At 39.3% G+C, this 72,089-nt stretch overlaps 1 protein-coding gene across 12 annotated transcripts; it reads right to left on the bottom strand.

Annotated features, from left to right (window-relative positions):
- Window positions 1-31,709: 31,709 nt before the first annotated feature.
- PWWP3B (PWWP domain containing 3B) lies at window positions 31,710-65,709 on the bottom strand. Of its 12 annotated transcripts, none has more exons than XM_080652877.1 (8): window positions 65,599-65,670; window positions 64,780-64,879; window positions 62,932-63,175; window positions 58,889-58,982; window positions 39,306-39,440; window positions 38,493-38,588; window positions 36,853-36,917; window positions 31,710-35,612 (listed from the first exon to the last, which is right to left on the bottom strand). In XM_080652877.1, exon 8 carries the CDS (start codon window positions 35,400-35,402, stop codon window positions 33,327-33,329), a length of 2,076 nt encoding a protein of 691 aa, XP_080509003.1. In that variant the 5' UTR covers window positions 35,403-35,612; window positions 36,853-36,917; window positions 38,493-38,588; window positions 39,306-39,440; window positions 58,889-58,982; window positions 62,932-63,175; window positions 64,780-64,879; window positions 65,599-65,670; the 3' UTR covers window positions 31,710-33,326. The 12 variants fall into 12 exon arrangements, with proteins under 12 accessions (XP_080509003.1, XP_080509005.1, XP_080508996.1 ...); XM_080652879.1 differs by having other exon boundaries at window positions 62,932-63,171; XM_080652870.1 differs by having other exon boundaries at window positions 62,932-63,116.
- Between the last annotated feature and the right edge of the window lie 6,380 nt (window positions 65,710-72,089).

Raw genomic sequence — 72,089 nt, 5'->3', positions numbered from 1 at the left:
AGCAAAAAATTGACTTTTTACATACAAGGAAATCTCCATAAGATTATAAGGATATTTTTTTCAGTAGAAACCTTACAGACTATAAGGGAATGGGTTGATATATTAAGAGTGCTGAAAAGAAAAAAAAATGCCAACTAAGAATACTATACCTGGCAATAATATTCTTTAAAAATTAAAGGGAGGTAAAGACTCCCTCCAAACAAAACCAGTGACTGAGGGAGTCCATCTCTACTTGTTCTGCCTCACAAGAAATGAGGGAGTCCATCTCTACTTGTCCTGCCTCACAAGAAATGCTAGAGAAAAAGAAAAATGGAGGCGGAATAGACAGACGTGTTTCTAGCCTTGTCCCGGAGCAGAAAGAAAGAACAGCTGAGGGTCGCACGAGGAGTGTTTGTTGGCAAGTTAAGGGACAGCTAAACTCCAGAAGAAGGTGGGGGACTGCTAGATGGGGTTCCCCTGACCTGGCAGCCCCCACTGCGGCTGGGTCCCTTCCCAGAGCTGCGGGCTTGGACGCAGAGTCTGCGCCATCTTAAACCGGAAAGTGGAGCTTATCAGAAACCTGAGAATCCACAACTGCGGCACCCACAGAACAGCTGTAAGCCCCAGAACACCAGTCCCCAATTGGTGCAAACACACGGATTCAGAGGAGCTCTACACTCCACCACGGAAAGGTCAGATTTCGCCTGGGATAAGGTGAGGTCTCTGGTCCTGGCGGGAGAGAGGAATGCGCGTTTTGCTGGAGCTGGAGGACCAGGGAAGTCTGTGCCTAGAAAAATCCGTGGCTGTTGGGGCTGGCGTGATCTGTGAATGTGGAAGGGGGTCCTCAGAGCTGCTAACAGAAGGGCTCTCTAAAAAGCAACCCATTTTGATCTGATGTGCAGGGACACCCTAAGAATTTCAAAGGTGTGCCGGCTGCCTAGACTTGGGCGCAGCCCTGGAGTTCGCACACTTGGGCTTTTTCCTCTTCAAATCCTTGCTTCTGATTACTAAGCCCAATACATAGCATCACCCAGTTGGGGACACCCTGGGAGACTGCAGTGGAAAGTGTTTTTCTGGAACCTGGGGATCAGAGCAGGGAGTGACCATCGGAGAGCCAGCTCTGAGGCAGCCTAATCCCACAAACTGGTAGTGAGTGCCACAGGGAAAGAAGGCTCTAACACCGCCTAGAGAGGCCATAGATAGACCCGGAAGTCAATCCAGAAACACTGCCACCCAGGGGCTGAATCACAAATTGACTCTTGTGTAATAAAAAATAAAAGGAATACGAGAAATTAAGACACACCACCTGCTTAAAAATCAGGACTGGCTTACAACACTGAAGAGCAGTGGAACGCAGGGAACTGCAATACTGTCCGGACTGAGAAACAGGCGTGCCAAAGAGAACAACAGAGGAAGTGAATGACCTTCACTACTCCACATTTTATTTTTATTTTTTATTTTTTTAATTTTCATTTTTTGAATCTTTTACTCAAGAAACTAATTTTTTTTCTTTTTTCCTCACTTGATTTTACCTTTTTATTTATTACATTTTTATTTTCAATCCGTATTATTAGTACTGCTATTTTATCTTTTTTTTTAAAGTGTCATTTTATTTTGGGATTAGTGTTCAATATTCTATTTTCATCTTTCCTTTAGCATCGTTTTACTCTATCTCAACTCTACCTTTATGCCATCACTCTCTTCCTAACCTTCCCCTTTTCAGGGTCCTGTTTATCTTACTCATTTCCTGCTTTAGAATTCCCCTATTCTTTCTGTTTACCCCTTGTTAAAATTTCACCCTACTTACATATCTAATCTCCAATCCCCTGCTCCAAGTCCATACACACCTCTCTCTTTGCTGTCTTAACTATCCAAAAAATTGTTTTTCTCTCTGTCCTTTTGTTGTTGTTCGCTTGAATGTTGATTATATCGAATTTTTATGCTTTTTTTGTGAGATTGTTTTGCTTATTCTTCTTTTGTTTGTTTATTTTTTTGTTTGTTTTGTGCTTCTGTTTTCTCTTGCCTCACTCAATATTAGTTGGTGTTGTAGTTTGTATTAATCCCCAGGTACTTGTTGCTGGCATTTGCTGGGATTAGTGATTGTTCTATTGGAGTATTATCACCATATATATAGTTTGTTCCCCTTTATCTCTTAGTCTCTTTCTTGTCTCTCTTACTTTTTTTTTCCTTTTCCCAATTTCATTTTGACACTCCTTTTTTTCCCCTTTCTTTCTTTTTCCTCTTCTTCGTTCTCTCCTATCCCCTAATTGCCTTTCTCTGGTGGTCACCTTTATTGGAGGTTATTAATATCGTGAATACACTTCTGTTCAGTGCCTTGTGTGTTGTACCTGGTAGTGCTGTATTTTGTGCATTTAAATCAACGCAGGAGAGAACTACATAACCAGACATCCAAAGAAGAGAGACCATGGGGAGACAAAGAAACAGCCCGCATATGAAAGAAAAGCAGGCATCACCAGAAAAGGAAGTAAACAAAATGGAGGCAAGCAACCTTCCAGAGAAAGAATTCAGAGAAATGGGCATAAGGTGGCTGAAAATAATGGAAGACAAATTCGACAATATGAACAAGAACCAAGAGGAAATGAAGAAGAACCAAGAAGAAATGAAAAATGACATCGCTGCTGTAAAGAACTCAATAGAAAGCATCAAGAGTAGACTAGAAGAAGCAGGGGACCGCATCAGTGAGCTAGAAGACAAGATGGGAAAAAATAACCAAGTAGAGAAACTTCTAGAAAAAAAAATTAAAAGGCAGGAGGAGAGCCTAAGGGAACTTTGGGACAACACGAAACAAAACAACATCCGCATAATAGGGGTTCCAGAAGGAAAGGAAGCTGAGAAAGGAATAGAAAACCTGTTTGAAGAAATAATGATAGAAAATTTCCCTGATATAGGGAAGAAAAAACCCTCACAAATCCAAGAAGCTCACAGAGTCCCAAGAAAAATGAACCCCAAAAGACCAACACCAAGGCACATTATAATTAAATTGGCAAATACCAACGACAAAGTAAGAATCTTAAAAGCAGCAAGAGAGAGACAGAAAGTTACATACAAAGGAACCCCCATCAGACTAGCAACGGATTTCCCAACAGAAACTCATCAGGCCAGAAGGGAGTGGAATGAAATATAAAAAGTCATGCAAAGGAAGGGTCTGAATCTAAGAATACTGTACTCAGCAAGGCTATGAATCAAAATTGAAGGTGAAATCAGGAGCTTCACAGACAAAAAAGGACTAAGGGAATTTATTATCACCAAACCAGCAATGCAAGAAATGCTAAAGGGTCTGCTGTAAAAAAAAAAAAAAAAAAAAAAAAAATAGGAAGCGAAGAAGGAACACAGGGGTAAAGAATAGGAATGGCGACAAATAAGTACCTATCAATAATAACTTTAAATGTAAGTGGATTAAATGCCCCAATCAAAAGACATAGGGTAACGGATTGGATAAGAAACATGACCCATATATCTGCTGTCTAGAAGAAACCCACCTCAGAAAAAAAGACGCACAAAGACTGAGGTTGAAGGGATGGAACAAGTATTTACAGGCAAATGGAACTGAAAAAAAAGCTAGGGTAGCAATACTTATATCTGACAAATTAGATCTCAAAGTGAAGGACATAACAAGAGATAAGGAAGGCCACTTCATAATACTAAAGGGAGCAATCCAACAAGAAGAAATAACTCTGGTAAACATATATGCACCCAATACAGGAGCAACAAAATACATAAAAAAAACTCCTGGAGGATATCAAGGGAGAGATTGACAGCAATACAATCATAGTAGGAGACTTTAATACCCCACTATCACCATTGGACAAATCCTCTAAACAAAAAATCAGCAAAGAAACATCAATCCTTAATGACTCACTAGACCAGATGGAATTAATTGACATCTTCATAACATTTCACGCCAAAGCCACAGAATATATATTCTTCTCAAGTGCACATGGGTCATTTTCAAAGATAGACCATATGTTGAGACATAGGCAAAGTCTCTTCAAATTCAAGAAGATAGAAATCATATCAAGCATCTTCTCAGACCACAGTGGCATAAAACTGGAAATCAACTACAATAAAAACAATCCAAAGAAATCAAACACATGGAGACTAAACAGCATGCTATTAAACAATGACTGGGTTACCAGAGAGATCAAGGAAGAAATAAAAAACATCATGGCAACAAATGACAATGAAAACACTACAATCCAAAATCTATGGGACACAGCGAAAGCAGTCTTGAGAGGGAAGTTCATAGCTCTACAAGCCTACTGCAAAAAACAAGAAACAATGGTAATAAATTACCTAATCCTACAACTCAAAGAGTTAGAAAGAGAGCAACAAGAAAAGCCCAGTTTAAGCAGAAGGAAGGAAATAATAAAGATCAGAGCAGAGATAAACGACATAGAGACCAAAGAAACAATACAAAAGATCAACAAAACCAAGAGCTGGTTCTTTGAAAGGATAAACAAGATTGATGAACCTCTAGCCAGGCTCACCAAGAAGCAAAGAGAGAGGACCCAAATAAACAAAATCAGAAATGAAAGAGGTGAAATAACAACAGATCCCGCCGAAATACAAAGGATTGTTAAAAAATACTACGAACAACTCTATTCCAACAAACTGGACAACCTGGAGGAAATGGACATATTCCTAGAAAAATATAACCTTCCAAAACTCAATCGGAAGAATCTAAACAGCTCAATATGCCAGTAAGTATGGAAGAAATTGAAGCAGTCATCAAAGAGCTTCCGGCAAACAAAAGCCTGGGGCCAGACGGCTTCACAGAAGAATTTTACCAAACATTCAAGGAAGAACTAAAACCTATCCTCCTCAGACTATTCCAAAAAATTCAAGAGGAAGGAACACTTCCAAGCTCCTTCTATGAAGCCAGCATGACCCTAATACCAAAACCAGATAAAGACAACTCAATGAAGGAGAATTACAGGCCAATATCCCTCATGAACGTACATGCCAAAATCCTCAACAAAATTCTAGCAAATCGGATCCAGCAGTACATCAGAACGATCATACACCATGACCAAGTAGGGTTTATCCCAGGAATGCAAGGATGGTACAATATCCGCAAGTCAATAAATGTGATACATCACATAAACAAATTGAGAGATAAAAATCACATAGTCATATCAATTGATGCACAAAAAGTATTTGACAAAATCCAACACCCTTTCTTGACAAAAACTCTCAGCAAGGTGGGAATGGAAGGATCATACCTCAAAATAATAAAAGCTATATATGATAAACCCACAGCCAACATCATATTCAATAGGCAAAAACTAAAACCATTTCCCCTAAGAACAGGAACAAGACAGGGATGCCCACTCTCACCACTCCTGTTTGACATAGTATTGGAAATATTATCCATTGCAATTAGACAAGAAGAAGAAATAAAAGGCATCCAAATTAGAAAAGAAGAATTAAAGCTGTCCTTATTTGCAGATGACATGACATTGTACATAAAAAACCCGAAAGACTCCATCAAAAAACTAACAGACTTAATAAAAATTCGGCAATGTAGCAGGATACAAAATTAATGCCAAGAAATCTATGGCATTTCTATACACCAATAGTGAACTTACAGAAATAGAGACTAAAAAAGCAATCCCATTTACCATCGCACCAAAAAAATTAAGATACTTAGGAATAAACCTAACTAAGGAGGTAAAAGACCTATACCTGGAAAACTACAGGACACTGAAAAAAGAGATAGAGGAAGACATAATCAGATGGAAGAACATACCATGTTCATGGATTAGTAGAATCAACATCATTAAAATGTCCATACTACCCAAAGCAATCTATAGATTCAATGCTTTCCCCATTAAAATACCAACAGCATATTTCACAGAGCTAGAAAGAACTCTCCAAAAATTCATCTGGAATAAAAAAAGACCCCGAATAGCCACAGCAATCCTGAGAAAGAAGAACAAAGTAGGAGGGATCTCAATACCAGATTTCAAGCTGTATTACAAAGCCACTGTCCTCAAAAGAGTCTGGTATTGGCACAAGAACAGACATATAGATCAATGGAATAGAATAGAGAATCCAGATATTGACCCAAACCACTATGCGCAATTAATATTTGACAAAGGAGGCATGAACATACAATGGAGTCAAGACAGTCTCTTCAATAAATGGTGTTGGGAAAATTGGACAGATACATGCAAAAAAATGAAACTAGCTCACCAACTTTCACCATACACAAAAATAAACTCAAAATGGATACAGGACTTAAATATAAGAAGGGAAATCATAAAAATACTAGAGGAAACCACAGGCAGCAAAATCTCAGACATATGCCAAAAGAACTTCTTCACTGATACTGCCCCTAGGGCAACGGAAGACAAAGAGAAAATAAACAAATGGGACTACATCAAAATAAAAAGCTTTTTCACAGCAAAGTAAACCATCAACAAAACAACAAGAAACCCCATTGTGTGGGAGAACATATTTGCTAATGTTATCACTGATAAAGTTTTAATCTCCAACATCTACAGGCAGCTTATACAACTTAATAAAAGGAAGATAAATGATCCAATAAAAAAATGGGCAACGGACCTAAATAGAATCTTTTCGAAAGATGACAGAAGGAAGGCCAAGAGACACATGAAAACATGCTCAAAGTCACTAATTATCTGAGAGATGCAAATCAAAACTACAATGCGATACCATCTCACACCTGTCAGAATGGCTATCATCAACAAATCAACAAACGACAAGTGTTGGTGAGGATGCAGAGAAAAAGGAACCCTCGTGCACTGCTGGTGGGAATGCAGACTGGTGCAGCCACTGTGGAGAACAGTATGGAGTTTCCTCAAAAAACTGAAAATGGAACTCCCATTTGACCCAGTAATCCCACTCTTAGGAATATATCCTAAGAAACTAGAAACACCAATCAGAAAGGATATATGCACCCCTATGTTCATAGTAGCACAATTTACAATAGCTAAAATTTGGAAACAGCCTAGGTGCCCGTCAGCAGATGACTGGATCAGAAAACTATGGTACATCTACACAATGGAATACTATGCTGCCATAAAAAAGAAGGAATTATTACCATTTGTAGGCACCTGGATGGAATTAGAGAACATTATGCTAAGTGAAATAAGCCAATCAATGAAAGAAAAATACCACATGATCTCACTCATTTGGGGATAATGAAAAACATTATAAACTGATACACAAAAAGATAGATACAGAGGCAGTAAATCATCAAACAGACTGTCAGATTACAGTGGGAAGGTTAGGGAGAGGTTGGGGAAATAAGAGATCAACTGAAGGACTTATATGCATGCATATAAGAGTAACCAATGAATGCAAAACATTGGGGGGTGAGGGCATGTATGGGAGTGGGGTGGGGGGGCAATGGTAAGATATGTACACATATAATACCTTAATAAAAAAATTAAAAAAAAGAAATGCCAGAGAGATGCTCAAGTTGTAGCAAAAGGACCTTAAACAGGAACACAATAGCATAATAAAGTATAAAACTTGTAGGGTAAGGTAAATATATAGACAAATAGATAATGCTGTATTATTGCAATGTTTTTGGATAAAACAATTTAAATTCTAATATTAAGGCTATAGGACAAAGTATTAAATAAGTATAATTTTAAAATATTTTAAATGACACACAACATAAATGCATTTAAATTGTGATAGCAATAACAGAAAATGTGGGGGCAGTTAAAGTGAAGAAGTTTATGATTGAAGTTTAGTTGCTATCAGCTTAAAATAAACTCTTAAAAAATAAACTGATAGGATTACCAAGAATGCACTATGGAAAAAGGATAGTCTCTTCAACAAATGGTAATGGGAAAACTGGATACCCATATGACAAAGAATAAAGTGGACCCTTGTCTTACACCATACACACAAAAATCAACTCAAAATTGATTACATACTTAAACATAAGACCTGAAACTGTTAAAATCCTAGAAGAAAACAGCGAGGAAGAGCTTAATGATATTGTTCTTGGAAATGGCTTCACTGACTTGACACCAAAAGCATAGACAACAAAACAAAACAAAAAACAAACAAAGAACCAAAAAATCTAAACCAAACCAAACAAACAAACAAAAAAAACCCCAAGTGGGACTATATCAAATTACAAAGCTTCTGCACTGTCCTGGCTGGTATGGCTCCGTTGGTTGGAGCATCATCCCAAACACCAATGTTTCTCTCTCTCTCTCTCTCTCTCTCTCTCTCACTCTTCTCTCTTTTCCTCTCTCTAATAGCAATAAAATAAAATAAAATTTAAAAAGCTGCTGCACCACAAAGGAAGCAACACACAGAGGGGAAGAGCAAACTGTGCAATGGGATATAATATATGCAAATCATATATCTGATATGAGGTTAATCTTGAAAATATAAAAAGGACATCTTATAATTCAATAGAAAACTAACAATCAAAGCCTAATAACTCACTTTAAAAATGGCTTAAGTAATTTTCTCCAAGGAAGACATAAATGACTATAGTTATATGAAAAAGATGTTCAACTTTATTAATCACCAGTGAAATATAAATCAAAACCCCAAAATGACATATCACTTTACAACTGTCACATTGGCTATCATTTAAAAAAATAAGATATCAAATATTGGCGAGGATGTGAAGAAATTGGAACCCTTCCACATTGTTGGTTCAGCCATTATGGAAGACACTATGAGGTTCCTCAATAAATTAACTATAGAAATACCCTATGATCCAGTAATCTTATTCTGGGTATTTATCCACAATAACTGAATCAGTCTCTTGAAGAGATATTAGCACTTCCATGTTCATTGCAGCACTATTCACAATAGCCGAGATGTGGAAACAACTTAAGCGTCCATCAACATATGGATGAATAGAACAAATGTGGTAAATTTATGCAATGAAATGTTATTTTGCTTTTAAAAAAATGAAATCTGCCCAAACCGGTTTGGCTCAGTGGATAGAGCGTCGGCCTGCGGACTGAAGGGTCCCGGGTTCGATTCCGGTCAAGGGCATGTACCTTGGTTGCGGGCACATCCCCAGTGGGAGGTGTGCAGGAGGCAGCTGATTGATGTTTCTCTCTCATCGATGTTTCTAGCTCTCTATCCCTCTCCCTTCCTCTCTGTAAAATATCAATAAAATATATTTTAAAAAAATGAAATCTGACATATGCTACAACATAGGGGTATTATGATAAGTGAATAAAGGCAGTCACAGGAAAGCAATTACTGCATGATTTCACTTACATAAGATATCTGAAATAATCAAATTCATAGAACTACTAGTAAGAGTGGAATAGTGGTTTCCAGTGTCTGGGAGGAGGAGAAAATGGCAAGTTACTTAGTTAACAGGCATAGAGTTTTATTTAAGTAAGATAAATAAATTCTAGATATCTGCAATATAGCATTATACTTATAGTCAACAGTAATATATTATGGACTTAAACATTTGTTAAGAGGATAGAGTTCATGTTAAGTGTTCTTACCACAATAAAATAAATATTTTTACAAGTAATAAAATGTCAAAATTATGAGTTTTAAATCCCTATGTTAATGAAAATGATTTATTTTCCACAATTGCTCTTAGGTTGATCTAAAATTGCTAATCAAAAATTACTTTTCAGTTATCCAACTGATAGTCATGTTTATTGAAACTGTTTGGGAAGGTACATTCTGATAACCACTTACCCAGGTGATTGACTAGTACAGACCTCAAGGAAAAGAAATCCTAGTATAGAGTTATCTCTCAATAAGTGCACATTTCTTAAAATGACCCCCATGAACACCAACACCCATAGACTGAAATTTATTCTTTTTACTTTTATTCCAAAGCCACATTACCAAAATTCTAAGCTATTACTTTAGAGCTTCTTGTACTATGTAGCCTGTGTAAATTTAAAGGCAATGGACTAGTTCCTAAGCACTATGAGTAAGGAAACTTTATTATACTATAGGAGCAGTTTGTAATGGCCCTATGTAATATAAATATTTTGCTTTTATGGCACCTTACTGACACTGGATTACTTTTATAATTGCCTTGTGTAATTAAAAGGAACTATTGATAGTTATTTTAGTATTGAATGTATAGGACTATTTAAAGATAATTTACATTATCACTGAAATTCATTTTTTTCTGATGTTATACCCATTTTGTCAGGGGAAAATTTAATACATCATGTTAAAATTACTATATACATTTTTTAAACTATAAAAATTAGTTTAACCCTCTTTTGGATCTTCCAAATGTTATTCTAAGTCCACCAACAAAATCCAGTTGAAAGATCAAAAGCTACACAGGCTCTCCTTGCACAGGTGTGAGGCTATTTTAGGACACAGGGATAGGGAATTGAGTAAATATCTTGTATATAAGCTATTTACCACTCTCCTCATGAAGACCTAACAGTCTCTCTGAAATTACAAGGGGAATCGGAGCCAGGTTCTCCAATTAAAAAACAAACAAACAAGCAAAAAACACAAAAACTCACTCTCAAATCTACACATAAAAGGCACATAATCACAGTCATAGTGATGGTAGCTCCCCACTAGGCCTGTCATAGATGCATGTGTGCCATTCTCTCGGCCTGTGAATATCCTTGCTAATTGTCTCTACATTTGACCATTTTACAGCATATTCCAGTTGTCATAGATAGCAGAATATCAGCATAACAATCAGTTTTGCATCAGCTTTCCAAGAAACTGCAAAGTACAAATTCATCTTCAGAATCAATGCAAAATATAACAAATGAATTAAATATTACAAGAGATTCAGTAATTCCCCAAATATTTACCATTGGAATAAAATAAAAGGATTTTGAGACAATGAGTTAATGTGGAAGACAAGAATGGCTAATTACCCTATGTTTTCTGTCAGACACACCAAATATGGTTTCAGTGTCTGTTTAAGGCCATTTAGAAACTGAAATAACAGTTCATTGTATTGAAAAGGATTTCAAAATTCATATGGCCTCAAACCCAGTGCAAACACTTAATAGCTTAAATGACCTGGTTTAAAAGAACACCACATTTTTTCTACCTCACCATAAATGTATCATCAAAATCATAGCCTTGCACCATAGTTCAGTGGTTCACTTACTACTCTCAATAATAAAACTATATAAATGGATGAATAGATGAGGCAGAACAGGAAATATTAGAATCTGGACATCGAGATGACTCTATTGAGGAAGCAGAGCCAGAGTAATATGTGAGAACTAGATTTTCCCTCCACCAAGATCCTTGTTAATAATGCAGATACTTTATTACAACAGTCCCAGGAGTGTATTGAGGCCCTCCAAGAATTTATAGAACAACACTGAGAGAAAAAAAATTAGTGAATATTAAAATTCCAGGTATAGTATTGGGGAATCCAGTCACCGAGGAGCTGCTTGGGCTAGGACACTGGTAAAATTTTGGACAAATGTTTATGAAAATAATAGTATGAAGAAAATAATTCCAGAGTAGATAAACTGCTTCCTAGTTTCAGGACAAAATGACATAGACTAACTTTCCTTTCTCCTCCTTTCTAAATACCATGGGAATGATTCAACAGACAGTTATAAAATGACTTAAATGTGGAAGGAAGAAGTTGACAGGCCAGGGAACTGAAGGCTTGTGGAAAGACACCACTGCAAGTCTTTTGGCTTTTCTTGGTATCTCATATAATCTGTACTGGGCACAAAGAAGAACCATAGCCTGGAAACTCCCACAGGCTTAGAAGAAAAACAAAAGCAAACAAGAAGAGCCTACTCTTTTTGTTTAGAGGAGTTGAAAAATGTCAGCCTAGCAGGGAGATTACCTCACCCAACAACAGAAGCAGTGTAGTCATCAGGGCCTACTCAGGGAACTGTTCCACACTGCATGCAGGGAGCAGTGGTGGGTCATTCCACCACAGTATCAGCAACCAATGCCCAGTGTTTCATGAACTCCCAACTAGTGGCATTGGGCACATAGGTGACACCTGCAGAGATTGAAAGTAAGCACCTTCCAGGTATCTGAATTGTGCATGTGATTCTTTCAGCCTCTATTGATATCTCTCTGTTGTGCTCCAGGACAGCTTTGGCCACTGTCATGAGCTTATTCATTGCATTGTTTTCATAATAAACAAAAAATCTGGAAACAAAGTGCCATTACAGGGGATATAATAAGTAATATAAGGTCTAGATCAAAATAGAAAATTATGCATCCAACAAAAGGATGTGAATCTACATATATTAACATAGAAAGAAAAAAATAATGAGGTATAAATATCATACTACAGCCCTGCCCTGTGTGGCCCAGTTGGTTGGAGCCCTGTATTATACACCAAAAGGTGGTGGGTTTCATTCCTAGTCAGGGCACATACCCAGGTTGTGTTTTTGATCCAGGTCTGGGCACGTGCAGGAAGCACCCAATTGATGTTTCTCTCTCACCTCTCTCTCTCTCTCTCTCTCTCTCTCTCTCTCTCTCTCTCTCTCTCTTGCTCTCTCTCTCCCCCTTTCTCTAAAAAAATCAATAAATTTAAAAATCATATTACACACCAAAGAGAAAAAATGATATAATTAATGTAAAAATCCCATAAAAAGGGGAAACGATACTCTATATTTTTCTCTTAGGATATAAAGACGTAGCCATATATATAGAAAAAGATTGTAAATGATATATATAAAACTGATAAAATAGATTTGATCTGAAAGAATTGGAGGAAATAGTAATTATAGCTAATTCTAGTATTAGACTAATATTGTAATATTTAACTAGTAGTATTCATTTTTCTGTTTTACTTATACATTTAAGTATTACTTTCTGAAAATGAAGAGAAATAAAACACGTCAAGAATATATTTAGAGCCTTAGGAGGGTGGTTCAGTTGGTTGGAGCATCATCCCATACACCAAAAGATTGTAGGTTCGATTTCCAGTCAGGTCACATACCTAGGTTATGATATCTATGAGAGGCAACCAATTGATGTATCTCTCTCACATCAATGTTTCTCAAATTCTCTCTCTCCCTTCCTCTCTCTCAAATCAATAAAAAGATATAATTGAGTGAGGGTTATAAAAATAATATATTTAGAGAATTGAACAATAGTCCAATAGTAATACTATATAAAAATAATTCAAGGGGACTAGCTTTGAAAAATACATAGATGACATTTTATATTGATCAAAAAACTATATTCATTAAGAAATTGTACATAGCTAAGAACATAGGCTAATTAAAAGGGACATGGGCTAATTAAAAAGGGACAGAATTAGAGATAGTGACAAATTCAACAATAAATAAAATTTACTAAAATGTAGGAACTGAGATTTAAAAGAGATTAGAGAGGGTGAAAAGAGACAAAAGTAACCAGATGATAGGTAAAAATAACTTTGACTAATAAAGGTATAAAGGCAACAAAATTAAAATGTAGTAAACAACATGAGAAATTTATAGGGCACAGTGCAAAGAAGAGCTGAGAATTAAGATAAAGAAATATTTGAAGATAGATCAGAATTTCTCCAAAAATGATGAGAAAAATCAAGTCGCAGATTCATGTGGTGATCCTGAAAACATAGGCTAAGAGGAAACCTGAAAAGCCACCACAGAAAAAAGATGTGTAATATTAGTCAGGGTCCAAACAGAAACAGTTGTATATCAGTCAGGGTGCAGTCAGGGAAACAGAAACCATACAGGTTAATAAGAGTGGGGGTTTAACAAAGGGATTTGGTTACATAGGATTGGGACATCTACACAGACATAAAGGGAAGACTGAAAAGTATACAGAGATAGAAAGAATAGGGAGGAACTTCTATCCCCAGAGCTGGGCAGGCCAAGGGAATAGATGGGTGTTTTGAAAACCTAGAAGAGCGGAGGATGGTTCCCTAAGAGTTAGGACTCAGACCTCTGGGTTAAGGAGACTGCCCAACTAGTGTTGGGCTCAGAGCAGGAAATCCACAAAACAGGTAATTCTATCTCTGTAAAGAGGGAGCTTCCTAGCTGGTGCTGAGCCTCAGAATCTCAAAGGAGTAGCCCACTCCACACATTAGTTGGAACCCAGACCTCTGAGGAAAGAGGAATCCAAGAGGACTTCTGCTGCAGGGCTTTCTGAATGGCACAATCATGAGTGCCTTAGAGTCAGAGGGAAAAGAGCAAAATGGATACTGCTGAAGGATCTTTGATGTGTTGACACTATAAAGAAGGGGAAACAGAGAAGGAAATTTTAGTTTCTCTTCCTTCATTCCTCCTGTTTTAACTATTTCGCCTTACTTACCTCCTTTTTTAGCCATTTTACCTTGGGTGACATATGGTGAGGCCAGAAAAGATCAAGAGAGAGAAGTAAAAAAGAGTTTTATAGTGTTTTTTAGAAAGCTTTTAAAAAATGTATTTTTTATTGATTTCAGAGAGAAAGGAAGAGGAGGAGAGAGAAACATCAGTGATGAGAGAAAATCATTGATTGGCTATTTCTTGCACAGCCCACACTAGGGATCAGCCCACAAACCGGGCATATGCCCTGACCAGGAATCAAACTGTGACCTCCTGGTTCATAAGTCTACACTCAACCACCGAGCCAGGCTGGCCAGGCAGTGTTGTTGTTTTTTTAAACACAGTTCCCTGGTGAGATAATAGGATGTCACGCAAGGCCACTCAGGAGAAGCATGGGGTCAGTCACAAGGCAGAGGGAGAAGGGAGACTGTGGACAAGAGACTTCACTACCCATTGATGTCAATGGGGTGTTACATCCCCTATTATGATAGTACTAGAGGCCCGGTGCATGAAATTCGTGCACGGGGGAGGGGGTGTCCCTCAGCCCAGCCTGCACCCTCTCCAATCTGGGACCCCTCGAGGGATGTCCGACTGCCTGTTTAAGCCCGATCCCTAAACGGGCAGTCGGACATTCCTCTCACAATCCAGGACTGCTGGGTCCCAACTGCTCGCCTGCCTGCCTTCCTGATTGCCCCTAACCGCTTCTGCCTGCCAGCCTGATCACCCCCTAACCACTCCTCTGCCAGCCTGATTGATGCCTAACTGCTCCCCTGCCAGCCTGTTTTCCCCTAACTGCCTTCCACTGCAGGCCTGGTCACCCCTAACTGCCCTCCCCTGCAGGCCTGGTCCCCCCAACTGCTCTCCACTGCAGGCCTGGGTCCCTCCCAGCTGCCTTTCCCTGCAGGCCTGGTCGCCCCCAACTTCCCTCCTCTGCCTGCTTGGTCACCCCTAACTGCCCTCCCTTGCAGGCCTGGCCCCTCCCAACCGCCCTCCCCTGGTGGCCTGATTGCCCACAACTGCCCTCCCTTGCAGGCCTGGTCACCCCCAACTGCCCTCCATTGCAGGCCATCTTGTGGTGGCCATCTTGTGTCCACATGGGGGCAAGATCTTTGACCACATGGGGGCAGCCATCTTGTGTGTTGGAGTGATGGTCAATCTGCATATTACTCTTTTATTAGATAGGATAGAGGCCTGGTGCACTGGTGGGGGCCAGCTGGTTTGCCCTGAAGGGTGTCCCGGATCAGGGTGGGGGTTCCCTTGGGGTGTGGGGCGGCCTGGGCGAGGGGCCTGTGGTGGTTTGCAGGCCGGCCATGCCCCCCAGTGACCCAAGCGGAGGCCCTGGTATCTGGGGTTTATTTATCTTCTACAATTGAAACTTTGTAGCCTGGAGCGGAGCCAAGCCTTCTGCTTGCTCGGTGGCGGCATCCATTTCTGTTGGTATTTATGTATCTTCTATAATTGAAACTTTGTAGCCTTAAGCGGAGGCCTGGGCTGGCCAGGGTGTGCCGAAAGCTTGGCTTCCTCCATCACCGGGGGCAACCCTAGCCTCCTGCTCTTTCCAGCTCCGTGGCTGCCGCCATTTCTGTTTGGGTTTATGTATCTTCTATCATTGAAACTTTGTAGCATTGAGTGGAGGCCTAGGCCGGCAAGGGCAGGTGGAAAGCTTGGCTTCCTCCATTGCCAGGGAAACCCAAGCCTCCCTCCTGCTCTCTGTGGCCGTAGCCATCTTGGTTGGGTTTATTTGCATTTTCGCTCCTGATTGGCTTGTGGGTGTGGCTTGTCGGTGTAGTGGAGTGATGGTTAATTTGCATATTACTCTTTTATTAGATAGGATTACTGTCAATCCCTCCCTTTGTGTCCATCAATATTTGCTTTACATGTTTAAGTGCTCCTATGCTGTGTGCATAACTGTTTACAAGGGTTATATCATCTTGTTGGATTGTTCCCTTTATCATTATGTAGTGTCTTTCTTTGTCTCTTAAAGAATACTTTGTCAGATATAAGTGTTGCTACACCAGCATTTTTCCCTTCCATTTCCATAAAATATCTTTCTCTATATCTTAACTTTTAGTCTCTGTGTATCTTTCATTCTGAGGTGGGCCTCTTGTAGACATCATATATATGGGTTGTGTTTTCTTTCTTTTTTTTTTTTTAATATATTTTATTGATATTTCACAGAGAGGAAGGGAGAGGGACAGAGAGCTAGAAACATCGATGAGAGAGAAACATCGATCAGCTGCCTCCTGCACACCTCCCACTGGGGATGTGCCCGCAACCAAGGTACATGCCCTTGACCGGAATCGAACCCGGAACCCTTCAGTCCGCAGGCCGACGCTCTATCCACTGAGCCAAACCGGTTTCGGCTGGGTTGTGTTTTCTTATCCATTCAGCTACCCTAAGTCTTTTGATTGAAGCATTTAAGCCATTTACATTTAAAGTGAGTATTGATAGGTACATATTTATTGCCACTTTATTTTTTTAACTATATCCTTTGCTGCTTCTTATTTTTCTTCTTCTCCTCCTTCCCCTCCTCCTTCCCCTCCTCCTCCTCCTCCTCCTCCTCCTTCTTCTGGTACCCCTATGAGGAGGACTTTGCTACACTTCCTGTTTTCCTGAGGATCCCTTAACTATCCTCATTTTTTTGGTCCTCACCTGAGGATATATTTTTTATTGATTTTTATTTTTTTAGACAAAGACAAAGGGAGAGACAGACAGAGAGAGAGAAACATTGATGTGACAGAGAAACATTGATCTGTTGCCTCCCATACATGCCCTGACCAGGGATCGACCCTGCAACCTAGGCATGTGTCCTGACCAGGAATCAAACCGGAAATCTTTTGGTGTTACAGATAACACTTTGACCCACTGAGCCACCTGGCCAGGGCTATCCTCATTTTTTTAAAAAAAATAATTACCTTTATTGTTGAAAATATTATTGATGTCCCATTCTCCCCCATTGACCCCCCTTCACCCTGCACCCATCCCCCCATTCCAGGCCTTCACCACACTATTGTCTGTGTCCACGGATTATGCATATATGCATATAAATTCTTTGGTTAATCTCTTCCTACCCACCCACCCACCCCCACCTTTCCTCTGAGATTCATCAGTCTGTTCCATGCCTCTATGTTTCTGGATCTATTTTGTATATCAGTTTTTTAAAAAGGATATTTTATCCTTTGAGACAGCATGGAGATACCTGGAGAGTATTATGCTAAACAAAATAAGCCAGTCATAGAAAGACAAGTACCACATGATCTCACTCATATGTGGAATCTAATGAACAAAAATAACCTAATTTAAAAAATATATATTTTTTTTCTTTTTGTTGTTCTGATTAGGGTTATTCTGCTACCTTGTCTTCCAAATTGCTGATTTGATCATATGCTTTATCCAACCTATTATTTATTCCTTCTAGTAAATTTTTCATTTCAGATATATTATTCATTTCTGATTGTTACTTTTTCATGGTTTCTATGTCCTTTTTTCATGCTGCTGAAATTCTTGCTAAGTTCCTTGAAGTTCTCACTAAGTTCCTTGACCATCCTTATAACCATTTTTTTGAATTTAATATTTGGTAACTTGCTTGCCTTTATCCATTTGCCTCTTTTTCTTGATATACAGTATATCCTGTTCTTTCATTTGGGGCATGTTTCTTTGTCCCCATTTTGACTGCCTTTTTGTGTTTGTTTTATATATTAGGTAGATTTGCTATGTCTCCCAGTCTTGGTAGACTGTCCTTATGTAGTAGATGTTCTGTGGGACCCAGTAGTGCAGTATCCATGGATACATGAGCTCAGTGTTCCAGGAATGTCCCTCGTGTGGGTCATATGAACCCTCCTGTTATAGTTGAGCCTTGATTGCTATTGGCCTGTTGGTGCCTGGGATCAACCCTCAGGCTGGCTGACTCTGAGGATTGACCCTGATCACAGTGTCAATCTTGAAGCCACACAACTCAGCTTGTCTCAGATTCTGCCCAGACCTCTTCAGCAGGGTGGGGCCACCAAGATTTGGGAGTGTGGGGCCACCAGGAGCTCCAAAGTTTGGGCTAACAAATCTCCCATGAGGGGAGGGGAGAGTTAGGTTCACAGGAAAGTGGGGGGAATGACTCATGCTCCAAAGCCACAAAACTCAATCACTAACAACCTCTGAGTCTGCCAGGTTCTCTATACCCGGACCTAGGCAGCTGACTCCTCAGCAGGGCATGAGCTCCCCAGGGTGGAGTAACAGGAAGTCCAGATATTTGGGCTATTTCATTCCTCCAGGAGCTGCTGTGCAGGTGCTGACCACATGAAGCAGAATTCCCCTCAGCAGATTCTGGTGCCTGCCAAGATCTCCCTTTGGATACGCTACTTGTGGAGTTAATTGGATCCTGCTCTGGTGCTGGCCACTGGATGTGTCTGTTCTGGGGCTTTTTGGAAGGGACTATCACTCATGTCAATGCCAAACACTGCTTGTGACTGGTCCTGGGCAACCAGCTACAAGCTATCCACAGTTTCTGGCTGCCTTTGCTGGGATTTGGTTTGCATGGAAGGACCAAGAACCACAGCAAGGCTGGTTTCCACCAGTACTGAGCCTGGAGCCAGGTCAGCAAAAGGCACAATGAACCCAGAGATCTTCCTCTCCCTGGCTCCACCTGCCAAATGCTTGTTAGGCTCAGTCACTGAAAGAGCCTCTGGCAGTACTTGAGTTCTATGATGTAGGTTCTCAGTGAATACACAGGTTGAGGCATGTTGAATGTTGTTCATCAGATTGATACAGGTTCAAACTTGGTACTAATGCTGGGTCTGAGGCAAAAGTTTCAGGGTATACAAAGTTTAGCTGCCCTCCTTCAGTTCCCACAGACCTTTGTTGAGGCCCAGAGTATCAAGGAGTCATCAGGGTGAGGCTAACAGTTTATCACACCCAAACACACCAAATTTGGCCATGTGAAGGGAAGGCTCTGCATTAGTTGGTGTGCAAGGGAAAAATGGCCCCCAACCTAGAGCCACAAAATTTAATTTATCCCAGATTCTGCCAGGAGCCCAAGCTTAGCAGTCTTGTGGGGAGAATGGTTCCTGCCTTGAAGCCACACAACTCAGCTTGTCTCAGATTCTGCCCAGACCTCTTCAGCAGGGTGGGGCCACCAAGATTTGGGAGTGTGGGGCCACCAGGAGCACCAAAGTTTGGGCTAACAAATCTCCCATGAGGGGAGGGGTCAGTTAGGTTCACAGGAAAGTGGGGGGAATGACCCACCCATGCTCCAAAGCTACAAAACTCAATCACTAACAACCTCTGAGTCTGCCAGGTTCTCTATACCCGGACCTAGGCAGCTGACTCCTCAGCAGAGCATGAGCTCCCCAGGGTGGTGTAACAGGAAGTCCAGATATTTGGGCTATTTCATTCCTCCAGGCTGATGCTGTAAGAAGGGAAATATTCCACCCAAGAAAGATAGCCTTTATGTTGTTGGAGAGAGACTCCGTACAAAGATCCTGGCTGTCCCTCAGCTCTCTCCCCAAAGTCACAAATACAAGTCGCTCCTTAAATGAGCAAATATTTTGTTAGATTTATATTTGTGTATTTTATTTTCTGGTATACTTACTTGGAAGCGTACTCTTTGCTTAGTTGAATTTCCAATTTTTCATTGCTTGTATGTGGAAAGATGATTTATTTTATGTATTCTTTTACCCTGAAACCTTGCAAATACAAGGTTTAGTCCACTTTAGTCCACTTTGTCCCCCATCAGCTGGAGACTAGGGTGTGTGTCTGTGAAGGATACTTTGTGTGTTGGCCCTTTAAGAGTATGCCTGGGTCTGTAGCAGACTCTTGTCTTTTTCCTGGCAGAGAAAATCCCTTCTGATACAACCAGGTGTTATGTGGGCACCTCTTTTCAGCTCTGGTGCTCTGGGCTGGGGAGTCCAGTGTAAGATCCCTCTCTCCTCAGGGGGAAACTTTGCAGTTGAAATATCTCTCCAGAATCTCAACCACTGTCCATTGGAGTGGGGCCAGCCCTTTTCACATCACTTTTCCTACCAGTCTCAATTTGTCTTTGTGTAAATTATTGTAAATTACAAGACTTCTGCTCAGCTAGCCTTCAATTGGTTATTCAGGTTGATTTTTCTATATTTTAGTTGTAATTCCAGTTTGGTCCTGGGATGATGTGAGTCTACCTTTCACCTACTAACCCACATCTTAGGTTCTCCTGGAGTTATTATTATTATTTTTTTAATAAAGGTCAAGGATCACTTTTTTTTTTCACATGTGAAAAATCCAATTAGTCCACCATCTTTTGTTAAAATGATGTTCTTTTATCCCTCGAATTTCTTTGTTGAAAATCAATTGTCAATATGTACATGCTTCTATTTCTGGTCTCATCCTTCTGTCACATTGTTCTACATGCCTATTCTTTTGCCTTTCGATTCTATTGTTCTACTTGTCTATACTCTTGTCTTTATTACTGCAGCCTTATATAGTAGTGCAATTATGTATACTTAGTCCCCCAAGTGTGTTCATTAAAAAAAATTATGTTGGGTAATCTAAGTCCTTTGTTTATCATATACATTTTAGAATCAGCATTATCATTTTTAGGGAAGTAAAATCCTGTTGATATTTTGATTAATGTTGCATTGAATCAATAGATCAGTTTGGGGACAATTGACATCTTAATTTGAAGGCTTACAATCTGTGAACACTATATAGCGCTCTTTTAATTTAATTATTTTATTTGTCTCAGCAATGTTTTATAGTTTTCAGCATAGAAGTCTTACAAATATTTTGTTAGATTTATATTTGTGTATTTTATTTTCTGGTATGCTTACTTGGAAGAGTACTCTTTGCTTAGTTGAATTTCCAATTTTTCATTGCTTGTATGTGGAAAGATGATTGATTTTATGTATTCTTTTACTCTGAAACCTTGCAAATACAATTATTAGATCGAGTATCTTTTTAGTAAGTTTGGGAGATTTTCTATGTAGGAAATAATGACATCTGAAAATAAAAAACATTTTAATTCTTCTTTTCAAATCTATATGTCTTTTATCTCTTTTCCTGGCCTTATTGCAATACCAATGAACATCAGTATGATGTTAGTATGAGTGGGGAGCATACTTCTTTAACTCTCAACCTTAGGAGAAAAACATTTAGTCGTTCATTACTAAATATGATATTGAGCATAATTTTTTATCAGTACCTTATACCAGTTTTAGGAAGTTTTTTAAATTACAAGTTGTTGGATTATGTTATCACAATTGGATGGTGAATGTTGTCAAATGCTTCTCTTGCATTAATTGAAAATGTACTTTTTTCTTTTGTGTATTGATATGGTAAATTGCATTAATTGATTTTTGGATGTTTAAACAACTTTATGTTCCTGGTTAATTCCAAATTATTGATAATTATTATACATTTTATATATTGTTGGAGTCAATTTGCTTATATTTTGTTAAGGATGTTTGCATCTATATTATTGGTTTGTAGTTTTTATTTTTTATAATGTTTTTCTGTTTATGCCTTCAGTAAAATTCTGTCCTAATAAATTGAATGAGAAGTGATCCATCATTTTCTGTTGTATAGAATAATTTGTCCAGAATGAGAAATATTTATACCTTGCATATTTTGTAGAATTTCCTAGTGAAGACCTCTGGATCTGGAATTTTCCTTATTACTACAATTTTACCTATGAATATAATTTCTTCAATAGATATAGTACTGTTAAGGCTATAGATTCCTTTTTCCAAAAATTTATTTTTATTATTGAGGGTATTCCAGATGTCCCCCATTTTCTGACCACTGTTAGTTTCTCTTTTCCATGCAGCTACTTTATATAATTGAAATTGTTGATTTTATTGGTATAAATAATGTTTATAATATTCTCTTATATATTTACTAGAGGCCCAATGCACGAAATTCATGCATGGGTATGGTCCCTAGGCCTGGCCAGAGATCAGGGCCGATCTGTGGGGTGACTGGCGGGGCAATTGGGGAACCCCCGCTGGCACCCACCTTGGCTGGCTTGGGGCCTGCTGGCTGTGTTGAGTGTCTGCCCCCTGGTGATCAATGTGCATCATAGTGACCAGTTATTCCACCAGTCGTTCAGCTGTTTGGTCGATTTGCATATTAGGTTTTTATTATATAGGATGTTTTCTGTACCTGTATTGATGTCCCACCTTTAATTTCTGGTAATTGATAATTTATTTCTTCTCTCTCCTTTTTTTTGCTTGGTCAGAATATAGTGTATCAATTTCCTTGACCTTTTAAAAGAATCAGCTGTGTTTTGATTCATCTTTATTGATTGCTTGCTTTCAAGTTCATTGACTTCTACTCTCATTTTTATTACTTAATTTTCCTGCTTTCTGTGGGTATAAATATCTTTCTTCTTGCCTACTAGTATTCTAAACATTTCATGCTATTGATTTCCCTCTAAGTATTGGTTTAAAAAGCATCACAAATATTTGGTTATGTTTTGTTTTGTTTTTTATTCCATTGATAAGGACACATATGTAATACCTTAATCAATAAAGAAAAAAATAAAATAAATATTTTCTAATTTCCTTTTGACATTTGTGTTATTTATTAATGCTCTTTAATTTTAAAATGGGAATTAAAATTTTTCTATAATTTATTTCTAGTTTAATTCCATTATGATCAGAGAAGATGCTTTATATAATTTCAACATTTTAATCTTGAGATTTTTTGTTGTTGTTGTTGGTATTCCCCTCTTGAGGATATATTTTTGCATTGATTTTTTAGATAGAGTAGAATGGAGGGGAAGAGACAAAGAGAGAGAAACATTGATGTGAGAGAGACGCATTGATTAGTTGCCTCCCACATGTGCCCCAATCAGGACAGGGGATTAAGCCTGCCTGCAAGCAAGGTACATGCCCTTGATTGAAATTGAACCTGGGGCCCTTCAGTCCATGGCCAATGCTCTATCCACTGAGCCAAACCAACTAAGGCCTTGTTGAGATTTTTAGTGGTCCAAAATATAGTCTACCTTGGTAAATGAGGCATGTGCCCTTGAAAAGAATGTTTATTACATTAGTTTTTGTGTAGAACACTCAATAAATACTAATTTGGTCAGATTGTTGATAGTCTGTCTAAATCATATTCAAACTTATTTACTCTATAAATTTTTGAGAGAGTAGTGTTAAAAATTTCAACTATAAATGTATATTTTTCTATTTCTCCTTTATTTTCTATCATTTTGCTTCAGTTATTTCGAAGCTCAGTTGTTAGGCATATAGCCATTTAGGGTATTTTCTTTTTCATTCATTGACTTCTTTATCATTGTTATGCCCATCTTTATCCCTTTACTATTCCTTATATTGAAAATTAATTTTCCTGATATTAATATATCTACTTCACCATTCTTTTGATTATTGTTTACATGGTATGTCATTTTCTATCATTTCATTTTATTAAATGGTTGTAACATGAGTATAATTGGCATAAAATAGACTACATTTACTTAAATTATACAATATAGTTTTTGACATATGTGTATGCCCATGAATCTATAACCACTCTCAAGATAGTAAAATTTCAATTGTTCCTAGAAGCTTTATTATTTCCCTTGTATTCCCTCCTTATGTTCACTCTCTGCAATCCCCCTCCTAATCCAAGGGCACTCATAGGCTTTGCATTTCCTATGTTTTAATCTATATATATAAAAAGCCAGCGACTGGAATGCTGTAAAGACCGGAATGACCAGTCACTATGATGCTCACTGTGGCCAGCGAACCAGCCTGATCGGGGGTCAGGGCCAGCAGCCAACCTCCCGTGACCCCTCCCCCCGACCAGCCCTGCCCCTCTTCAGCCTCTCCCACCTGGCCAACCCCACCACGGCCCTTCCCCCTGGCTGGCCCTGCCTCTGATTACCCCCTCACTGGCGGGGCTGGTTGGCCAACCCCCTGCAGCCTCTCCTCTCACCCAGCCCTGCCCCTGATGAGCCTCCACCACCTGATCGGCCCACAGCCCCTCCCCCAGGCCAGCCCCACCCCTGATTGCCCCCCAACCCAATAAAGGGTGGGGCTAGCTGGCAAACCTCTTGTAGCCCCTCCCACCACCCAGTCCCACCCCAGACTGGCCCCCTCCCCACCCCAATCAGAGGCAGGGCCGGACAGCCAACTGCTTGCAGCCCCTCCCCTTGGCCGGCCCCACCCTCAATGGGCTCCCACCACCCCTATCAGCTTGTGGCCCCTCCCACCAGCGAGTTCCACCCTCAATTGGCTCCCCCCACAGCAATCGGGGGTGGAGCTGGCTGTCCAACCTCCCATGGCCCCTCCCCCAGCCACTGACCCCTGATTGGCCCCTCCACCCCATTTGAGGAGGGGCCAGCCGGCCCATTGCCCACAGCCTCTCCCCATGGCTGGCCCTGCCCCCAATCGGCCCAGCCCTGATTGGCCCTGATCAGGGTGGGCTGGCCCACCAACCTCCCACCATCTCCTCCACCTGACAGACCTGGCCCCTATCCACCCCGATTGGGGCTGGGCCAGCTAGACACCACTTGTGCATGAATTCGTGCATTGGGCCTCTAGTATTAATATAATGATGCAGTATGTACTTTTTTTGCTTGGCTTCTTTACCTACTATAATTATTTTGAGATTCATCTATGTTGTAGCATATATAAAATTTATTTTTATTAATGAAATATAGCCATAGATAGATAGTTATTGATAGAGATGTAGATGAAGGTATAGATATAGGTATAAGTATTGGTATAGATATATCACAGTTTGTCATATATCTATTTACTTTTTAATAAACATTTGGATTGCTCACATTTACAGTTTTGGGCTAATTGTAATAAAAATTTCTATAAACATTTGTGTACAAATGTTTCTATGAATATATATTTCATTTCTCTGGGTAAATATCTAGGAGCGGAATGTCTAGATCAGATGGTAGGTGTGTGTTTAACGTCTAAAGAAACTGTTAAACTGTATTCAACGTGTCTGTACCATGTTATATTTCTATAAGCTGTGTATGGCAGTTCTAGTTTCTCCATATCCTTACCAGTACTTGGTATGGTTAACAATTTTAATTTTAGCTATTCTGACAGGTAAGTGGTGGTAAGTTATAGTGGTTTTAATTTATATTTTCCTAATTAATGATGTTAATTTTTATGCACTAATTTGCAATCTGTATATCTCTTTAACAAAATGCCTGCTGAAATCCTTTTCCCATCTTATGTTGTATTTTTAAATTTTATTATTGAATTTTGTGATTTTATTTCATGTTGGATTGTTTATTTTCTTATTGAGTTCTGAGATTTTTGTATATTCTTGATCTGTGTCCTTTATGAGGTGTATTATTTGGAAATATTTTCTCTGTGTAGCATGCCTTTTCATGCTCTTAATATCTTTCAAGGGGAGTAGTTTTAATTTTGATAATGTGCAGTTTTTTAATTTTATAATCAATCATGGTTTGTTGTCACAACTATGTTTCTTTCTGGATGTTTTATAGTTTTAGGTTTTACATTTAATTTGAGAATGCATTTAGAAAAAAATTGTATATTATGGGAGGTGTATATCAAAGATGGAAAGGAAAAGGGATATATCTGTAATCTCTATGAATGCTAGGCATTTTTATTCCAAGCCTTTGAGCTCTCTGGTACGATCACTTTCTATATGACAGTTCTCACTTCTGGGTCTCAAAATGCATTTCATTTAAGTCAGAGGATACAAGAAGAAAAAAATACATTAAACTTACTGTCAGTTCCATGATACTTTGAATTTGATTGTTCTTTCCAAGTTTGCCTGTTATTTACATTTAAGTGTCCTCATGGAGTTCCTCCGTGCATCCAATTCAAATTTTATAGCTGTCTTCAGCCACACCATACAAAAAATATTTTAAAACTTCTATATCATACATGGAAATAAACATTGAAAATGTGTATAACATTAAAATTTTTATTTAGCTGAACATCTGTCTTCCTCTTAAAATATTAACTTACTAAATAAAGAGAAAATGGATACTCACCCATCCAATAGAAAACGCAATATAATTTTTGTTAAAGAAGCTTCTACTGTAAATAAGGGAATATTAGAAAAGTGGTTACATTCTCCCCATAAATTCAGCTACTATAATCATTGCTATGAAAAAATATATGTAAATGATATTGCATGTAAGGTACAGTTGATACACCCTTAGAAATAAAAATGCAGTTGGGTCTAAGTTAAGCCTTTGATATTTATTTTCAGATCAAGTTTTTAAAATAAAGTAGTTTTTCCAACATTTATTTTTACAAAAATTGATTCAAGTTAAGATAAACAATTAATTGGCTTCAGACTTTAACTTTTAATTGTGTATATTTATCCATATTCAGGTAATTGTCATATTTAGCCAAATGGAGGCTTATTCTGCAGTACATTTTCAAATTCCTAGACCTGGTCCATTTATTCCTTCTAGGGGACTGGAATAGCTTACCAGTCAGCATTTATATTATTGGAGGTAATATATGAATGAAGCAAGTGATAAAGCTTGCTTGGTTTATGACAAATGACCACATTTTTGGGGATGCAAGAATTAGAGCAAAGTGCTTACATTTCCTACAGTTTTTTTTATACCAAACTAGATGGGCTCTTAAGCAGTCAGCTTGGATTAATACTCTAGAGAAGATCATGAATACAATAAGTCTATATGCCGTCTACATGTGATCAGATAATTATATTAAGAGGATCCAGTCAGTGAAGAAACACAACCCAAAACTTGTATATTTTAAGAAGCCATCCAGCCATTAAAATATTAATATTCCCATAAATGAAATTTCAGGGAAGTGTAGAGTGAATAATTTTTCACAAGGCTGCCAAAATAATTTACATTTCATTCACACACATATAGACTGCATAAAGATAATGCATTAATTTTATTTTAAATTGCAGAATACTTTTTTTTTGCAAAAGAAAATGAAGTTAGTGATAATATATAAGAAAGCGTTTGTCACTGTTTTGCTGTCTCAAAGTAATTTTTTTAAAAATAAATAGGCTTAATAGGGAAAATTTAGGAATTATTTTTTAAAGACATCCAATAGTTTATATCAGTGAAGAAAAAAATGAAAAAAAAAGAGAAAAAATAGATTTATATTTCTGGAAGGAATAGAGGTTAATTTTTAAAAATACAATTGCGTAATATTTGACACCAGTGTCTTTTCGTGTAAAATAAAAGAATGTGAATCCTATTTTAAAATATCAGGTGGAATAAAAAGAAATGTTATGAAATAAAACATTTTCCTTTGAAATTATTTGAGGAATTGGTCCATTTCATCTAAGTCATTTAATTTGTGTGTATAATGTTATTGATAGTATTTTACTATTTTTTTTTACTGTCCACAGGATCAGTACTATGGCCCCTCTTTTATTGAAGATATTGGTCATTGTGTCTTCTCTTTCTATTTTTCTTGGTTACTGTGGCTAAAGTATTAATAAATTTATTGGTCTTTTCAAAGAAGCAGCTGTAGGTTTCATCGATTTACTCTATTGTTTTCTGTTTTCAATTTTGTTAATTTCTGCTTTGCTATTTACTTCCTCTCTTCTTGTTGTTTTTAGATCGTATGTGCTTTCTCTAGTTTCCTAGGTGAAAACAGGTTATTGATTTGGGCAGGAGGGATAGTGGAAAATGTATCTTACCAAGAACTGGAAAATTTACTAACTTTCAACATTTATGAATAATTCTAAAATCTTTAATACATTTTTTATATTGTGGTACCCACTTTGTCTTATAAAACATACACATAATTATTGCTGGTGATAATAGCCTAAATGTCCACAAAACAGAATGTGATACAGGAGTTTCCATGTGAGTAGTTCTTTTGGCAAGTGGTTCTAGTAAGGAAAATGAGTGGTGAAACAAGGTAGGAGGAAAAGTGAAACAAGGTTGTGTTATGAAATGCACACTGCTACACACAAGTGGTGCTTGATCCTATGGGTCCAAAATTTATATCCATTCTTGTGAGGATGAATAACTGCCACCTCTAAGATAGAATGGGTTCAGGGCATTCAATGTGGAATGAGGTAGCTGGATGATATCCTTGAAGGAAGGTGCAGAATTAAGGGCCCAGCATCAGCAGTTGCTCTTGGAGAGATACACATTTAGTGGTAGCAGTAGCCTGATCACCCTTGTGAGAGAAAACCAATGCTGTTGAGCTCAAGCTTAGGCTTCATCCATGCCCCATGACAATACATGGATCTATTGTGCCAGAACTAAGATGACTGAGAAGAGAAGCTCTTTGATATTCACAGCATGATCTACTTGGTTTTTTAAATGACTTCTCTACAATCCTTTGAATAGCCATTACAATGAGGCATAGAGATACATATGCTTTGTTTCCATTCTCATAGTTACATCCACATGCCTCTTATCCAAACTTTCTTACCTTTTATTAACAATACTTCTCTTTCCAATACCATGGCATACCAACCAAATCATTCTCCACAGTCCAGGAGACCACCTCAGGTCACAGCTCCCTCCATCAAACTGAAAGACCAAGTGTAATTACCACAGCTCTGCCAACTGGAAATTATATGTTCATTATTATTCTTTGGGGCTACTCCAACTGAAGCTGAAGTGGGGTGGCAGTCCACTTAAAGCTATCATCCATTTAATGCTGACACATCTGTGCACCAGACTTGATAATTTTCTCTTTCAATAGTCGGTCATAGATTACACTCTACTCCATGAGGGTATCATTGCAACAAAGTTCAATGGCATGGAAGTTTGTGCAATCATTTATTTGTGACTTCTCAGGCTAGATCCTGAATGTTGCATTACCATCACAGGCTGGACTGCTCCTAATGCTGCTAGACCTGATCACTCAGTGAATCTCATAAAGTACAGTGTATAATGGGCAGTGGCTGTCATATACTCAATTACTGTATCTTGGTTAGGCACTCCATATCTACTAATCCTAAATAGTATAAAGGATCTGTTTTTAAAATGACAAGTAGGTTACTGGCCCAGGAAGTATGGCTTTTGTTCAGAACTTTAGATTCTGTGTTGCAATTCCATATTATGGCTTAAAATGACTAGTTAGTGCATCCTTATCCACCATAGATACCTTAAGCACTATCAGAATGTGCTGAGTCATATGGCCTGAGTGGCAAGGCTACTTGCACCACAGATCTGAAAAAAAAAGTAGGTTGGGGCCAAGATTTTCCACCAAGCTGCTAACTTTAGACTTTAACTTGCCAAGGCTGTTTTTCTTTTTCTTCCCAATATTTTTAAATTTATTTTTTATTGTTGACAGTATTACAGATGTCCCCCACATACCCCCCATTTTGCACCCCATCATCCAGCCCTGCTCCCACCACAGGCCTTCACCAAATTATTGTCTGTGTCCATGGGCTATGCATATATGCATATAAATTCTTTGCTTAATCTCCTCCCACCTGTCCCCACTGCCCTTCCCTCTGATATCTGTCAATCTGTTCCATGCATACATGGCTCTGGCTCTAATTTGTCAGTTTATTTTGCTCATCAGATTCCACATATAAGTCAGATAATGTGATATTTTTCTCTGACTGGCTTATTTCGCTTAGTATAATACTTTCCAGGTCCTTCCATGCCATCTCAAAGGGTAAGAGATCCTTCTTTATTACAGCTGCATAGTATTCCATTGTGCATACATACCACAGCTTTTTTATCCACTTATCTACTGATGGGCCCTTGGGCTGTTTCCCCATCTTAACTATTGTAAATAGCACAACTATGAACATAAGTAATACTCTAGTCAATTGTCCATACATCTAGCCTTGGAATACTATTTGTAAAGCATTGCCACAGATTTCTGTCAGTCACCATAGCCTGACTCCACTCTGACCTTGTTTCTCATTATGGTAATGACACCCAACATCCCCTGAGCTTTTGTGCCGCCACCTGGACCCTGCCATTCTGGAATCCTATCATTCCTACTGTAACATAGTTTGCTTCCAGTCATGGTTTGTAGAGGAGTGCCAACATTGAGCTACTAAAAATTGTCAGTGTTCCCTCTCACTATTACAGTAGTGCTTTCTCTGCCCTCCAGGGGAAAATAGTTCAGAGATGGGTCCTCTTGATTCATTTATACTACTTTCACTCCATTTGACCTTCTCACCAATTCCTCAATACTCTGGCAAAGAAGTTCCAGTATCTCCATCTTATTGACTGTAGGCTGTTGTCCAAACTTAAAGATGCCACCTGGCAGTTGCAAGTGTGTGCTCCCATGTAAATTTTCCCCTATATCCACTTATAATCCGTTGCTAATTTGACATCCTCAAAATCCATTCCAAAACATGCTGGTATATTTTAGCTAGTTTAGGATTTTCCACCTAAACAGAGACTGCATTTTGCTTTTGGTGTGGTGATACTTTACCCTTTCAATGAATTGGGATCAATGAAAAATATGTGCTGGACGTTAAGACAAACAATGTCCTTTGAGATAGCCGCCTTAGATGAGGTTATTGCCCTGTCTCCATGAACAAGAAAGCTGTTTTCTAATAGCAAGGGTTAGGGACTGTTTTTGACTGGCTGAGGAGGTGGGATTGTAGATATAAGATTCTCACACCCATCACTCTTATAGGTCTCAGAGTTGTACTCTTTCCTTATTAGGACACATATATTGATATAGAGACCTGTAAATGTTGTAAATAGTTTCTATGCTTCTCAGCCAACCTTTCAATTATAATATGGGCCTGATATTAGAAAATCTGCCTTATGATTGGAAGAGATGGGGGTCTCTTTAATCCAATGAATTAGGTGCGCATTCCCATCAGACACACAAATTTAGGTTAAAGATTCAGATTAAGGCATTCTTAGAGCTGGCCTCAACAATTCAAGCTGAAAGGGATCTCAGAATCCATTCTGAGTGGGAAGCCAAACTCATCCACTCCCACACCCCAAACACCAACTCATGCAAAGAGGAAAATAGATGCATGTCTGAGACACATCTTCCTCACTTCAATATATGCCACAATATAAATGACATACCAGGAGGAATCAGGTAACCCACCTTTTACCCCAAACCCCATAACTCACAAATGTGTGGAGACCTGGAACTCTGGTTTTCAAATACAGGCAGTGAGATTAATAAATATTACTCACTATTATGATAAAATAGTGCATTCTAGTGCTTTTAGAAATTAGATTGTCACCTAGCTCACTTTAAATCTGACCTTGTCATTTGGGTCACTTTAAATCCTTAGAGCAGAGCAGAGCTTTAAACCATTGCTTGCTCTCCTGACTATCAAGTGTATGAATGAGTGAATATACAAATGAGGTAGTAAAGATAATATCAGAAACAAAAGATAGAAATGGCTCCACTGAGAAAACGAAAGGTAAGCAATATATTGGAATCAAAGGGAATGCTAAAGAGTACATACAGTATGGTTTCCCAGGGTATGAGGCCCACATATAGTGTGGTGATGGTCTGTTGTCAAATACTCCTCAAGATCATGAGGAAGTTATGTGGATTGATACAGTTATGTTAAAGCAGTCTTGCTCTTTATCAGGCAGACCAAGAGAAGGTTCTATGGAATCTAAAGCTTATGCAATTTGGAAGGCTTTATTTTAAAATAATACAAAATCAAACATGAAAGTGAATATTTATTTAGAACGATAAGATAATGTATAACAAGCATTAAAATGATGACAACTACAACAAGCAAAATTCCAAACAGAGAAACACCAGTTATGTAACTACACGATCTGAAGTATGATGAAGTGAACATTCAAAATGAAAGATCTAATGGTTTTATTACAAATGAAAACATCAAACTTTTGCAAATTTTACATAAACATGTGGCCATGGAAACATATAACAAAAGCCTAAGAGTAACACTTGTCTCACTCTAAGAATAAAAATGCAGACAGGTTCATGTTAAGCCTTTAGTGTTTATTTTTATGTCAAGTTTCTAAAATAAAGTAGCCCTTATAACATTTATTTTCACTAAAGTCTTATTTCAAGTTAGAATAAGCTATTCATTGGTTTCAGACTTCAACTGTCAGCTGTGTACTTTTAAATATATTTGGATAATTGTCACATTCGGCCAAGTGGAGGCCTTTTCTATGACTCATTTCCAAATTCACAGATTCTGGTCCATCTACTCTTTGTTTTAGCCTGGAATGACTTACCAGTTGGTATTTATATTGTTGGAACCAACTGGAACTATTTTACTAATATACAGAGTGCTTGGTTTGAAACAAATGACTATATATTTAGAGATACTATAGTCAGAACAAAATGTTTGCATTTTCTACAGTTTATAACAAACTAGATGGGCTCTTAAGCAGTCAGCGTGGACTCATACTCTAGAGTAGCCAGACTATGAATACAATGACTCTAGTTTTCTTCCACATGTAGTAAGATGGCTATATTTAGATACAGATACTGTTATTTATGATGTCTGTTTAAGAAACTATTCACCTATTGAATAATAGACACTCCACAAATGGAATTTCAGGGAAGTATAGAATGAACAATCCTGTTCCAGGCTGCCAAAATTATTTTCTGCATGCTGAGATGTTATTCTCACACATATAGACTGCATGCAGGTAATCTATTTACTTTATTTTTGAATTCCAGATTGTTTTCTTGCAAAAGCAATTACAGTTATAATATATAGCAAAGCATCTCTATCTTTGGTTCTATGTCTCAGATATTTTTTTCCAAAAATAAATAGGTATGGCAGGAAAAATAATTCAACTATCTTAGGAGAAACCCAATATTTTATAAAAACTATGCAAAAATATATAATATAATCAATGTTCCTTAGACTTTTTTCTAATCATCTCGCTTAATATCTAATACTAGTGCAATTTTAATATGCAAATGATTGTGTACCCTGTATTTAACTATACAGCATTAGACACAAAGATGTCAGAAAACAAAACAGTACTTTCTCTTAAAAAATTATTTAAGAATTATGAATTCTAAAAATGTATGAGATAGAACTGCTGAAAGCTGTTAATAAAACTGACTTTAAAGAACCATAAGAAAGAAAATGTTGATGTAATAATATTGACAGATCATAGAGATCGCAAAAAACCACACACAACAAAACCTGAACATGTTACCTAAAGCCTCCAGTTTCTGGAAAATATGTTAGGGTTTTTTTTTTTAAACTAATATCTATGAAAGCTCCCTGTTATGATTTGGACATGCAGGTGATTTAGTGAGCTTCTTTTGTTGATGGCTTCCGTCTCTTTTCAAATAGGATTTTTGCATCAAATAACTCTCTTTCCCTGTATCCTAGAGATGGTCCTTTTAGATACTTTGCTTCAGCTTCCTGGTAATCTAATCCATCAACAGCAGAAATTGAACAAATGATTGCTTCTGGCAGAAGAACTTCTAGGATAAATTTAATTTTATCATCTCTTATCCGAGCTAGCATTCTTTCGTCTATTTTTTTGTAGATTTCTTGTAAATATTTCACCACCTCATCCAACTGATCTTCATCTTCAAAGTATGTTTCAATACAGGGAGTGAACCTCTTTGCTTTCAAAAATGATTTCAGCCACCTGGATGCTTTTGTGCCATTTAAAATGGACAGAAGATGGTTTTCTGTTCCTTTTGCATTCACAATGAAGTCCACTAGATTCCTGTTGGCTCGGTCCCGAGCCGACTTCATTCGGTCAGGGAGAATTTTTTTGAAGGACATTCTCTTGGTCTGGGAAGCCATGGCCATCGGTTCCATAGAATCTTCATTATGCAGCTTTGGAAATAAGTTCCTGAAGGTATCTTGTTTGATTACTTTCCTGATTGGATAACTGATGTCAGCAGCATAATACTCAAGGAAAGAGCCTGTAAAAGAACCACAACCTAGTCTAACTCTGTAGTCACAAATCAGTGAGATGCACCAGTCAATACTTTCACTGTAATCCTCCCTGGCTTTATCCACTAGTGCTTGTTTCTCTTTACAATCAAATTTTTTTAATCTTCTCAAAAGCACTCTAATGCCTCTCTTTACAGGACTCATGTTTGCCTCAACAAAAACCACACTTGCTTTTTTCTCTTTTCGCCTGATGCTTTTCACTATGGCTGGCCAAAATGGATATTTTTTATATTTAAACCAGACTATCATTCCTGCTTCAAATGAACGTGGCTCATAATGAAAAACAACAGGTGGAAGTACTTCGTCTTCCTCATCGTCATCTAGTACAGAAGGACCAATAGGATTTAGAGGCACTGATTTATCAGAAGCTTGGAGTTCTTCTCCATATTCCTCAAAATCTGGATTCTGGCCACTTCTTTCATTATCCCCATGGAGTGAACAATCCATGACACAGTTAGAGGCACTAAATGAAACCTGACATTCCCATGAACAATGACTGGGGGATGCCAGAGCACCTGTCTCTGATTCCACAGGTTGATTCTGGCTGGTATCTAAGGATGAATTTGAGGGACCCTCTCCAGGATCCTCAATATTCCCTAATAAGGTAGAGCATTCAGAGGAAATGGCCAGGGTCTTTGGGCAGACATCCTCTGGCTCCTCTTTCAAAGTTTTTGGCACAATGAAGATATCTGGTGGTGAAGTTGGATTGAACTTCTCTTCTTTAAAATAAGCATCTTCCTCTTTGATTGTAGAATCCAAAGGCATAATTGTTGGGATGTCAATCTTTTTCTTGCTCTCCTTTTCATCGTCTTCTGAAAGTGAAGGAAAAATTTGGCACCAGCTGGAGTTTTGTGATGATTTTGTTTCCATCTCACTTGGAATAGTATCAATGGTTGCATGCACTTGTGATTTATCATCATACAGGGAATCATCACTCTCTGAAGATACTAACAGAAATGTTGGAATTTCACTTTCTTCAAGACACTTTGATAAGTTTCCTTTAGGCTTCCGATACTTTTTAGGAGGGGGTGAATTAGAAAGCTTTTGTGGTACATTTTGAGACAGTGTAGTGATCTCTTCTTCATCTGAACTGCTTGTTTGATTCAAATTTGTTCTCTTATTCAGAATACTCAGTGCCATTTTTAGTGATCTTGCATAAGCTGTTTCCTCTCTAGGTGGAGAACTGCCCTCTGACTGTGCTGCTAGTGAGGAGGCAATGGCTTCAATTTGAGATTTATTTAGGATCTTTGTTTCCTTGCTTTCCACTTTAATTTTTTCATCTACTGAGAGTATTTGAACTTCTAGGGAAAATGTCTTTTTTCTCTTACTGTTTAATGAAGTCTCACATCTGGACAAAACTTTTGCTGGCCATAACTGGTCTTTCCAATTGCATAAGACATATTCAGCATCCATTATTACTTAGATTTGTGTACTATCAGAGACTGAGGTGAATGGCTATTCTTGTCACTATTAAGGCAGTTCCTACCCAAAACAACACTCTCACCAAAATCTCCTTTGTCTTAGAATTACCAACTGTTTATAGCTTGTTTGGTCTTCTCTCCTCCAGCAGAATTTCCCAAGGATGCTTGAGCCCGTTGCTTAAATGGGACAATATGAGAGATACTGCAATAGGGAAAAGGAAAAGAAGAAAATTATCAGCAAACAAGATTATTTTGCCAAAGTGGAAGGTGAGTAATTACAAATAGAGATAAAAGAAAGTATAATGCTCAGTGGGGCATGATATGGAGGGGAAAATGCAGCATAATTTAAAGTGTGAAAATTAAAGTGGTTTATAATACCTCAAATTCAAGAACTTGCCCTTACAATTTTACACATGATTATTAAGGACTGAATCAGTGCACTTGCTGGCAGAGGTAGGAAAGGTTGCAGTAAGTCAGGGACTCTATTTATGTTATTAACTACTTTGGGACATTTATGTCTCTACTGTTATACATAGGGCAGTGGGACTCCAAAGTTTTCATGTATCAGAATCATCGAGAGGTCTTCATAAAACTATATTTCTAGGCCTTATCCTGATAGTTTTATCCAAAAGATTCTATATAGGATCCAACATTTTGTATCTCTAAGTTCTCAAGTGATTCTATTGCAACTTGTCCAAGAACTTGAGGAGCATTGTTCTAGATGAACACACGGTTTTATAATTTTTAAGGTATAATTACTTTCCTATTTACCCAAAGCAGGCAAAGTATGTGTCTCCTGGGCCTGGACAATACCACAATGACGTTGTTAAAAGCATGAGCTTAGAAGGCAGAGATTCAGAATGGTTGCTATGTTTACTAATTGGGTAGGATAGTTATCAAAGATTTATTGAGAGTAAGGCAGCTAAAACTCAGGTAGAAATTGGAATAGCCTCTTGCACAATTTCTTCATAGTGGTTTAACATGAGATTCTTCTCACAAACTAGAATTATGACTTTTATTTTAAAATATATATATTTTTATTGATTTCAGAGAAGGATAGAGAGAGAGAAACGCCAATGATAAGGGAATCATTGATAGGCTGTCTCCTGTATGCCCCCTACTGGAGATCGAGACCACAACCCAAGCATGTGCCCTGACCTGGAATCGAATGGTGACCTTCTGGTTCATAGGTCAACATTCAATCACTGAATCACACTGACCAGGCTAAAACTGATGATTTTTAATTACACAATGTTATGGCTATAGAACAGGGAGCAAAATAAATTATACCTCAAATTTTCAATCTAACATGGTTTTAGTATGAAATGTAGCTTCTAATTAAAAATGCTTTGGCTGCATCCCTGGCTGGGTGGCTCAGTTGGTTGGAGTATTGAACTGTATACCAAAAGATTGTGGGTCTGATTCCCAGTCAGGGTACATACCTAGGTTGCAGGTTTGATCCTGTAAGAAAGGCAGCTGATCGATGTTTCTCTCTCTCCTTCCTTCTCTAAAAAAAAAAAAAAAAAAAAAAAAAGTCAATAAAAACATATCTTCGTGTGAGTGTTAAAATACTATGCAGAGAAGGAAACAAAATAAATTCTAACTCAAGTTCTCAACAGTTTTTAATGTGAAATGTTTTGTGAAATGGGAAGAGCCTTAGCCAGTATCACATGTGTCATAGAGGATCTGGTCTTGTGACCCGGTTGTCTTGATTCTCATTTGAAAAGAAGAAAGGCTATATAAAAGGAGATAGAAATTCAAACCAAACAAATGGAAAAATCATATAGAAACTTTCCTACCCAAACGTTAGAAGGCATGTCATTCTGAAACACAGGAATATGATGAAATCTCATCTATAATATAGATGTCATATTTATTTTCCTTCTTTTTCTTTTTAAATTCTCTTTGTGACACAGTTTATTTGGTTAATGTGGAAATGATCTCTCTGACTAGAAAAGTGTGAGCTGGGGATAAGAGAGAAAGGAATTAACAAATTGCCCTGTGTCTATTATGAGCAAGACTATAGATTTTGTTTGAATCTGCACATCAATCATTATGTTGATTTTTCCTTCTTTGCAAAATAATTTTTTCATTGGAATTTTAATAATACTCTACATGCTGTCTCATAGTCCACTAATACAAAAATATGTTTCATTGCTTTGTTTCCCATTTTCATAAAAATGGTTGCCTGAAGAAAATGTAGTAAACCTGGGAAGCCCCATCTTGTGACCAGAATCAGAACTGCAGCCTCCATGGGAGGCATAATCAGGGCTTCAATTATGATCAGATCCTTTTTATGAGAAGCGAATGAACTACATTTAGCCAGCCAGAAGCCTTCCCAGGCTTCTAGAATTTTCTATTCTAAGTTCAAGGCTTTTGTTTTGTCAGGTTATAACAGGGTCATAAAGTTTTCAATTACAATGTTTATGATTATAAAAAATATACAGAAGCTTATTAAAAATTGAAAAGGTGCAGAGAGATATATACAAAATAAAGTACAACTCTACAAATAGTCACTATGAATATTTTCTATAATATCAGAATTGTTTGCATATAGGAATAAACATTTTCAAACCAACATCAGATCTCAATTAAGAACATATTTTGAACATCTTCCTATGTAAATATTTCCCACATGATTTTTATGAGTTACTTTATATTTTTCCCACATTTACAACATTTTATCTCAGTATTTTACCTAGAGATGTAAACCAAGTAAATAAATAAGTATATATTAGTACTATTTTAAATAGTAGTAAAGCTAGTTCTGTTTCTCCAGTTACACAAATGATCTTATTAATAGTGTGGCAGGTATGTTTTCCCAGACTTGGTTGCATATTTATTTTTAAGTGAGATCATATAATAAATGTTATGCTATAATTTCCTTTTTTCACTTTATAGTATTTATCAGACATTTCAAATCACTACATATATTTATTCTCTACATATATAATATTCTACTGTATGGTTACATCATTCCATACAATATTTTAAAAAACTGCTTATAGAAATAAACCAAGTCCTTTCTCTATCTCACTCTTAGAAGATATAGAAAAATAGTCCTTGCTGACCAAAGCCATACCTGTGATCTGAAAGAATGAGTTGCGAGGACACACGCAGGGCTGTAGCCAACACAGCAATTAGGCAACACACTTGATCAGGTCCAGGACAATGTCCACTATTGGCAAAAAACAAAGGGAGGATGTTTGTACACCTGCATATGTGTATGAATGCTTATGTGTTTTAAACAAAATGGATATGTTGTTTCAGCTTCACTTTTCTTTCATGGTTTTAAAAATAATCATGGAAAAATATACTCTAAAGATGCTGCAATGGGCTAACCTGACTACTGAGAAATGCTGACTAACATGGGAGTTTATTTTCTCCCAGGTTTTTTTTTTCTAATCACACATATATATGCATATGTATGTACAAGTATCTTCAGTCAACTACATATCTGTTCCCCTTTCCATGTTCATATACAGGTGACATATAGCCTTTCAGTCAATTCATAAGAGTATTCTCTCCCATGCTGTCACATATTTTATCCATAATTTTCTGTGTAAAGTAAAAATGCTTAAAAATTCAAGCAGTAACAAAATTCCAGCAACATAAACATGGAATAACAAGTCAATAAATTAGCATGAATGGCTATACTGCGCTGAAATCTTAATATAGAGGCTGTAATCTGATCACTTCTTCTCCCACCATAGATTTTTAAAGCATTGGGAGATACAGAAATGCTAAAGGATTAATTCCTTTAAAATGCCAGAAATTCTTTCAAAACCACACACTCTTCTCACCCACTTTAAGACCACCATTCCTATTTTTCTCATTTTTACACTTGGGCCCGGAGAAGTCCCTAAAAAATAACTAGATTTAAGACAGTCATTACCTTGAAGCTTTTTGTCAGTTGCAGCCTCCTGAAATGCAGTCCCTCCACCAAGAATGGCCAGGCACTGATTGCTTCCAAGCTTCTGAGAGAATGCTCCGCCTCCTCCCGGTGATGGGGAAGACAGAAGGCCTCTCCCTGAATTGGAGGAGGGACAACAGTCAAGTTAAACTACTCAAGTGTTAAAGGGTAGAAAATGTTCCTTAAGGAACTTAAAAGTGAAATGGCAACAAGTGTCTGTTTAATTTCCATTCAGACCCTTAGAATGTGTAACTTCTTGGTAAAAAGTGGTAGCAAATTTCTTTATTAAAAAATAAAAATCTAGTTTAAAATATTCCTTCCATATTTTTCCTTGCCTTATCTGGCATTTTACCTCTGCAGGTAAATTTAAAACCCACTTGCTAATGCTTCATTAAAATAGCTCACTAAGACTCTTGATTGGGATTGCACTAAAACTGTACATTATTTTATGAAGAACTACTTCTTTGTAATAATTTTTTTCCTGTTCCCAGTACATGGTAGTCACTTCTTTCATTTCTTCTCTTAAATGCTTCAGGAAAGTTTCAGAGATTTCTTTACAAACTTGGATGTTTCCAACTAAAGGCTGAAAATTACTGGTTTGGCAGTAAAGTATACATTTCACATACCCTCATCAATAATTAGCAATTCCTTCTTCTTATGTTTTGTTGGCATGTTTCCACTCAGGCAATTCAATGTGGGAAATTAATTTTAAAAAATTTACATGCCTTTGTTTATATGTATGTCTAAAATAAATTTTGCAAATTTTGTTCATTAAAATTCTACCATGTTAAATTTAAACTTAGATTTTTAACTTAGAAAGACAATTTTAAATACCATTAGTGCTAATTTTGGGAATGAAAATATTTGGGGATGAAGTACCTGTGTAGTATATGATATTACACACACACACACACACACACACACACACACACATATAGTAAAAACCTATCTTTATATAAGCATTAATATTGGAATAATAAATACCAATAAATAATGAAGATATCTAGAGTGGTGTGTTAGTAAGGGCTCTAATAATTATATGGGATGTTTTGTGCTATAAACAACCCCTAAATATCAGAGGTTCAACCATAAAATTTTGTTTTGCTGATGTCAAAGTTCAATGTACTTCATCAAGTGGTCAGAAAGGGGAAAGGTTCTCTGTTCCAAGCAGTCATTAAGAGACTCAAACTTCTTCCATTCCACAGCTCTACCATCTTCTTTGGCCTGGAAGTCCTCCATTGCATTCTTTGTACCTGGCTAGCAATCTTATAAAGAGGGGTGTTGGAGAATCTTGTGGAACCTTTTAGGGGCCAGGGCTGGCAAATTTTATTGCTGGTCACAGTCAACTAGATAAAACTGCCATAGAGGCTGGGGAAGGTAGTTTTCCTGTGATTCAGGAGGAGAATGAAACAGGGTTTTTTGAACACATAGCATTCTCTCTACAGGAACTTTCCCCTTTCCATCTTTTATAGACTTCTGTTACATGATTAATGCTTTTTCACCACCATGTATCATAGTTATAATGACTAGGACAGTAGAAACTTTTAGTTGCTGACACTAAATCTACTCTTTGCATTCTTCTTCATTACAAGAACAGCAGCTGCACTCAGGTTGACTATGTAAAGTCTTAAAATATTATTTTTCCAAGACTCCCCTACTGTAAGCTATGGCCATGTAATGGAATTTCAAAAATAGGTGTGAAGATTTAGAGAAGGTGCCTCAGAAAGGGTTGAACAGCCACTTTGTGCCTTTTTCCACTTTCCCTCTTTCTTTTGCTTTCCCCCTACAACTTGTCCATGATATAATTCAGAGAGCCATTATGGACCAAGTGACTTAGATAAGGAATGTAACTCACACCCTGGCCAAGTGGCTCAGTTGGTTGGAGCATCATCCAGTACACCAAGAGGTTGCAGGTTCAATTCCCAATCACGGCATATACCTATGTTGCGGGTTCGATCTCTGATTGGGGCACATACGGGAGGCAACTGACCAGTGATTTTCACATCGGTGTTTTCTCTCTCTCTTTCTCTTCCTCTCTAAAATCAATAAAAAAGGTATCCTTGGATGAGGATTTTTTAAAAAGGAAGGTAACTCACTAGGTTAGGAAGTACCTTAACCCTTGAATAATGGTACTACCTCATTTCAATAACTTTAACTTAGTGAAAAAGTAAACTTCTATCTTACTTAAGTCACTGTGTTTTCCAGTCTCTCTTCTAGTAGAACAAAAGAGTTCATCTTACAATCATTAGCAAAAATATCATTCTTATTAATATTTTCAAAGCTTTCAGGTTATCACTATATAAATTCAAGAGATTAGACCAGTAGAAAATAAGGTTTTAGTTAAATAAAAAGACATATTCAATTACATATTTTTTTTAGTTATATAAGTAATATTTATTTTACAAACTAAAAAACAGGATGTATAAAAACATTCAATTTGCAGTAAAGGATGCCTTCCAGAAGTTTTATGTTGATGTATGTTACAAAATATTTCAATCCAATAGAGACATAAAGCATCTTAAAACCAAAGAAGCAGTAGGATATAAATAAACATAAAAGTACAATGAAAGAGGATAAAACTTAAGAGTATCAAGTAGCAGTGAAACTGCATAGAAAAAGCTTGCAAAATGACTGAAAATACTCTAAAGAAAAATAAAACAGAGGTAACATGTATCTTAATAGAGAAACATAATTATTATACCCTTCACTATTAACTCCCCCTCACCAATATTCAATTGATTTTCAAGCCTTGCAAATTTCTATCTTTAATTATCTCTTGAGTCTACGACCTCTTTACTCTAGACCTTCTGACCCATTTAAGTCCTCATAGATTTAATATACTATTTCAGTAGTCTCCTAACATTTATTCTTTTGTCCAACCTTGACCCCCTTAATATCAATCCTATACAGCCATAAAAGTCTTTCTTTTTTTAAAAAATAAATCTTTATTCAGATTATTACAATTATTTCTCCTTTCCCCCCCATAGCTCCCCTCCACCCATTTCCCACCCCACCTTCTGCCCTTACCTCCCCCCCACTGTCCTCATCCATAGGTGTATGATTTTTGTCCAGTCTCTTCATGAACCCCCCATACCCCTTTCCCCCTGAGAATTATCAGTCCACTCCCTTTCTATGCTCCTGATTCTATTATATTCACCAGATTATTCTGTCCCTCAGGTTTTTAATTCACTTGATTTTTAGGTTCACTTGTTGATAGATATGTATTTTTTGTTCATAATTTTTATCTTTACTTTTTTCTTCTTCCTCTTCTTTAAGAATACCTTTCAGCATTTCATATAATACTGGTTTGGTGGTGATGAACTCCTTTAGCTTTTTCTTGTCTGTGAAACTCTTTATCTGCCCTTCAATTCTGAATGATAGCTTTGCTGGGTAGAGTAATCTTGGTTGTAGGTTCTTGCTATTCATCACATTGAAAATTTCTTGCCACTCCCGTCTGGCCTGCATAGTTTCTGTTGAAAAGTCAGCTGACAGTCGTATGGGTGCTCCCTTGTAGGTAACTAACTGTTTTTCTCTTGCTGCTTTTAATATTCTCTCTTTGTCTTTTGCTCTTGGCATTTTAATTATGATGTGTCTTGGTGTGGTCCTCTTTGGATTCCTTTTGTTTGGGGTTCTGTGCGCTTCCTGGACTTGTAAGTCTATTTCTTTCACCAGGTGGGGGAAGTGTTCGGTCATTATTTCTTCAAATAGGTTTTCAGTATCTTCCTCTCTCTCTCCTTCTGGCACCCCCATAATTCTGATGTTGGTACACTTGAAGTTGTCCCAGAGTCTTCTTACATTATCTTCAACTTTTTGGATTTTTTTTTTTTTTTTTGCTTTTTGCTTTTTCAGTTGAGTGTTTTTTTCTTCTTTGTAATTCAATTCTTTGACTTGATTTTTGTGTTCCTCTTGTCTGTTTTTGGGTCTCTGTATAATATTTTTTATTTCAGTCAGTGTATGTTTAATTTCTAGTTGGTCCTTTTTCATATCTTCGAGGGTCTCATTATATTTATTGGCCTTTTCTAGGATATTCTTAAAAAGCCTTATAACCGTGGTTTTGAATTCTATATCCAGTCATTTGTTTTCCTCCATTTCTTTCGTTTGTGATCTGATTCTTTGACGCTGCATTTTCACTGCTTCCCTGAGTTGGTAAGGTAGATTTGTGTGCTAGGTTTCCAATATGGCCCAGTGGGTCTGCCTCCCCAGTTAACCTGAGGTGGACACTGTTGGTGCACCCCTTTGTGGACTGTGTGTACAGCCTTGTTGTAGTTAAGTCTTGATTATTGTTGGTATCACTGGGAGGAATTGACCTCCAGGCCAGTTGGCTGTAAGGATCAGCTGTGTCTATGCTGGGAGAAGTTCAGTGCTGGAGACAGCCTTATAGGATTAGACTTGCCAAATTGCAATAGCCTCTGTGCTCAGCTTGGATGGGGTGGAGTCTCAGTCTTGGCTTCCCGTCAGCCTTGCCCTTGCGCGCACGTGCGTGCCTTCAGACCTCTGCCTTCCCGGCTCCCGAGTCTCCGCCCGAGAGTCCAGACTCCCCCCACAAGAGCGTGGGTCCCCAGGGGCTCGCCTGGAACTGGGGTTCACTGCAGTCAGAACTGGGGCTCAGTGCATTCAGGAGCCTCTGACTCCCTTCTGCTAGGGAAAGCCTGTGGCAACCTCCGCAGCCTTTGTGCGCACTGGCGCACCCTTGCTTTCAGTCCTCCGCCTTCCCCGGCTCCCGAGTCTCCGCCCGAGAGTCCAGACTCCCCCCACAAGAGCGTGGGTCCCCAGGGGCTCGCCTGGAACTGGGGTTCAGTGCAGTCAGAACTGGGGCTCAGTGCAGTCAGGAACTTCTGACTCCCTTCCACTAGGGAAAGCGTGTGGCAACCTCCGCAGTTTGTGCGCACTGGCGCGCACGCGCTTTCAGTCCTCCGCCTTCCCCGGCTCCCGAATCTCCGCCCGAGAGTCCAGACTCCCCCCGTAAGAGTGTGGGTCCCCAGGGGCTCGCCCGGAACTGGGGTTCAGTGCAGTCAGAACTGGGGTTCAGTGCGGTCAGGGGCTTCCTTCCTCCTTCCACCAGAGAAAGTCAGCCAGGCTTTCAGTCGCCCTTCCTCTCTGCGCGCACAATGACCCTTTGGCGTACCTCCAATTCTCTGTGAGCTTTTCTCTTTCCTTCTAGTTGTAGAATTTTCACTCAGCCAGCTTTCCTGTGGTTCTGGATGGTGTCCGTTCTGTCTTTTAGTTGTAGTTTTGAAATTGTTGTGTGAGGCAGCAGTTTAGGTGTTTACCTATGCTGCCATCTTGGTTTCTCAATTACATATTTTATAATGTAATATTTCTCATTCTGTCTTTTCATTTTGCATGTTTGGAAAAAAAAAACAAATGCACACAAAGTATGGTCATTATATTAAGAATACAGTCTTCTATTTATTTAATTTATTTTTTATATTGCACATAAATCAGGAAATGCTACACTAACTCACTATTTCCAAAACAAAATGCAAAGGAAAACATTAATTCCATATATAATATTTTATATTTTACTGTTTTTAGAAGGTAGAAGGAGGAGGAGAAGAAGAATAACCAAGAATAAATGCTAATACTACTACTATTATTATAATGAAAACAGGTAATAATTATAGATATAATAATATCTAATAGCTATAAACGTTTTTTATGTGCCAGGCACTGTTCCAAGTACATGACATATTATCTCATTTAGTACCATGTGGTAATTTTATGGAGGAGAGCCCCCATAACTGACTCATTCTGCAGAACAGTAATATTATTAATAACAATGACAACAGTAGAAGCCAAAAGTGTTCTGTATTGTGTGCCAGGCATTGTGCCAAGTTCTCTGTATACATAACCTCCTTTGATACTCATAAAATCTTTTTAAGTAGGTATTATGAATTTCCCATTTTGTAGATGAGGCATTAGAGAGGTTCATGAACTTTTACAGGTATTTGACTCTAGAGTCCATGTTCTTAATCACTAAGATACACTGTAATTATCTCATTTTAAATAAAAAAATGCTCTATAAATGTGTGCTGATGAGTGGGTGAATTAATTAATTTGCAATATCTATGTATTAAAAGTCACTGGAATGTAGAGAATTCTTACGTGGTTCTGCATCTAATATAACATAAATTAGTCTTATTTTACCTAATAATAGACAAACATGTAAATTGACCATACCTCTGCTATGCCCACCAGCCAATCAGGAGGGAATATGCAAATTAGGACAAAGATGGCGCAGAGTGGCAGTATGCCTGCTATGAGAGGGAGGGTGGGGGTGAAGGGAGCTACAGGAGAGGCCCTCAGGCTGCAGCGAAGACGAAGACTGCAGACTCCAGAGTCTGCAGCGAAGATGAAGACAGCAGTCTGCAGTGAAGATGGCAGACTCTGGCCAGAGTCTGCAGCAAATACGAAGATGGCAGACTCCAGCCAGAGTCTGCAGTGAAGCAGTGAAGACGAAGATGGCAGACTCTGGCCGGAGTCTTCAGCAAAGATGGCAGACTCCAGCCAGAGTGAAGGCCTGGGTCCCAGGTGCTGGAGGAAAACCTGTGCTGGAAGCCAAGGGAAGAAAGGCCTATTGCATGAATGTCTTCGTGCAATGGGCCTCTAGTATAACATAATGAATTATGATAGTGAGTGGCATCCAATTATTTTAGCCAAATTCTAATGCTTAGAAACAGGTCATAGGTCCTGCTATTACTTTAGGAGAGGGAATTATATCAGGGGGTACATCATCTAGGGTATGTTTATCACAATACTATTTGATGAAAAGAAAAGTATAGTGATGTTGACATGATCCTGGTGTCTGTCTAGGGTTACAGGTAAGGGGAAGGTGTAACTATATAAGGATAGCACAGGAAGTCCTGGGGATGAGGGAACTCTTCTATATTCTGACTGTTGTAGTGATCATATGAATCTATAAATGTATAAAATACAAAGAAGTGCATACAGAAAAAGTCATGTTTTATGTATGATAAAGTATGATATTAAAGAATAATTTGAAAAATAAAAATTTAAATGGAAAAATTTAACAACCATTATATAAGAACTAGAGGTCTGGTGCACGAAAATCGTGTATGGGGGGGTCCCCCTCAGCCCAGCCTGTACCCTCTCCAATCTGGGACCCCTTGGGAGATGTCTGACTGCCGGTTTAGGCACAATCCTGGGGATCAGGCCTAAACCAGCAGTCAGACATCCCTCTCACAATCCTGGACTGCTGGCTCCTAATTGCTCACCTGCCAGCCTGCCTGCCTGGCTGCCCCTAACTACCCTCCCCCCTACTGGCCTAATCGCCCCTTACTGCCTCTGCATGCTGACCTGATTGTCCCTAACTGCCCACCCTACCATCTGGGTTGCCCCCAACTGCCCCCTCCCTGCTGGCCTGGTCGCTCCTAACTGCCTCCCCCACCAGCCTGGTCACCTCTTACTGCCCCCCCTGCTGGCCGGGTTGCCCCACTTGCCCCCCTGTTGGCCTGGTCACCCCCAATTGCCCCTCCTGCTGGCCTGGTTGCCCCTAACTGCCCCCCTGTCAGCCTGGTCGCCCTTCATGGCCCCACCGCCAGCCTGGTCACCCCACACAGCCTGCTGTTCAGTCATTTGGTGGTCCCTCACTAACACCCTGCTGGCCTGGTCGCCCCACGCAGTCTGCTGTTCAGTCATTTGGTTGTCCCTCACTAACCCCCCTGCTGGCCTGGTCATAGGTATCCATCTTGTGAGGGCATGATGGTCAATTTGCATATTACCTCTTTATTATATAGGATAAACTCTCTACAAGTATGTTTTAAAAACCATTTGCTTCTTCCTAAAGCATATTTAGTAACAAAGAAAACAAAAATAATACCCATATATACATTATTAGAATGTACCAGTTCCACTTCCATTTAGGATATAAAAAGCATGTCACCGATAATTAAACAATGATAAAAATATAGGTAATCAGCAAAAGCATACCATTCCTTGAGCCTACCAGAGAACTGAGATAAACTGAATGTCAGAGTGACCAGCCCTTTAACGTGGGACATATGAACCGTTTCACCTTTGGCAAGTATGGAGACAGAGGTGGCTGACAGCAGGTGAAAAGATATCAACTGAAATTTTAATGAATTCTTAAATTCTTAATGGGCTAAGGTCTCATTAGTTTGGAATATCTAGCATCCAAGGCACTAATACACTCACTACCAAGTTCTTTTTCACAGTCCTTAACCAGAAGCATACAAACATGACTGGGGACAAAGCAGGAATACAAAAAGAGCCCATTTCAGTGGTTCAGGTATTCAGGAAACAATAAAGTGTTACTGGCAGACAGAAATGCAGCCCCATACACTATCCAAACTATTCTAGGGGAGAAACAGAAAACTTGCTCCTTTTGGACCCAGGTCTTAAAAAACCCCCACACAAAACACTGTTTCTGGAGAAGGAGCAGGAAACTCTGGGCCCAGGATCCTACAAGAATAAAAAGCAGTAATAAGCTACTGATCATGAAAGAGCAATACTATATCTCTCACCAAAAACCAACCCCAGATACAAACCAGAGTTTAGCTGGCATGCTAAGAGGAAAGAATGCTAAGAAAAATGTGTAACCCTCAAAGTCCAGTTGTATATGACTTTCCTAAGTTTAAGGCTGAACAGGATAACAGAAAGTGCTCCCTGCATCATCACGAGGCTAGTATCTAGTAATAACAGGAGTCTAATGCTATGAAGTAGGCAAGAGCACAAAGACAGACACCCCTCTAGAGGCACAGGTATGAAGGAACTGGTGAAAATTTAGGGTTGAGAAAAATCATTGAGAAAAATTCCATGGCACTGTAGGTTCCACTCTAAGCAAAGCAATGTACGTTATTCAAGCCAGATAGCAATGAAGTGAGAAAAGGAGGACACAATCTCTAGCATATTTTATGATACCAGCATTATCCTGATACAAAAGCTAGAAAAAAACACACAAGTAAACTACAGATCAACATCTCTCATAAAAAAAGACAGATCCAATGATATAGATATAGAAATGATACATAAAATAACATCTATATATATAAAAGCCTAAGTGACCAGAATGACTGGTCACTATGATGTGCACCAACCACCAGGGGGCAGATGCTCAATGCAGGAGCTGCCCCCTGGTGGTCAGTGTGCTCCCACAACCAACCTCCCCCAGCTGGCCATCCTCCCGCGATCTCTCCCGGGGCTGGCAGGCCCTGTTCGCCTGATCTGGGCCTGCTGGCCAACCTCCTGTGGTCTCTCCCCTCCAGCAAGCCAACCTCCTGTGACCCCTCCTCTCTGGCTGGCAGGCCCCAATTGCCTGATCGGGGTTGGTCCCAGGCTGGGACAGGGAACTGGGGTGGGTGGTGGCAGACACGGCACCTTTCCCAGGGCGGATGAGGGTTGGCTCCTTCCTTGGGGCCGTTGGCTAACCTCCAATGTCCTGTTCCTCCCCCCAGCCAGCAGGCCCTGATCAGCCTGCCGCCCACCAGTCACGGTGGCAGTGCGGTGGCGAGGAAAGGTGGAGTGGGGGAGACAGGGAACTGCATGGCAGTGGGGCGCCAACGATGGCGGTGTTGGAGTCTGGCATCCATTCCTCCTGGCAACCATCACCTCCTCTCCGTCCTGGGCCTGATCAGCCTGGCCCTGATCGAGGCCAGGCCTAGGGACCCCACCCATGCACGAATTTTGTGCACCAGGCCTCTAGTAGAAAATAAAATGATATAAAGTAAAATACAATGTTATAAAAAAAGAATAATACATCATGACAAAAAGGAGTTTATCATGTACATTTGCAAATAAATCAATATACCAGTAAACATCAACAGACTAAAAAGTAAAAAAGATATAATCTTAATGCATAAAAAGCATTTGACTTAATTCCAGAGACATTCATGATAAAGAAACACCCAGCAAACTAAGAATTAAATGGATCTTCCTCAATCTGATCATGGGTATCTACAAAAATCCTAAAGTTAACATCATACTTAATGGTGAAACATGGAATGCTTTTCCCCTAAAATCAGGAACATGTCAACGATGTCTGCTCTTACCACTTCTATTCAAAATTATATTAGAGATCCTAGCCAATTCAGTAATGCCTGAAAAATAAAAGCATACAGGGTAGGGAAGAAAAGAAATAAAACTGTTTTTATTTGTAGAAAACATGATGACCTATGTAGAAAATCCTGATGAGTTTACCAAAAAAAAAAAAAAAAAGCTATTAGACCTAATAAGTTTATTATCACCAGATACAAGGTCAATATAAGACAATTCATTTCTATATAATAAAATTTGGCTGTTGCAGTTTTAAAAAGAACCACTTATAATACTATTTTAAATAGGAAATTCTAAGGCAGAACAAATATAACTAATATATGTATGATTTCTATGCTGAAGACTTCAAAACCCTGATGAGAGAAACTAAGGAAGACTTAAATAAATGGAGAAATATACCATGTTCATTGATTGAAAGATTTAAATAATTTTAGGATGTAACTTCGGCCCAAATATATCTACATAATCATTAAAATCTCAATCCAAATCCCAGCAAGCTTTTATTAGAAATTGAGAATATATATCTAAAATGTTTATGGAAAAGCAAAGGAACTAGAATAACCAGACCAATTTTGAGAAGGAAATACAAAGTTGGAAGACTCATACTACCTATTTCAAGACTGCAGTAATAAAGACAGTGTATTATTGGCATAAGATAGACATATAAATACAATATAAACAGACTAGCAAATATTCACTATTTTCTTTAAAGAACGCATCAATTTTATAAAATCCTTTTCTGTTATCTGTCTGTGCCACCCCAATCTCAAGATCCCTGGTCCATCCAGAACTCCAGGCTCACATGCTCCAGCTCACTCTCTTACTGGCGCAGTCCCGGCCTCAGGCATGTGAGAATTCTGGCAGCTCCATTGCCTTGTCACTGGAAGATGCCCAAACCCCTTCAACTAAGTTTTATTAAGTGTCTGATGTGGGCAAAGCTTTGAACTCTGTGTTGGGCTCAAGAAGGCCTGGTCTCTCTACCCTCTGAAAGAGGATCCAGGTCCATCCTACATACCAGGCTTACCCTTGCCTTCCACTGGTCTGAGAACCTGCGGTTCACTAAGAAAAGGCCTGGGCAGGCAGTGGCGGGTCAGGGCCACTAGTAACATGGCAGCCAGTGAGGGTCCCTTACCCACTGTGTCCTTGCATTCGAACGCTGTGATTCCCAGGCTCACATTCTCAAAGCAAAGGTAGGGGACCAGAGCAAACTTTACCTCCCCACCCCCCAATCCCCAGGGAAACACAGCCATTCTGCCCAGTACTCATGGCAAGCTGAGGTCACTGTACTCATTAGCAGTAGTCTCCAAGCCACCAGGACTCCACAACTCTGGAGTCCCAGGTTTATGCCCACCACTAAGATAGCACCTGCAATAGCTTGGGCTTGAGCCCAGAGAGCCTTGAACTTGCCTGTTTCCACCATTAATATTTGCTAGTCTGTTTGTATTATATTTATATATCTTATGCCAATAATACACATTCTTTACAGGATACAGACCTTGGTAGAGCTGACAAAGAGCAGGTAGGGGGATAGGGGCTAGTGGGGGAAATGAGAGTGTCTATGCAAATGCTTAGGTCCCTGGCAAGAGGTCTATAGAAGAGGGGTCTGCAAAAGAAGGGGCTGCATCAGAGGGTGCTCCTCAGGTTTACTCAATAGATTTTAAAAAAAAATCTTTGTTGAAAGTATACATATGTCCCCCTTTTCCCCCTTCAACCCCCTCCCCACCTCCTGCTCTCACCACCCTATGTCCATGGGTTATGCAAATATGCGTACAAGGTCTTCGGTTAATTACCTCCCACTCACTCCCTTCCCCTGCCTATGTTCATGGGTTATGCAAATATGCATACAAGGTCTTCGGTTAATTACCTCCCACTCACTCCCTTCCCCTGCCTATGTTCATGGGTTATGCAAATATGCATACAAGGTCTTCGGTTAATTACCTCCCACTCACCCCTTCCCCTGCCTTCCCTCTGAGATTCCACACTCTGTTCTGATAGATTTTTGACAATGGTAATTAAATGGAGAAATTTCAACAAACAATGCTGAAAATTTCAACAAATGATGCTAGAAAAACTGGACAGCATGTGCAAAAAATATTCATCTTGACGCCTTAGCTAAGACCATATAAAAAATGAACTCAAAATGAATTACTGACCTAAATGTAAAAGCAAAAATCATAAAACATCTGGAAGAAAAAGTAGAAAATCTTTGAAACCTTCATTTAAGCAAAGATTTATTGAGACACAAAAAGCATGGACCATGAAAAATGTTGGTAAATTGGGCTTGAAAAATTCTGCTCTTCAAAACATAAAATGAGAATCCAGAGTAGGAGAATATATTTGCAAAACACATATTTGATAAAGAGTTTTTCTCCAGAATATATAAAGAACTCTTACAATTTAATAATAATATTAACAACCCAATAAAAATGAACAGAAATTTAAATAGACCCACATGAACGAAGATACAAGTATTCCCCACTTTTCAAGAGTTTACATTATGCCACTTTGATTTTATGAAAGACCTACATTAGTACCTGTTTTTGCTAAAGAAAATAAATCGAAAGAGGATTTTCACTTTTATGAAGAAAAGGTGAAAATACTGAGTCAGCCTTGGTTTTGCAGTGAACAGTTATAAAGGTAGCATACCCTCCTCCCCCAAGCAGTGAGAGTGGTATTGCCCAGCTCCTTCCCTGGGAACTACACTTAGCATTTCAGCCTCAATCCCTTAGAACTTTGAACTTTGTCTGTGAGCATCTGTGCTTAATCTAGTTTTACTTTGTACATCCACTAGGAAGATGTGTACTAAGGTATCAGGAAAGCCTAGGAGAGCTCGTAAATGTTATCCTATCTAATAAAGAGGGAATATGCTAATTGACCATCATGCCCTCACAAAGATGGTGGTGCCCACAGTCAACAAGGAGGGAATATGCTAATTGACTGCCACACCCTCAGAGATGGCGGCGCCCACAGCCACAAGATGGCGGCACCCAGTCCCCTCAGCCCTGCTGAGCCAGCAGGTGCACGGCACGGCCAGGCTTGTCACCACTAGGCAGGCCCAGCTGCTCCGCGCGCCTACTTCCGGAGTCCCCCAGTCCCCTCAGCCCTCCAGCCACCCAGAGCCAGCCCGAGGGATGACCAAATGACTGAACAAGCAGGCTGTGTGGGGAGACCAGGCCAGCAGGGGGGTTAGTGAGGGATGACCAAACGACTGAACAAGCAGGCTGTGTGGGGCGACCAGGCTGGCAGGGAGGTTAGTGAGGGATGACCGAACGACTGAACAGCATGCTGTGTGGGGTGACCAGGCTGGCGGGGGTGTGTGTGAGGGGCAACCAGGCTGATAGGGGGGCAGTTGGGGGCGACCAGGCCAGCAGAGGGGGTTGTTGGGGGTGACCAGGCCAGCAGGGGGGGAAGTTGGGGGCGATTAGGCTGACAGGGGGGGCAGTGAAGGGTGACTAGACTGGCAGAGGGGGGCAGTCAGAGGTGACCAGATCGGCAGAGGGGGGAAGTTGGGGGCAACCAGGCCGGCAGAGGGGGGCAGTTAGGGGTGACTAGACTGGCAGAGGGGGGTAGTTGGGGGTGACTAGGCCAGCAGGGGGCAGTTAGGGGTGACCAGGCCAGTGGGGGGGGGGCCGTTAGGAGCGACCAGGCCAGCAGGGAGGGGGCAGTTGGAGGTGACCTGGCTGGCAGCGGGGGGCAGTTAGGGGCGACCTGGCCAGCGGGTGGGGGGCAGTTAGGGGCAGTCAGGCAGGCACACAGAGGCAGTGAGGGGTGATCAGGCCAGCATAGGGAGGCAGTTAGGGGTGACCAGGCAGGCAGGCATGTGAGCAGTTAGGAGCCAGCGGTCCAGGATTGTGAGAGGGATGTCTGACTGATCCTGAATCGGGCCTAAACCGGCAGTCAGACATCCCCCAAGGGGTCCTGGATTGGAGAGGGTGCATGCTGGGCTGAGGGGACCCCCCCACCCCCCGTGCACGAATTTTGTGCACCTGGCCTCTAGTGTTTAGCATAAAACTAGATATAATTAAGGGTTTCAATCATGGTGAATGAAATAAAGACTGTGTATGCTTTGAACTTGCCTGTTTCCACCATTAATACTATTTAAATGCAGAGAGAAAGAATCTTGAAAGCTGTAGAAATTACTAATTGTTCTGCTAGCAGCAAAGTGGTTTCTTTCAGTTGGCGTCCAGTAATGGATAAAGTGGTTATTCTATTGCTTGAGTGGATTGATGGGTGGACAAACTGGTGTTCTGTTATCTTATACACTAGAGGCCCGGTGCACGAAATTCGTGCATGGTGGGTGGATTCCCTCAACTCAGCCTGCACCCTCTCCAATTGGGGACCCCTTGTGGGATGTCTGACTGCCATTTTAGGCCTGATCCCAGGGATCGGGCCTAAACTGGCAGTCAGACATCCCTCTCACAATCTGGGACCACTGGCTCCTAACTGCTCACCTGCCTGATTGCCCCTAACTGCTTCTGCCTGCCAGCCTGATCACCCCTAACTGCCCTCTCCTGCAGGCCTGATGTTGCCCCCAACTGCCCTCCTCTGCTGGCCAATTTGGTTCTAATTGGTGGGTTCCTATGCCAGCGTCAAAAGCTTCGCCTCCTAGGCAACCATTGGCTTCCCACAGCACCCAGATTTGGTTCTCATTGTTTGGTTCCTATGCCAGTCAGCGTCAAAAGCTCTGCCTCCTAGACAGCCATTGGCTCCCTACAGCACCCAGATTTGGTTCTCATTGGTCAGTTTCAATGCCAGTCAGTGTCAAAAGCTCCACCTCCTAGGCAGCCATTGGCTCCCCACAGCACCCAGATTTGGTTCTCACTGGTCGGTTCCTATGCCAGTCAGCATCAAAAGCTCTGCCTCCTAGGCAACCATTGGTTCCCCACAGCACCCACCTTTGGTTCTGATTGGTCGGTTCCTATGCCAGTAAGCGTCAAAAGCTCCACCTCCTAGGCAGCCATTGGCTCCCCACAGCACCCACCTTTGGTTCTGATTCTTCAGTTCCTATGCCAGTCAGTGTCAGAAGCTCCGCCTCCTAGGCAGCCATTGGTTCCCCACAGCACCCACCTTTGGTTCTCATTGGTCAGTTCCTATGCTAGTCAGCGTCAGAAGCTCCACCTCCTAGGCAGCCATTGGCTATCCACAGTACCCACCTTTGGTTCTCATTGGTTGGTTCTTATGCCAGTCAGTCAAAAGCCCCGCCTCCTAGACAGCCATTGGCTTTCCATAGCACCCACCTTTGGTTCTGATTGGTCAGTTCCTATGCCAGTCAGCATCAAAAGCTCCGCCTCCTAGGCAGCCATTGGGTCCCCATAGAACCCACCTTTGGTTCTCATTGGTCAGTTCCTATGCTAGTGTCAGAAGCTCCGCCTCCTAGGCAGCCATTGGTTCCCCACAGCACCCACCTTTGGTTCTGATTGGTTGGTTCCTATGCCAGTCAGCATCTCCAGGCCTATCTCTGGGCCTGATCAAAGAGGCAGGGCTTAACAGTGGAGAGAGGAAGAGAAAAAAGAAAAGCCTGGCTGCTGGCGAAGATCAGAAAGAAAGAGGGAAAGAAAGAGAGAGGTAAGAACACTGATCAACTGCTTCCACTGAGGCTGCAGATCAGACCCTGACTCACTTTCTGGGTCTCAGCCACCTGGGTAGTCAGGGTTGGGTCACCAGGCTGCAGCTGGGCAACCCAGCACTGACTTCTGGATGATCTGCATTTGGTCGCAGGCTCGGCCCCTTCCCAAGCCCCAGGCTTTAGGCTTGGAAAGCACCACCCCCACCCCACCCCACCCCGCCCCTCCCGATCACAGGCTTGGCCCCTCCGATGGCTGGCTGGGAGTGACCTGGGTGCTGAGGAGGTTCCCGGGACACAGGTATGTATGCAAATTAACCACCATCTTTGCTGGGTTAATTTGCATACTCATTCTGATTGGCTGTGGGCATAGCGGAGGTATGGTCAATTTACATGTTTCTCTATTATTAGGTAAGAAGGTAAGATAAGGAGAAATCAGTCAGTCTTTTTAATAAGTGAAACTACATTGTACACATTATTCTACTTTATACAGGCTGCAGATTTATCCTATCATTCCTGATTTACTATATGTTAGTGTTATTTTAGGTAATATGTGTTATTTGGTATGATTTTTGGTAGGTTACTTTTTGGGTCTGGGAATGCTAGAAATTTTTTCATATAAATTAATGGTAATTCTTTGTTTCATGCCATTTTGGCTTATGAAAGTTTTCTCTACTTTTGGATAGCAGGGGAAAACTGTGTATGAATATCAAATGAATACTTTTTTAAAAGTTCCAATGGTATTAGTAATTAAGGATATGCAAGTAAAACCACAATGAGACACCACTAACATGTTTATGAGAATGGAAAATATTAAAAAGAGAAAAAACCTTGACAGTATCAGCAGCTGACAATGATGCAGAACTATTGGAACTTACATATTGCTGGTGGAAATACAAAATATCACAGCTGCTTTAGGAAACAGTTTGGCTGTTTCTAACATAGCTAGATAGACAATTACCATATGTAACCTCAAGATCCCACTCCTAAGTACTTCCCCAAGAGAAATGAAAACTTATATACAGAAAAAAGACCTGTTCTGGAATGTTTATAACAACTTTAATCATAATCACCAAAACTATAAATCTCTTGGTGAGTTGATACACAAATTGTAGAATAATAGAATACCTCTAAGCTATAATAAAGAATAAACTTTGGATACATACAACATGGGTAAATAGCAGAAACATGCTAGCAAAATAAGCCAGATGCAAAAGTCTATATATTGTATGGTTCCATTTATGGCATTCTGGAAAATGAAAAACTAAAGGGACAGAATTTAAATCAATGGTGGCCAAGAATCTGGATATAGAGAGTATTCATTCCAATGGAGCAGAAGGGAACATTCTGGAGTAATGGAAATCTATATATATAAAAGCCTAAGCGACCGTCGCAACTGAAACAACCGAACAGACAACCAAATAGGCTTCATGGGGTGACTAGGCTGGCAGGGGTTTTAGTAAGGGACGACCAAACGACTGAGCAGCAGGCTGTGTGGGGTGACCAGGATGGCAAGGGGGTTAGTGAGGGATGACCACATGACTGAGCAGCAGGCTGTGTGGGGTGACCAGGCCGGCAAGGGGGTTAGTGAGGGATGACCACATGACTGAGCAGCAGGCTGTGTGGGGTGACCAGGCCGGCAGGGGGGTTAGTGAGGGATGACCACACAACTGAGCAGCAGGTTCCGTGGGGTGACCAGGCCAGCAAGGGGGGGCAGTTAGGGGCGACCAGGCCGGCAGGGTGGGCAGTTAGGGGTGAACAGGTCAGTGGTGGGGGGCAGTTAGGGGTGCCCAGGCTGGCAGGGGGGGGCAGTTATGGGCGATCAGGCCAGTAGGCAGAGGCAGTTAGGGGTGATCAGGCAGGCAGGCAGGTGAGTGGTTAGGAGCCAGTGGTCCAGGATTGTGTGAGGGATGTCCGATTGCTGGTTTAGGCCTGATCCCAGATTGGAGAGGGCGAAGGCTGGGCTGAGGGGACCCTCTCCTTCCCATGTACGAATTTCGTGCACCAGGCCTCTAGTATTCTATAATTTGATTGTACAGGCATACCTCCTTTTATCATGTTTTTTAAACATTGAAGGATTGTGGCAACTGTGTGTCTAGAAAGTCAATTAGCACCATTTTTCTAATAGCATTTGCTCACTTTGTGTCTGTTTCACATTTTGGTAATTCTTCCAATATCTCATCCTTTTCATTTTTATTATATTTTTATGTTGATTTATGATCAGTGATCTTTGATGTTACTATTGTGTTTGTTTTGGGGCACCACAAACCATGTCCATCTAAGACAGGGAACTTATTTGATAAATGTATGTATTCTGACTGCTCCACCAACCTGCCATCACCCTGTCTCTCTCCATCTCTTCAGGATTCCCTATTCCCTGAGACACAACAATATTGAAATTTGGTCAATTAATAATCCTACAATGGTCTCTAAGTTTTCAAGAGTAAGAGCTGCACATCTCTCAGTTTCAATCAAAAGTTAGAAATACCTACCTTAGCGAGAAAGGTATGTCTTATTTTAAGAAATTGCCACAGCCATGCCAATCTGCAATAATCACCACCCTAATTAGTCAGCAGCTGTTAAGATTGAGGCAAGAGCTTCCACCAGCGAGAAGATTATAACTAGCTGAAGGCTCAGATAATGGTCAGCAATTTTTACAGTAAAGATTTTTAAATTAAGGTATGTACATAGTATGTTATTTTTTATTTTTTTGTACATAGTATTTTAAAGAAATAATGCTATTGCATACTTAATAGACTACAATATAGCATATTATAACTTTTATATGCAGTAGGAAAACAAAAAATTGTGTTATTCTTTATATTTGCTTTATTGTGGTAGTCTGGAAATGAACCTGCAATATATCTGAGGTATGCCTGTATTTGTTGTTACATGACTATATACGTTTGTCAAAACTTATCAAACTACACACCTAAAAGGATGAATTTAACTCTGTCAATTTTACCTCAATTATCCTGTCTTGAAAAAGCACCCAGAATCAGAATATTACCTATATAAGAAATTTGTATTTTACTGTGAGAGTAATAGGGTTACATATAGAAATGTTGATTTGTGGTTTGGATCAATGATTGCCAAAGAAGGTCAGGGGTACCATAAGGAATGTGTGAAAAATATTCTTTGGAGTGTATAAAGAATATATTAGAAATTCATTTTTAATCTCTTAAATTTTTATTAACATCTATTTCTGAATTTTCATTAAAATGTTAGGGGGGTACTTAAGACACCTGACTTTTGATGCAGTTATAATTTTTCTATAAATTATCTTCATTATCTCTTTCATTGAAAGTTCATTAACACAAGACAAATGTCAAAAATCTAAATGACATCAGCACCTTATAGTTTGTGAAAATTATCCTCATTAGCAGAGCCTTTAACTACAGTGAAGTTTTCACATGCCACTCAACCATGTGAGTAAAAGAATAGGAAGGTGTTGAAACCAAAGTGCTGTAATCTGGAGATAGAGTTCAGGTTAAGAATATGTTCCCAGTGAGAAAGCAGAAGCCAAATATCATATGAGAGACAGAATGTTATAGAATAAACTATTTATTTTAATGGTATATTTTTTAGTGTATAACATCCATATGAAATACTAGAAATGGTCCAGTTAGTATACCCGTAATGACTATGAAGGAGCCATGATAATTAAAAGAAAGGAATCTTAGATCTTAAGGTTATTCAAAAATAGTCCATGACCCCTAAGGCATAGGCACAAGTAACTAAAACTGGCTAAACAAAGTTGAAACCTTATTAATGTTCACTGGATGAATGTCAGCCTACCTGAAGAGGAAGAACCTCAGAATAAAACTTACTAAGGATGAGCAACCACCATAGGAAAAAAGCAAGTCAGACAGTGAATCACTGCCAGGGCAGAAGGGACATATAATCATAATCTCTGTTCAAATGTATATGGACATGAAAGAAAGGAGGAAAAAGAAAAAATAATACATACCAGTCACCTAGACGTCACAAGAAGATAAACCTGCTGCGTTTGGAGATTTTGTGTTCTGGTAATTCTAAAACCCACACAGTGCCAATGGATGAAGCTGGTAAAAATGAAGATTCAGAATGATGGAATTGGAAACATTAAAATAAATAAAAGAAAAGAAAGGCTGATGAGGACCTTACAACTTCATCATCACAGCACATAGCAAACAAAGCTTTACTGCACTATGAGTATTAAATTAGAGAGATTAAGCTGTAGTGTTCTTCCCTGGATTAACAAGTAAAGAGATTGACCTCTATGGGAACTGTCTTGGGGAATTTAAAGAAAAAGGGAATTCCTTCTTGTCCTCCTTCCCCTCATGCCCACAGCCATTCTCTGAGATACCCATAGAAAAGATCCAGGCTGGACCAAAATTCTTCCCCTCATCACTCTGAATAAAGGTATTTATCAGTTCTTTAGTGAGGAGATATAAGAAACTGTTTTTCTTTTAATTGAAATTTTCCCATTACTTTATTTCATTACCATATTGCCCACATACCAGGATAAGATGTGAGATTACAGTTGTTTTACTCTTTTTTTTTCTTTTTCTTTTTCTTGAATTTACTGGGGCAACACTGGTTAACAAAATTATAAAGAATTCAGGTGCACAATTCCACAGCACATCATCTGTACACTATATGTGTGTTTACCACCCCAAGTCAAATCTCCATCCATCAGCATTTATCCCCCTATATCCTCTTCCACCCCAACCCCCAGTAATCACCATACTGTTGTGCATGTCGATGAATTTTTTTAAAAAAAATATCTTTATTATTGAACTAGAGGCCTGGTGAATGAAATTCGTGTTGCGGGGGTTCCCTCAGCCCAGCCTGCACCCTCTCCAATCGGGGACCCCTTTGGGAATGTCTGACTGCCCTCTTGCAATCTGGGACCGCTGGCTCCTAACCACTCACCTGCCTGCCTGCCTGATCTCCCCTAACCACTCAGCCTGCCTGCCTGATTGCCCCTACCCCCTCTGCCTGCCTGCCTGATCAACCCTAATCTCTCTGCCTACCTTCCTAGTTGCTCCTAACTGCCTCTGCCTGCCTTATTGCCGCTAACCACCTCTGCCTGCCTGCCTAATCACCCCCAACGGCCCTCCCCTGCTGGCCTGGTCGCCCCAATGGCTCTCCCCTGCTGGCCTGGTCGCCCCCAACGGCCTTCCCCTGCTGGCCTGATCTCGCCCTCAACTGCCCTCCCCTGCCAGCCTGATCGACCCTAACTGCTTCTGCCTCAGCCCCCACCACCATGGTTTTGTCTGGAAGGAAGTCAGACATCCGGAAGATGGCCAGTCGATCCAGTCTAATTAGCATATTACCCTTTTATTAGTATAGATAGATTATATAGGATTGCTTAAACGGGGGAGGAGGGGCAGGGGAGAAGCCTTTTTCAGCAGGAGGAGATGCACTTGGCAGACAAAAATACATAATCTCTATATCTGGACTGATTGCCAGCCATATGCACTATACTGCCAAACCAGTCATTAAAAAATTGAACTGCACCGAAACCGGTTTGGCTCAGTGGATAGAGCCTGTTGGCCTGCGGACTGAAGGGTCCCAGGTTCGATTCCGGTCAAGGGCATGTACCTTGTTTGCGGGCACATCCCCAGTGGGAGGTGTGCAGGAGGCATCTGATCGATGTTTCTCTCATCTATGTTTCTAGCTCTCTATCCCTCTCCCTTCCTCTCTGTAAAATATCAATAAAATATACTTTAAAAAAAATTGAACTGCTATCTTACATCTTACACCAAACAGCTGTTGCCCTTGAAACCCCTCTTCAGCCCTCACTTTAGTTTCTGCCTTTGCAGTTCACCCAGATTTGGTTCTGATTGGTCAGTTTCTATGCCAGTCAGCATCTCTGTTCCTATCTCTGGGCCTATCTCCAGGCCTGATTCGCAGCCAGCAGGGCAGCTGCAGATCAGGCCCTGCCTCTCTCTCCAGGCCTCTCTCTGGGTCTGATCCACAGCTTCTACGGCAGCTGCTGATCAGGCCTTGCCTCTCTCTCTCTCTGGGCCTCGCCAGCAGCCGCAGTGGCTGCTGATCAGGCCCTGCCTCTCTCTCTGGGCCTCTCTCTGGGCCTGATCTGCAGCCGCCACCCCTGCCCCGCCCCACCCACTACCCCTGCCACTCCGCCCACTAGCCACCAGCCTTGCTGTGATAGGAGCCTGTGGGTCATGGGGGTGGGACTGAGAGGTGCTCCATGTACTTCCTGGTGACTGGTCGTCTGTCTGGTCATTTAGGTTGTGATGGCCCCTGGCCTTTTATAATGTAGAAGTTATACAGATGTACCCCTTTTCCCCATTGACCCCTTCTAATATGACCCCTCCCTCCATGCACTTTTCTCTCTTTTGCTCTGTCCCTCCACCCTCCCACCCAGCCCCCCAAACCTCATCACCAACAGCTATCATCCTGCTCTCTCTATCTATGAGTCTGTCTCTACTTTGCTTGTTAGTTCATTAGATTCCACATATGAGTGAAAGCATATAATACTTGTCTTTCTATGAATGGCTTATTTCACATAGCATAATGCTCTCTAGGTCCATCCATGCTGTCGCAAAGTATAAGATTTCCTTCTTTTTACAGCTGAGTAGTATTCTGCAGTGTAAATGTACCACAGCTTTTTTTATCTACCCATCTACTGATGGACACTTGGGCTGCTTCCAAATCTTAGCTATTGTAAATAGCACTGCAATGAACATAGGGGTGCATATATTTTTTTAAATTCGTTTTTCAGGTTTCTTAAACTGTTAAAGACACAGTGTCTAAACTTCAGAGTTTCTCAGACAGCATTATGGCAAGGTTATATGTTAGAATTTCTCAAATAGATATACAAATATGGGTTTGGAACCAAGTTCTAACTTTACTAGCTAACCGAAGGAACAACTGGTATACTGATATAAAAATATATTACAAGATTAAAATAAATTTTAAAATTTCAGCAATACTCTAAATGTGTAGTAGAAATATATAGTATATGAATGTAAGAAGGAAGTGGGGAAGAAGAAAAGAAATTAAAAATGAACCACTGAAGATCTGAAAATATATATCATTGATTGGTACATCTGAATATAGACTAGAAATTGATCAGTGAAATCTGAATCATCTAGAAAAATCTTTAGGTCATTGGTCTGTGTTTAACTGCCTCGTTAACCACAAAAAAAAAAACAGTTACGTTAGAGGTCTTAGGGTTACTAATAGTTTCTACTTTTGTGCTTATACATATTCTCCTGGAAACTTGCAAGGAAACTTTAAAATAATTTTGAATTGGTGATACTAGAGGATATTCACTTAAAGAAAAGGTAAAGAAAAAGAGAATTAGTAAAGCAATTTCATCTGTTAAACATGAACAATGAAAATGGAGACTATATACAAAAAGATTAATAAATACTGGGCACCAAAGAACCCTGTGGTTGGGGAAAAATATTTAAAAATTAAAGGAATGAGAAGTAGTTATGTAATGCCCCAGCATGCAGGCTTTATTATAGCTATTAAACATAATAAATGAGTGTGTAGGAGATTGGAAGAGCGGAGATGTTGGTGAGTACGTCGGGGGAATATCATTTATGTTATTGGATACTTTAATACTTTGGGGCCTCTCAAGATTTATTCTCAAGTAATCTTTTAACTTCTTAAAACTGCCCTATCTATACAAGGCAACCACAAATACTGGGTTTAGTGTCTCCACTCAGACAACACCACAATGACCTCATTAAGAGGATGAACTTAGTGGCCATATATTTGGACACAATGGTTACCTATTGAATAGGGTACTTTTCAAGGATTTCTTGAGTCAGGCAGTTGGCTGTTACCTACAAGTCTTCCATAAGTAGACATCATTATATCCATTCATATAATTTCTTTAGAGGAGTTTAACATATTTAATTCTTTCCTAACACTAGAACCCAAGGTTTTTAATTTAAAATGTTATGGCTACTAAGCCAGAATCAAAATAAATTGTACTCTATATTCTCAACTTAACCATGTTTTAACATGGAATGGAAAAAGCCTTACCAATGTCACATAGATTGTGGAGGGTCTGTCCCTGTGATCCTGTTGTTTTGATTCTCACTCCGGCTGCTTGTCCAGCAGGGCCTTCTTCCTGCTCAAGGCTTCTGTTGTTGCACTGCCTTTCTGGGGCTCAACTAGCTTCACATACAGATTCACCAGGTCATGTACATCTCTGATATTAACCTAGGCTGTCCAAAAGGAGGCAGGGAATCAAAACAATTCAATGGAAATGGTGTGGAGAAACTTCCTTACAAAAAAAAAGAAAGAAAGAAAGAAAGAAAGAAAGAAAGAAAGAAAGAGAGAGAGAGAGAGAGAGAGAGAGAGAGAGAGAGAGAGAGAGAGAGAGAGAGAGAAAGAAAGAAAGAAAGAAAGAAAGAAAGAAAGAAAGAAAGAAAGAAAGAAAGGAAGGAAGGAAGGAAGGAAGGAAGGAAGGAAGGAAGGAAGGAAGGAAGGAAGGAAGGAAGAAAGAAAACGTCAGCAGGCATGTCATTCTAAAACACAGGAAGAAGATAAAATCTTATCTGTGATATAGATGCCATGTTTATTTTCCTTTTTGTTTTTGTTATTTGAAATGCTCTCTGGGACACAGTTTGGTCACATGTTTGGTTATTTGGTTCATGCTGAGATCATTTCTCGCAGGAAAAGTGTGATGTGGGGACAGGAAGCAGGGAAATAATAACTGCCTTGCATCTTCTGTAGGCCAAATTTGACATAGATATATTTTTAAGGCTTTTTTTTTTTTTTTTTTTTTTTTAGTTCTCCCATTAGTCCTAGTGTGGGGATTTTTATTCTAGACATGTACAAATTTGTAAACAGAACTGCAGTCACACTCTACATGCCATTTCATAGTCTTCTAATATAAAATACGTTTCATTAATCACTTCAAATATAATTCCCCCCTAATTTGTTTGCTCAATTCATAAAATAGTTGTCTAGAGAAAACTTGGAAAATCTGGCAAGTGCCATCTTGTGACCAATAGCAGAACTACACCCTGTTACTACCAGTTCCTTCTTATGGGAGAAGATTGGGAACTACATCCTGCCAAGACAGCAATTTTCTCAGGATTCTAGAATATACAATGCTCAAATTTACAGTTTTGTTATGCACTGCACAAAAAATGGAGTGCTAATGTCTATACTTGCAATGGTCTGATAAAAAGAAAATGGCATGCTTGTGAAAACTGAAAAGATAAAGATTTATTTTTAAAAAGTATAATTCTGGAAAAAATAATCAATATTATTGTCTTCTGAGTACCTTTCCATATTTTTTCTTTATATATACACGAATGCATAGAATTTCAGACCAGGATTTTACTGAGCTCAAGCCCATGGTTTGAAAGTATTTTCCATATTAATAAGTATTTTCAACGTCCTTTTTAATGAATCAGTTCAAATATAATTCCCCCCTAATTTGAAACATTTTATGCCAATTTTTTTCTGATAGTCTTTTAAAAATTACTAAATATATATTAATAATTATTTTTAAATAAATAGTAAAGTGTACTGTCTCTCCAACCACACAATCCCATTAATAGGTAGCCTTAATTTTTTCTTATTTTGTTACACAAATTTCATTAACACAGTAGTTTATCTTTAAATGACATAACGTGGTACTTGCCATTCTGCAATTTTCATTTTTCACCTAATACAATTTCTCAGACATCTTTTCAAATTACTACATGTTAATACTTCCATTTGTCAGCTATATAACATTCAATTGTATGCACTGCATCATACCACATAATATTTTTAAAACTGCTAATAAAAATGAACCAAATCCTTTCTCTGTCTCACTCTTAAACTTAAAAGATATAGAAAGATTGTTTTTTGCTCACAACGGCTATACCATACCTGTGAGTCTGAAAGAATGAGTTGCAAGGAGGACACACACAGGGCTATAGCCAACACAGCAACCAGGCTATGCGCTTGATCAGGTCCAGGAAAATTTCCACTATTGGCAAAAGACAAGGGGGGTATGTTTTCAAGTCTGTGTGTATGTGTGTCTACCAGTGTTTATGTGTCTAAAACCAAATGGGTGCACTGTTTCAGCTTCATTTTGCACTTCTAGTGATAAAAAAAAATGATCACGAAATAAAACAATTCTAAAAATGCTAAAACTGGTTAAAATATATTTTGAAACCTCCAGTAATCTGAATGCTTTAGAGATGCTGACTGTTAAGAGGGGATTCTAGTCCTCTGATTAAGGAAAATCATATATTTTTTACAAATGCTATCACTCAACAGCAAATCTGGATCCCTTCCATGTTCGCCTACATTTATATTTCTGTTTGTATGTGCTAATCACTTTTTGTTTACATTTTTCTATCCGTTATTTTTGTGTAGAATAATAAATGTTTAAATAAAAATATAATAAACTCTCTAATGAAGATAGAAACATGGGATGTCGTGTAAAAATTAACATGAACAGCATGCCTCACTAAAGTCTTAATTTAGAAGCTGTAATCTGATCACCCATTCCCACACTGTGGACTTCAAAAAATATCGGGAGAAACTAAATTTTCAGGGGGTTAAATCTGTCACAATAACAGCAATTCCCCCCAAACTCTATTTCATTCCCACCTCTTGCAGACAACAATCTATTTTTTCCCATCGTAATACCAAAGCCCGAAGAAATTCCCAGAAAATAACTCGCTTTAAGACAGCCATTACCTTGAAGCTTCTTGTCAGCTGCAGCCTCATGAAATGCAGCCCCTCCCCCAAGACAGGCCAGGAACAGCTCACTTCCAAGCTTCAGAGAGAATGCTCCGCCCCCCTCCCTGTGATGGGGAAAGCAGGGGGCCTTTCCCTAAATTAGAGGGAGGAGAATCGCCAAGTAAACTGAAATTCACTTAAAGGGGAAAAACGGTCATTTTTAAAGGACTTCAAAGCGAAATCGCAATATGTATCTCTTTAATTTCCATTCAAAACACAGGGGTAGGTGATTTCCTAAAAAGAAGTAGCAAAACCCTTTATCATACAATAAAGACCTAGTTAAAAATATCTCTTACATATTTTTCTTGCCCTTTTGACACTATTTTACAAAAGATGTTAAGACACAGCTGGTCAAGTATACTTTGTAAAGTATATGATTATGTAACCATTATGCTGTACACCTGAAACTAATACAAAATAGTATTAAATTTAAAAATTTTAAATAAAAAATGTAAAGAAAAAGATTCACTTCCTGTTCTTGTTTGTGATTGCAGTAAATTGATGCATTGTTTTGTGAAGAATTAAGTAGCTACAATTTTAATTCTTCTGGCCCTATAACATGATATGCCTCTCTTTTTACACAGTTTATCTCACTCATCCTTCAGAACATTTCATAGTTTTCATAGTTTTTTTTCAAGCAAAATAATTTCTAAACAAAAAACATCACTCAAAATCCTTATAGAAAATGGATATCTAAATATACTGAAATTGAAAAAAACTCTGGTAAAAATACAGTTAGCCAAAGTTAAAAACAGAAGAACTTGACAAAAACCTGTTAATTAAAAAAAGTCTCTAAAGTAGCTCTTAACAATTTATTGAGAAATAAATAGCAAAGACAGGCCAGGAACAGCTTACTTCCAAGCTTCTGAGAGAATGGATGAGTAAAGGACACCCATAGGCAATTCACAATGTTCTGAAGGCGTAATTCTTCCCTGCTATGGATATTTAATTCTCTGTGAGCAAACTCATGTAGTACAATTACAGGTAACTCTGTTCTTCTTGTACATTTACAAGTCCCTAGGCTATTTGGTAGATTTGTTTAAATTTGATGTTATAAGACCCACTTGAATCTCAGGATAGTCATTGTCCTTCAAGAGCATTCCCTTGTGCAAAAGCTGAGATCTTGGCTTCTATCTGCAACTTTGTTTCATACGAATTTGCTCAGTGGAGAAAGGGAGGTGTTATCCATAGGGAATCCTCAAAACCCAAACATTCAAATAAAGATTAAAACCGAACTTACATAAAAAAGTAATGACCTTCCCCAATAATCAAATACATGCAAATATAAACAATATTTTATTTTTCTACCTAATTTGACTTACCAAGAAACAATGAAATGATACAATGGTGAGTTGGCAAAGGAGTGATGAAATGGGCACTTCTCATGTGCAAGGTCACAAAGATGGGAAGAGGGAAAGACAAAATCAAAGCCAAGTCTCTATCTGACTCCCAAACAGAAGTATTCTCTTTCCACCAGAACTCGCTGACTCCTGGGCTTGGAATCCTGTCTCTTTGATAGAGTCAAGGATCATATGTCATTCATCTTCAGATTTTGAGGACATTGGTGAATGTAATGTCAGAGTGAGTATTGCTTAATGTCATGTCCCTGATGGTGAACATATTAATGAACTACAACCATCTTCATTAGTAACTACAATAGTTATCTATGAACTATCTTTCACATTCCCACACAAAGTTAAAAAATATTTTCTGCACTATTCTTTTGCACCAACAATATCTGCATGACAGCATTCAGTTGGCTATAAGGTAGTTATGACATGTGTCTTTGTGTCACAGGGTTTGGCAGTACTTTCCCTTTCATATATAGCTATTCCTGGAGAGGGGTTGAAAAACATTAGTTATGCAGAAAAATGCCAGTTTCATTCCATCTCATTTAAAAATGGCAACTCCTTGTTCTTGTGCATTTGTTGTTTGCAATTGCTAATTCAATATGGAAAAATATTTCTATCCTCTTCTGTTGAGGTTTTTGCTCACAAAATACTCAAGAAATTAAAATTAAGTTTTAGATTTCTATTGCCTTTAACTGCCAATGGATCATTCTGAGCATCTGTTCTCTTAAGGCAAAGAGATTAATACAAATTAGTAGTTGCAAAATAGCCACAGATATGTAGATCACAGCATAGGGAATACAGTCAACAATATCGAGATAACTATGTAGTGGGTACTTAAAGCCAGAGGGGACCACTCTGTAAAGTACTTGATTTACTAACCACTTTGCTGTACATCTGAAACTAATACAGAATAATATTGAATGTCATTTGTAATTGAAAAAATAATAATAAAAAGAAAACAGAATCATTGTAAAAAAAGATAATGCTGAGTTTAAAAACAATATAAAATGTAAATAAAGTTGATGAAGCCCTCACAACTCCATGCATTATTAGAGTGAACTAGTAAACATGACTCCTATCTCCTGTCACCTGACTATTCAGGTTAGAGAAACAGATCTGCAGTATGACACAGCTCTTCCTGTAATTAGAAATGAAGACAAATAAAACTGTCTGCCCTGGGGACCCTAAAGAAAGAATCCAACATTCTTTCAGAGACATATAACAGAAGGATCAGGGTACTTAAAAATTATTCCAGTAACCAATCTGAATAAAGGACATCTTTGATGAGTAGATAAGGATTTCTGATGGCAGAACCCAATGTCCAGCCTTTAAGAGTTTGTTATGGAGGCATTATGACAGAGTTGCATATAAGCAGGCAGGAAGACAGTTCTGGGTTTGAGACCTTTATTATCTCAGTGGAGAGAAAATTTTCAAATCACTGACAAGGATGCTGAGTTGTCTTCTTCTCGCACCATATAGCATAGTTAAGAAAGATGCATGAGTCACTTGCATCAGAGGATATTAACTTAGATTGTGTAAATATTAAACCATATTTAATGGTACAATAAAAAAAGAGTTGAGTATCTGTCTAAGTGTGTAGTAAGAGACAGATAAGACAGGAAGAATGGGAAAACGAGATAAGAAGTCCTAATTTAACTATAAAGTTATTAAATTTGCCCATGTTAAATTAATGCATCTGGATATAGACAAGACATAAAAAAAGACACAAAACGTGGTGGAAAAATCCTTAGGTCACTGGTCTGGTTTTAGCTGCCTGGTTTTCTAGAAAAGCAGTATTTTGAAGATCCCATAACTCATTAGGGCTAGGAAATGGTTCTCACCTGTTGTATCCTCTTCAGAAACTTCACAAAATAGCTTGAATAAAGTGTTTTCAAAGGGTAATGACTAGATTAGATTAAAACATGGCAGATGGAGGTGGGCAAAGGGAACGGGGAAATGGGGGACATCTGTAACAGTGTCAACAATAACAATAAAGTAAAAGTGGCAAAAAAGAAAAGGGATCAGGTAAGTTTATTTTGCTAAGCAGAAAGAGATGGACAATTAGAATGGAGACAAGATACAAATCATAATAAATAGTGGGTATCAGATAGAGAAGGTCAGAGAAATGGAACATATTTAGGGGGAGGGGAACAAAAACAGAAAAGAAGTATTATGATAACACAAACCAAATATTTTATCTTTACTATTTCTGTTGTACTATAAGAAGGACATGTGTGTGGGAGAATCTTTGGCAGTGTCAGGGGAATTATTTGCGTTCCTGGATAATTTGTGCCTTTAGGACCCCACTGGGTTATCATGAGGAAATGATAACCTGCTATTGCTACCCTGTCAGTCCAAAGCAACCAAAGATATCATGGACACAGATAGTGTGGTTTAGCACTAACAGCCTCATTAAGAGCATGATTTGAAGAGTCAGATAATTGTGATGAGTGTTATGAAAAATTAAATGTTAAACCACTACTAAATATTATTCAAGAAAGTATACAGATGTCGACTTAAGGAAGATCATAAGACCTTAAAGAAATTTTTATAACTATGCAATCTAGTATGTGGTGATAACCTAGCATAGCTGTCAAGGATTGGAGAGTCAGGCCACTTGCTGGAACCTCAAAATGCCTAAATAGCCTCTTGCATGATTTCTTCATTGTGGTTTAACACAAAGTTTTTCCCCCCTAACTAGAAGGTATGACTTTTACTTACAAAACATTATGGTGGCAGAATAGGGAGCAAAATAACATGTACCTCAAATTCTCAACTTATAATGATTTTAATATGAAATTTTAATTTAAAATGCTATGGCTGCAGAGCAGGAAGCAAAATGAATTATACCCAAAGTTCTCAACACGTTTCTAATGTGAAATATTTTGTGAAATGGGAAGAGCCTTACCCAGTGTCATGTGGATTGTGCAGGGTCTGGCCCTGTGATCTGGTTATTTTTTTTAACATGTTTTTTATTGATTTCAGAGAGGAAGAGATAGGGAGAGAGAGATAGAAACATCAATGATGAGAGAATCATTGATTGGCCACCTCCTGCATGCCCTCTACAGGGGAGCGAACCCACAACCTGGGCATGTGCCCTTGACCAGACTTGAACCCAGGACCCTTCAGTCTGCAGGCTGATGCTCCATTGAGCCAAACCAGCTAGGGCATGATCTGGTTATTTTGATTATCACTCTAGCTGCTTCTCCCTGCCCACACTTCTATGGTCAAATTGCCTTTCAGGGGCTCAACTGGCTAAACATGCAGATTCACCAAGTCATGTACATTTCTGATATAAATTTAAGCTGTTCAAAAAGAGACAGGGAATCAAACCAATTAAATGGAAATGACTTGAAGAAACTTCCCTACCAAAACTTCAGCAGGCTTGTCATTCTGAAACACAGGAAAGAGATGAAATTTCATCAGTTATATGAATACCATGTTTAATTTTCTTTTTGTTATTTTTTGAAACTAGAGTCCTGGTACACAAAATTTGTGCATGGGGTGTGTGTGTCCCTCAGCCCAGCCTGCACCCTCTCCAATCTGGGACATCTCTCTCACAATCCAGGACTGCTGGCTCCCAACCTCTCACCTGCCTGCCTGCCTGATTGGCCCTAACCGCTTCTGCCTGCCAGCCTGATCACCCCCTAACCACTCCCCTGCCAGCCTGATCGACACCTAACTTCTCCCCTGCTGGCCCGATTGCCCCTAACTGCCCTACCCTGCTGGCCTGGTCTCCCCAACTGCCCTCCTCTGTCAGCCCGGTCACCCCCAACTGCTCTCCCCTGCAGGCCTGATTGCCCCCAACTGCCCTCCCTTTCAGGCCTGGTCCCTCCTAACTGCCCTCCCCTGCTGGCCTGATTGCCCCCAACTGCCCTCCCTTTCAGGCCTGGTCCCTCCCAACTGCCCTCCTCTGCCAGCCCAGCCACCCCTAACTGCCCTCCCCTGCTGGCCTGATAGCCTACAACTGCCCTCCCTTGCAGGCCATCTTGTGGTGGCCATCTTGTGTTCACACGGGGGAAGCCATCTTTGACCACATGGGGGTGGCCATCTTGTGTGTTGGAGTGATGGTCAATTTGCATATTACCCTTTTATTAGATAGGATGCTTTCTGTGACACAGTTGTTATTTGGTTCATGATAAAATCATCCCTTTTATGAAAAGTATTATTTGGGGAGAGGAAAGAAGGGAATAACGATTGCCTCATGTCTTCCTTTTATAGGCTAAATCTGTGCAGCTACATTTAAAAAGTGTTTTCTGTTTGAATTCTCACATCAGTCTTGTGTGGGATTTTTTTCTGTTATATATGTGCAATTTTTCAACAGAAATGCAAACCCACTCTGAGACTGTCTCGTAATCTGCTAATACAAAATATGTTTTATTGCTTTGTCTACTTCATAAAAATGGTTGCCTGGAGAAATTGGGGACACTTGACAAGGGCCATCTTGTGACTAGAACCAGAATTGCAGTCACCTAAGTCCTTAGAGGGGAAGGATGGGAAGGAAGTGCAACCATCCAAATAGCCTTCTCAGGCTTCTAGGCATTTTCATTCTCAATTTGAGTTGTGTGAATGTTAGAAAAAAATGGGATCATAAATCCTCATTTTAGTATTTATGATAATACCTCTCATGCATATTGTATATATTTCATCTTTGGATTTTTAAAAGAACAAAGCAAATCCTCACAATAATGATAAAAATATACTGGCTTGCTCTATATACAGGGTGTCCCAAAAATGTATACACACTTTGAATAGTTATTAATTCCAATGGATTAAATCTGAACAGAAAGAAACAAAAATTGAGCTATCATAAATGTATGTGTACACATTTTTTGGGAAACCCTATATTTCTAGAATTTTCCTATAGATATTTTAAAATGTGTATTTTTTTAAACCAGACCTTCATTCCTCCCAAGAATATATTTGAACATCTTTCCACATCAATAAGTATTTTCAACATCATCTTTTTGTGAATTATTTTTATAAGATTTTCCCATATTTTAAAAGTTTATCTTATTTTATCATAATGAAAATTATTCAAACTTACTCTTTTCAAAACAAAGAAGAGGTTGGTGGGGGAGAGTGGAAGTGAGAAAA

This window comes from Plecotus auritus (assembly GCF_963455305.1).
Source record: "Plecotus auritus genome assembly, chromosome: X".
Lineage (NCBI taxonomy): Eukaryota > Metazoa > Chordata > Mammalia > Chiroptera > Vespertilionidae > Plecotus > Plecotus auritus.
This window is presented reverse-complemented; position numbering and strand designations above follow the sequence as displayed.

Coding starts and splice junctions, on each gene's coding strand:
- PWWP3B (XM_080652878.1), bottom strand. CDS start 35,402: ATGGATGCTGAATATGTCTTATGCAATTGGAAAGACCAGTTATGGCCA.